Source organism: Molothrus ater, chromosome 2 (genome assembly GCF_012460135.2).
Source record: "Molothrus ater isolate BHLD 08-10-18 breed brown headed cowbird chromosome 2, BPBGC_Mater_1.1, whole genome shotgun sequence".
In the NCBI taxonomy this organism is placed as follows: domain Eukaryota; kingdom Metazoa; phylum Chordata; class Aves; order Passeriformes; family Icteridae; genus Molothrus; species Molothrus ater.
In genome coordinates, this window is record NC_050479.2 from 4,650,550 (window position 1) to 4,721,795 (window position 71,246).

Here is a 71,246-nt window from a genome sequence, read left to right on the forward strand (position 1 = left end):
TCTCCTTAACTGAGCCAGGTGCAAGGTAAGCAAGTGGTGCCCACTCATGGCAACTCTGTCTTTTGAAGCAGCCTGGTCATGTCCACAAAAGCCAAATATTTCTCCAGTGAGAATTTAGTTTCATTTCTGCTCCTTCGTGTCATAATGGGAAGGTGGAGCCTGTAAGTAAAAAAGCATCTGAAGAAGTTTCAGAAAGACACTGCTTCTCCTTTCTACAGGACACTTAGAAGGGTAAGTTTCTCCCTTCCTTCTTCTAAAAAGAATAATGCAATTTTTTACTGTTATCTTCATTCCTTTTAATATGACAAGGCTGCATAAAGCATCTAAAGTAAGTGTGATTAAACAGGGTTTCCAGGAGCAGGATTTTTTGCTTTCTGGGGTGGAAAAAAATATATATTTGTATTATTTCCTCTTTAAAAGGAGGCAACTGAGAGATGGCATTTAATTTTTTTTAAAGCCATTATTCAGCAAGATTATCTAGCCAGCACTATTTATGAGTAGGATCATAAGCTTTTCATTGCTTCATTTTCTTTATGAGAAGACAGCTGGAGTTAATAACCATACAACATGGAAACTGTGAGGTTTACCCAAATATCCTGAAGTCACAGGGTGCATCAGCCAGAAATCCATGTGCTCCTCTGGCTGGACAGAGAATGAATAAATCCAGGAGCTGTGTGGGTTCAGCACTGCAGCTCTGCACCCTGGTTTTGAGAGATTTTTTAGAATCTTTGGAACTTTTCATCTTCTACAGATGCAAAGCCAAAGGGTCATTACAGAAAAACAAAAGAACTTCTTTCAGAACCATCGGCAGGTTGATGTTTGTTTGTGCAGATGTCTGTTGTGCTGGGAGAGGTTCCCCTCACACAGGCAGGCAAATTCTAAAGTAAAGCTCGATGAAATCAGGGTTGTCCTGACAAAGGAGGCAGGGGCAGCTTTGGGGAGAGGAAATTTTTGGCAGACTCTCAGTGTCATGGCATCATCCAGCTGCAATGTTTCACAAGTGGCTCCTGGCCCATTGTAGAAGGGCTCTTTACAATTGCAGCTTTTTTGTTTCCCTCTTCTCCTTTCTTCCATCCGATGTTGTCACGGCTCAGTACACAAAGAAATCACTATGCCCGTGTGGCACAGGGAAGGGTTACAGAACCCACCCACCCTTTCCTAATCCAGGGGTGTAGCCCTAGGAATCCACATGGGTGTTTATCCTGGTGCTCACTGCAGGTGTCTTTGTGCAGGGGTGTTGAGTGTGTGTGTGTGTGCGCACCCTGTGGTCTGCACCCCACCTTGATGTTTGTAAAGGTTAATTAAAGATATTTGGATTTCCCCGTGCATCCTAAGCCCTCCCCACATCCCTTCCACCTCTGTGATGGCCATGGGATTTGTCCTAAATACCCACACCAGGTGGGTATTGCAGGATATCTGGATGTTTGCATAATTAATTAATTCCAGAGACCAGGAACTGAGATGTTTGTGATTGACTTTGGTGTACATTGGCCACAAAAAGAACATAAAATGCTGCTGGAGGCTGGGCAAACAGGGCAAACTGGTGTCACGAAGCTGCAGGAACTTTCTGGGCTGGTTTTCCCCCTTCTCCATCCCCTTCTCTCCCCACCTCCACCAGGGATGCCTACAAGGTAAGTCCAGCTCCTGTGCTTTTGGACAGGTGTTAAAATAGCCAAGGCCCACCTAAATACAGACATAAAATCCTAAAGTAGCTCCAGAGGTGCTTTGTTGCTTTGTAATGATGAATTCTGCAAGACCAAAGACTGGAAATCTGTACATTTCCACCGGAACTGTTCATGTTGTAACCCTTTACACAGGGACTGCTGACCAAATCTGGGATTAAAGTGGAGCAGGTTGCAACTAGACTGCTCTTAGAAGTTTTGGAAGCAAAGGGGTCTCACCTGTGACTCAGCAGAAGGACCATGACCTGATTATAATCCATTGTAATTGATGATAGAGTTGTTATTTTGATATTGCACTGGTAATATTTCCTTGCTGTATTAGCAATCAATCTAATTAAAGATGCCCACACAGTCACTGTATCCAGTTTCTCATGCTTGGCCCACAGCCTTATCTCAACTGCTCTGCTACAATGTGTGAGTTTTTTTCCTAAACTTGTTTTCCACATTGAAATTATAACCCGCATTGTGTCTGATCATCCTATTTTGGCATCTGTTGAATTAGAAAGCCTGTAAACTTAATTCAACCAAAAAAAAGATTAACAGAACAGGAAGTTATTTCAAGCAAAGATGTGGTTCTCCTAATTTGTTTTCTGAAATGTTTGAGTTAAACAGATCTTGGATTTGGCAGAGGGAGGCTAAAAAATCTAGCTTTGAAAAAGGACTCTTGGGTTTTTTTCCTTAAATCACTTTCTCTGGAAATCCCTTTCCCTGCATAATGTTACACCAAAAGCCACTAGTTTCCTCAGTCACCCATAGAAAACAAAACTTTTCCATAAGGAAACGCTGAACAAGGAAATAAAAAGCCTCCTAGTCCTCCCTTCTCTAACATCATGTGAAAAAAAGTCTGGTTTTGGCAGAGGGTTTTAAGCTATAGAGGAGGGGACCAAGGTACAGAGCTTCAAAAACAGGTGTCAGACTTGCCCCTGACAAGTATTTCTTCCACAAAAGAGGTGAGAGGGCACTCAGCAGACTATGGATTGGAGCCAGCCCACAGCCCTACACTCCTGACCCCAGGAAGTTAAGAATTCACATTCCCTCCAATCATGCCCTGATACTGACTGAGCTTCTCCAAACACCTTTCAGCAAATTTTTTCATCGAGGGGAATTTGCTTTTTGCAAAAACTGGTGTAACTTTTTTTTTCCCCCCCAAAAAAAACTATTGTTTTTTCTGTTTTGTCTGATCATTGTTGCCAGGTGGAGTCACTCACTTCCCCGTGTTTGGTTTCAGAAGCTGCACCTCGGAGTGGTTGGACCAGGCACTGATCAATATTTAGTGAAGCACTTACAGACAATCCACGTTCAAGCCCAGTAAATCAGCAGGCCATGATAATAAGAAAGCAGCATTCAAACAACCTGAAAGAACCAAAAATACCCCCAAGGAAGAGGAGTTTGTATTTTCTTTTGGAAAACCATTTCCAGAAGCTGCTAAAGTGCCTCTCCCACCAGAACCAGAAGATGATTCTGGGCTGTCAGAGAAACCGTTTGAGAGCAAACCTAACTATGACCAGGACTTGGAGAAGAAGTTTTTCACAGAAGAGGATGAGGTATGGCAAGGAGAGGGCACAGATCCTCCCCACCCCTACTCTGTTGCTTCACTTTGTGCCCCAAAATGAATCCCTTTGTCTCTTGGGCAATCTGCACTTGTTAGGTCTAAGAAGAACTTTTGGGATGAGTCCTAGCAATTATTCATGTAAGTGGCAATAGAGGTACCTGCAATTAATCTGCAGGCATTAATAATGCAGGTCTAAAAAAAGAGATGGCTGCAGCCTAGAAGCCAATTTAATGTGTGACATATGTCTGTTTCAATCCTAGCAACAAATGCTGAACAGAAGTGATAAAAGTTGAGGGTTTTTTTTCTTGAGGCTCTTCAACCCTTAACAATACAGAGAAATACAGAGAAATACAGAGAATGGTTAATAATAACCTGCTTGGGTATTTAACACTGAACACAGGTTGGTTTTAAGTCTGTGACACAGTTATTGAAGTTTTTTGAGAATTTACTAGCTATTAAACATTGTAGTGAAGAGAGTGGCCAGGGGTTACTAAAAAGGGTTTAGAATGCCTGCCTCCAATAATGTGTGCTCCCTTCCTCATCTTGAACCAAAAATCTGCTTTGTTTGAGTGTATCTGATCCATAGACATACTTCTAGAAGTATTTTTCTTGATTAAAAGTGATGGAGAGAAACTTCAGTTTTTCTTTTCAAAAAAATCAGGTTTGAATGTGCCTGGCCCAATATGTCTGAAACATATTGGTGTTCCCAAAATTGCATCTCTAACTGCAGCAGTCACTGGAACATGGAGAGAGGAACGGGGAGAAGAGACCAAGCTGATCTTTATATACTTTAGCTGAGCATATTTATCAGCAGATGGACCAGTTTTGCCAAAGACTGGAAATTGTTTTGTTTTCACATAAATGAAGAGTCTGTGTTAATATCTGGACCTGTGTCAAACCCAGAAAATGACAATAATCACTCATGTAAAACAACCCACTCATATTCAAGCCTTATGTGAGCCTAAAATGAGGCAAAGAAGGAAGAACCATGGTGATCTAGAAGATTTCAGCCACCTGTTAAGAATGTTACAGATCTCTTTTGGTGCCTGTGCACAAACTAAATCTTCAAATTCCGAAACAAAGATCTAATAAGCTATTTTTTACCAAATTCAGTGATTTCTGGGATCAGTTTTCATTTGCATACACATGCTGCAGTACATCTGTGGATGAGTGGAAGAAAATGGCAGGTTTTTTTTTTAGAAAAAGCTGTTATTAAGAAAAATTAACAGAGCACACTTAATAATGTGTTCTTTATCTTCTCAGGATGGCTTCTAAAATTTGTTATTTTTACTAAGGATGGTCTGTGAGCCACCCTCAACTGTTTCTTTCATATTTACAGACATATGTTTATTACATGGAGATGCAAGGATGCACAGTGATACGAAGTAGAACTTGATGCCAGTAAATAACTTTTATTAAAGAACGATGAGCAGAAAATGCATCTTTTTTTTTTCTTTTTTTTTTTAATTATGGAAAATTCACTGTAAGTTTAACTCCAACAGCCTGCAGAACACACCTTGTATAACCAATATGAGAAGAAGATCCGACCCTGCATTGATCTTGTTGACAGCCTGAGAGCTCTTGGGATAGAGAAGGACCTGTCCTTGCCCGCGATTGCGGTGATTGGAGACCAGAGCTCCGGGAAAAGTTCTGTCCTCGAAGCCCTCTCTGGTGTTGCTCTCCCCAGGGGCAATGGTAAGAATTCACTTTCTCCCATTTTCTCTTAGAAGGGATTTTTTTTTTTTTTTGGTCTAGAATTGGATAATTCCATGACTGAGAAATGGAGGTGTGAGTGAGGCACCACAAGGTAAATCCAAGGCACATGTTCCAGGTGGTCAAGAGACCAGGAGTAAGAAGTGTAGTGTGATTGCTCCAGCTGAATCTGTGCATTTCCCAGAAAGCAGCAGTGCAGCAGAGTATTAATTTCACATGGAAAACAAGTTTTTAAATTTGCTTTTGAGGTTGGTTTGGGTTTTTTAAACTACATTTTCTTACAGATAACTTGTATTATTATTATTATTATTATTATTATTATTATTATTATTATTATTATTATTATTATTATTATGTGTAAAAAGTGTACAAAGATCTTTACTTAAAGAATTATTTAAGTCAGAGATGATGAAAGACTTTACAGCTCAAGAAGATCCACTTTCCAGCTCTGTGTGTGTATTTTTGCACACATAAATTCTGCAAGTTCCATGTGAGTTTACAATATAATCTAGTCTTTCAGGCTGGAGTTGTGGAAAGGTTTTTCATAGGATTTAGTTGCAGCACTGAAAAGATCATCCAGAGAGGAGCAAAACTCTGTCTGTGGAGGTTTGCAGGGCCAGACATGTCTGGGAAGAGCCATGGTTGACCTCATCTAGCACTGGTGGCAATCCTGCTCTGAGCAGGAAGTTGGACAAGTCCCCTCTGGCGGCGTCTCTTGGAACATTTCCACGTTTTTTTGTGAAATATTTTTGTGTGAAACAGGCAACCTTGTGTACATGACACACCTCAAGGCTGTTGTTTCATGCACAATCTCTCTGCCTTTGGAACTGCTGCAGGTATTGTCACTCGGTGTCCCTTGGAGCTTAAACTGAAGAGGTTGCCTGAAGGGCAGGCATGGCAAGGGAAGATCTCCTACAGAAATGTGACCATGGAGCTCCAGAAAGCCTCTGAGGTGGACAAAGCAATAAGGAAAGGTGAGTGGGTTTAGCTGGCTCCATCTCCTCTGCATCCTCCTCTCAGAATGAGCAGCATCCATGGTGATTGTGGAGTTACACCAAGAGCTGCACTCAGAGCAGATGAAGCTGGGTCAGCAAAACTCATTTCTCTCAAGGGAGTTGTACCAGTGCTCCAGTGTGAAGATGATTTATGATGATGATCCCAGAATGGCCTGGATTAGAAGGGACCTTAAAGATCTTCTAGTTCCAACACCTTGGGCAGGGATGCTACCCACTATATCCATGATCCTTTTATCCTGATCCATGATCCTTTTATCCTAATCCATGATAAAGGCTCAGGCTGTGTCCTTACCTGGGTGGTGGCTTGGTGGCTTCCTGGCTTCCTGGTTTGGGGAAGTTGTCTCTCAAATTGTAAACATGTGACCTAAATGGCTCCTGTCATCAGTTCTGAAGCCCAGAGAGTGCTTGAGGTGCCTCTGGCTGGAAATCTTATTATTTTGAGGAAATTGCAAGAAGGCAGAGTGGAGGACAGAGAGCTTCTGCTGGGTACTGTGATCACGGGCTCAGTCACTGCCCTTCACATGTCTCAGCTTTACTGTTACAACACTTCATGCTGGGTAAGAAATCAGTGTTCTTACCCAAAGGGCAGTAAGCACTTGCCCTAAGTGGGAAAGTTGGATTGTCCTTACTTCCTTGACTAGCATGATTCCTAGAGAGGCTACCTGGAACAGAGGCTGGACAGTGTGAAAGGAATAAAGTAGGGATTTATTGAAAAGGCCTTCAAAGGATACAGTACCCAAAGGCTTTTGGGCAGTACAAGAGCCTGGCTACACCCGAGATGGCCACGAGTTTTCACACTTTTGTAAGTTTTGGTCCATTTCCATATTGGGGTTAATTGTCCAATTACAGCTTCAGGTTATACAGTCCCATCCTCCCAGATTGCTCTCCTCAGTTCCCTGTTGTTTGCACTTTTTGGGCCTGAAGCTGCAATGGTGTCCTTGGTTCAGGGGCTGGAAAAGGATTGTTTTTTCTGACTAAACTGTGAGGAGAACTTGCTAATACTTTATATGAAGTTCAAAGTCACACACTAAGGCAGTACAGAATCTAAAAAATATGAAAGCTAAAACTTAAGGCATCAAGCACAGCTCTGCAAATTGTTATTCTTTCTATTTTTTTAATTAGCTTTTCAATACATTATTTGGATATTCTCAAAACTGGCCAAGCAATTGGTATGAATTAAGGTAATTAAAGAGCTGAAAATCTCTGATGAGAATGACTGTGGTTTCCTTGCTTCTCTGTGCTCACAGCTCAAGCATTATTGCCTTGTGGGATCTGGGACAATTTACTCTCAATCTCCCTATCAAAATGTGAAGAATATAGAACAACACCTATATTTATTTCACAGCATCCAAGGATTAATTAATGCTTACAAAGTCTCTTCTTGTTGAGGAAGAATTTCTACAACTGACCAGTGTTTTACCTGATCCCTTTCATTGTGGTTTATTTACGTGTATTTTGTCTGCATACATGAGAGTCCATAAATGTATGCTCTGTAAAATATTACAGCTCATATTCCAACAGGACTTCACATCAACTTGTTCTGCATGATAATTTCCTTAGATTTTTGCATAAATTGTTATTCTTTCTATTTTTTAAATTGGCTTTTCAACACATTATTTGGATATTCTCGAAACTGGCCAGGCAATTGGTGTGAATTAAGGTAACTAAAGTGTGTGGCTGGATCTGAAAGAAAACGCCAAGCCTGAAAGAACCTTAGGTGGTAGTTGGTACATTTCAAAGTCGTTGTGTTCAGCTTCGGTTTGATGCATCATTTGAAGCTTGTATTGATTGCCTTGCTCTTTTCACAGCCCAGGATATTGTGGCCGGTCCTAGAGGTGCCATTAGCGGGCAGCTAATTTCCCTGGAAGTTCGCTCCCCTGACGTGCCCGATCTGACGCTAATTGATCTCCCTGGAATTGCCAGGGTGGCCGTGGGGGACCAGCCAAAAGACATCGGGGACCAGGTAAAACTCAACCTCGTGTGCCCATCTGTGCCCAGGGTCTCATCCCTTGAGGGCTCCCAGCAGACCTTTAGTGAAGTAAACAGAATAAATGGAGGGGATCTCTGCTCTTCCTCTGGCTGCCTTGAGAAGAAATGCTGGGGAATGCAAATAAAACTCTGGTAGGATAAGGCCTGCTGTGAGGGTGATGTGCAGGAGCTGGGTGTGTTGTTTCTCCTAAAATACCTTTAAATGGGAGCTTGGAATAAGAGGAGCCCAAACTAAACTAGATATACCAAATAGAAATGAGACAAGATTGGATTGTTCTGGGCTTTGCTTTCTGGGAGGAGAGTAATTTAATTCCACAGTTAGATAGCAATCTTTCTGTTGTATTGAGAAGAAAGCAGCAGGTGTGATAAAATCCAAACATTTCCCTTGTTCCCAGCTGTCTGCATGCTCCAGAGATGGAGTCTGTAACACTGCAGCCTGTCAGAAGCTGGGATGGGTGGGAAGTAGAAAAGAGAGGCATCTCTACCAAAATCCAGGTTTAAAAAAAAAGAATTTATTTACTGTGGAATAAGCACCACAGTCCTCTGTGAAGCTTCTACAAAATAACACAAATTATGAGGAACTCATTTAGTTTGGCATTGAAACATAGAAAAATGTCAGCTAGATGTCATGTGCATCTTCAGTTTTCGTGCTTTTAAAAATTTTCCTAGAATTATTCCACTGAAAAATAAGCCAAAGACATTTGTGCTGCTTTCAGAGATACAAATTTGAGATTTACCAGCACAATCAAGCTTGCTTTCTTTCCATAAATGTATACCTGCACCTCAGAACCTGATTTTCTTACATGTGTTAGATATCAAATACCTTTAATATTTCTATAATGAAAGATTATATATGCAAAAGAGGTTAAACTCCAAGTAGCTTTCAAGATGGGCTTAACAACATTAGTCTGGTCTCATTCATGCCAGATGTTTGGATTAAACCTGACATAAGAAAAGAGGCTACATTTTACTGCTGGCCCCTTTCCATGCCATCCTCTAGCATGTAACACTATCCTCAGCATATGTGGCATTTAATGTCATCGGGCAGTGGCTCATATTGCTAGAAATTGTCACATCCTACAAGCAAGTGTCTGATTTCACTGAAGCTCCTCACTGCTGTATTGAATTGCAGATCAAAACGCTACTTAGAAGAATTATTGTCTGCAAAGAGACAGTCAATTTGGTAGTGGTGCCATGTAACGTGGATATTGCAACAACAGAAGCATTGAAAATGGCTCAAGAGGTAGACCCCACTGGAGAAAGGACAATAGGTGAGATCATTTTTTAAGCTATGAGCTGGAAAGGAGGCCAAATGGTTTTTTTTTCCTTCCCATGAGGTCTGATGTTCAGTGTTCTGTGAAATTAGCTACTAGAAGAAGAGGAAAAAAAAAAAAAAAAAAACAAAACAGCAAACAGCCTAAAGAATGTATTTGCAAGTATTTCTAGTCCCAATTCTTGAGTAGCTCCAAGAATCCCTTAGTTTGGTGTCTTGCTGGCATTCCTATTATGAATAACTGAAAGCTGAAAATCTCAGTTAATGGTAGTTGATGTGAAGTTAATGGTAAAAAAGCTTTGCTTTAAAAAAAAACCTTTAAAGAAAGGTTTGCAAAGCAAAAGGCATGGTGGGAGGAACTGCAGAGTGATTTTACTGCCTGGGAGCTGAGAACTTTCTAGGACAGAGAATACAAAAAAAAAATGCTTTATAAAGCATGGTACAGAGTGTTCCTGCTTGGTGGTTAACTTTCCCTTTTAACTTCACAGGAATCCTCACAAAACCTGACCTGGTGGACAAGGGAACTGAAGGGGCCATTGTTAAAATACTGCAAAACAGGGTAATCCCCCTCAAAAAGGGCTACATGATTGTCAAGTGCCGTGGGCAGCAGGACATCCACAACAATCTGACCTTGGCTGCTGCAATCCAACAGGAGAGACACTTCTTTGAGAATCACAAGCATTTCAGGTACTCCTCGCAGAAAAGGTCTCATCAAAAACATGTTAAAGTCACCTCATAGCTCCCGGTTGATTTGCTGAGATTTAACTACTTAGGGGTTACAAGCAGGTATTAGTTATTCTCAGTATTTCTCATTGCCCATGTAGGGTTGTGTTTCAGTAACCCAGAAGATTTTTACATACTGAATAAACTTTTTAAAAAAATTTTGGAGTTTTTTTGGATGCAAAATACATTGGGGAAATGCTATGAACTTCAGAAGTTCCAAATAGTCCCAAAGAATTCAAGTTAAAGCATCTGAGCACTTCAATCAGGCACTGAAGTATTTCTGTTCACTGGAAAATGTGGAGGAACAGCATGAGAAAGAAAGGCTGTGCTGAGGACACAGGCTGCCCAGATGACTCAGCAGCAAATAAATCATAATACAGAGAATGGCAACTGACAAGGGTTGTGAACTTCACACATGAAGAAATAATAGAACAGCACACTCATCTGCTGTTAGAATTTGCTTTTTTCAGATTTTTCTGTTTCCCTTTGCTCAGTCAGTAGCTGTCAAACAACTCCTGAATAAACCCAGAGAGTCCTGGGCAGTTGCCACATCTGCACCAGCCTAGCCCAGAGCCCCTTTCTTTACTCCAATTGTGTAAAAGAATTAGTGAAAACAGAGCAGAGCATCAGTGCTGCCTCCTTGCCCTGCACAGCCTGGCTGTTCAAACCCACCTTTTCCTCTTTTTTCACAGGGCTTTTATGGAACAGGGAAAGGCTACTATCCCCCATCTGGCAGAGAAGCTCACAGATGAACTTGTGAAACACATTATTGTAAGTAACAGAAGTCCCATACTGAGAGTTACTACCTAAAAACAAGTTCAACCCTTCAGCCTTGGGCTGCAGCTGGATTTCATCTTTATGTGCTTAATGATGCTTCAACTCAGTGATCAGAGAACAAACTGTACTGAGAGGCAGAGGTAAAAAGCCCCACTCTGTCCTCAGATTTGCCTTTTAACTGCAGATCAACAATGAACAAATTATTTCATCTAATTGTGACTCATAAATCCTGCCTTTTCAATGACAGCCATGATATTTCTTTTTGTGTATGAGTGTTGATCACCTGGGTGACAAGTTACTGCTGTCAGCTTACTGAAACAGTGATTACTATTCCACTGAAAATGTCTTCAAAACATCAAGATGTTCTATTATATTAATATACTAGTGTAAAGCTATTGGGGGTTTTTATTTGGTATAACTATATCTGCATGTAATATATCTTATTGCTGATAAATATATCTGTAATTTATCTTATTCCATTAAGAGAAGATGCTAAAATATAGGGAACATCTAAATTCAGTCTCAAAGGAGAAAAAGAAATTATTTATGTAAATTTACAGAAAAGAAGCAACTAAACAGCCATGTTGCATCAGGTATTTATCAGGAATTGAGCAGTCACCGCTTTCCTGGCACAACCTGTGAGGACATTGTTTTTGGCTCACTGTGGGTGAAATTTGGCCCTGCAGCTGTTCTGCCCAGCCCTCAGTGAGGTCCAGCCTGATCCCTCAGGCAGATCCTGCCTGCTGAGTTCCCTCAATAAAGGCCATATTTGCTTTTCTGTGTTATCCCACTATACACATGGGATTGGCAGCAAGTTCTTGGATTTGTAAAAACAGCAAAGATCCCATGCAGGTGTAGATCACTCTTAGAGGGATTTTGTTTTCCTTCCAAAATCAGAGAAGTTCAACCTATCTCGATGTTCTTCTTCACTGTCTCCTCCACAGAAAACTTTGCCAGCACTGGAGAGCCAAATTCATGACATCCTCTCTAAAACATCACAGGATCTGCAAAGGTACAAGAGAGGCACACCCGAAACAGAGTCTGAGAAGCTGTTTTTCCTCACAGATGTAAGTATCAGTATTGGTCACAGAGCAGAGCAAGGAGGTAACTGTAATAGAGAAAAAGAAACTGCCTAAAATTATCAAAACACCAGCATGGACCACTGGGAAGTTTGGGGTATCCATCATTTTAGTGAGGGTAACATAGACAAACCACACTTGCAAAAATAATGGACCACAGGAGCTCACCTTCTAACAATTTTTTCCTGTGATTATGGACATGAAAATTAAACAACTTGGTTGACTGGGTCAAAATCAAGTATCTTAGCAAAGGAAAACAAACTCCTCCTGCATGCTCAACACTTTGAAGGGTTCCCATTGGTTACAGGACTCATAAGATCAAATGTATTCCTAATATGAAAATGTGGTTTGCAGGTCCATCTAAGTGCCTCATCTCACGGAGTTACTCTCTGAGTAAACCTTCAGTAGGCTTTAGAGGTGTTTGTGGAAGCTCATCAGACTTCATGCAAGTCTGGCCTATTAGAATTTAGTAAATGGCTCTAAAAGTCTGCAGGGGAAAAACAAAAGAATATAAAGTTTGTTCTCCTCTAGCTATTACAGTTTGGGAGGAAAAAAAAACAAAACCCAAACCAGGAGCTAAGTGCATAAAAGATGTAAGAAAGGGATGTTTTTTATGAACTGTGTCCCTGCTTTAACATCAAACTGCAGATTTACTTAACATCCACAGATTAAGCTGAAGAAATGAAACGTCACTAAATTGCCAGCTTGTTGTTCAATTCACTGCAGTTGATCAAACTCTTCAACCAAGACATCTCTCAGAGCACACGAGGAGAGGAGCAGCTGTTTGGGGATGAGGTCAGGCTGTTCACCAAGATCCGCAAGGAATTCCGCAGGTGGGGCGCAATTCTCCGGGAGTGTGCTGTGAGGGGTAAGCACAGAACAGGCTCAAGCTGGGCCAAGGGAAATGCAGGCTGGATATTAGGAAAAGGTGTTTTACAGAAAGGGTCATAAATGTCTGGAATGGTCTGCCCAGGGAGGTGGTGGAGTCACCATCCCTGGATGTGTTTAAAAACAGACTGGATGTATTGTAAATTCAGGTCCACCGACAAAGGAAGGAATGATGAGGAGGACTCCATCTTATCAGAAGGCTAATTTATTACTTTATTATACTATATTATATTAAAGAATACTAAACTATACTAAAGAATACAGAAAAGATACTTACTGAATGCTAAAAAGATAATAATGAAAACTTGTGACTCTTTCCAGAGTCCTGACACAGCTTGGCCCCAATTGGCCAATGAGGCAAAACAACTCACACCAGAATCGAATGAAACAATCACCTGTGGGTAAACAATCTCCAAACACATTCCACATGAGCACAACACAGGAGAAGCAAATGAGATAAGAATTGTTTTCCTTTTCTCTGAGGCTTCTCGCTGCCTTTCGGCTTCCCAGGAGAAAAACCCTGGGCGAAGGAGTTCAGAGAATGTGAATGGCACAGGATGTGGCACTCAGTGCCAGGGTTTAGTTGAGGTGTTGGGGCTGGCTTGGACTCCATGATCTTGAAGTTCTCTTCCAGCCCAGTGATTCTATTAATTCTGTGAGCCCATCCTGGCAGCTGACCTGAGAGCCCATCCCCTTGCTTTTAAACCCAAACACAGCATCTTCAGTAAATGTTTTCCAAGAAAATTAAGAGCAAGAAGCCAGGAGCATCCATCTGTTGTGGTGTCCTGGGGACACAGACACAGTTTGTGTTAAATGCTGTCATTACAGAGAGCTTGTCTCTCTTCTCCCACCACAGCAATAAAATCAAGACACTGGCACAGAATTTGTTGGTGATATTCTGAACCATTCTTCTAAGTAACAGCAACATCAATGCATAGTAATAAATAATAACAATCTAGATAATAATTTTTATTTTTGCTCTTAATGTTTTTATTTTATTATTGCTATTAATATTTTAGAATCTGGGTGGGGTTTTTTCCCACTTTAGCTCTGGGCTAAGGTGATACCTCACACAAAAATATTAGCAAATTTGTATAGTATCAACAAAGTTATATCTTAAATAAAAATAACTAGTCAACAGTAGATTCCCCAGAAAAAGTGTTTAGTGAGTTTGGAGGTTTGTTTTGTTTAAAACTTGGAAGTGACTGGTAATGGCCATCTACTTCTGTGAGGGTAAAAATGCCAAGAAGAACCAGAATTTTTGTGGCCCACCATAATTTCTGTCAGTCAGATGCTTGATGCAATGTGTGAGATGGCTCATTCAGAGAACAACAACATGTTAGCTCTGTTCTGTGGTAACAAAAAATAATCTCAGTAGTTTTTCCTCCCAATAACATCTCAAAGAGAAGAATAGACTTTCTTCTTAAACCTGAAATATATACATTGAGTGATTTAGTGGCAAAGCAATGTATTTTACCATTACAGCTAAAAAAAACGTTCCTGGTAAAGTGTGGAAATATGAAGACCAATACCGTGGACGGGAGTTCCCAGGCTTCAGCAACTACAGGACTTTTGAGGATATTATAAAAGAGCAGATCAGAGATCTGGAGGAGCCAGCAGTTGAGATCCTGAACAATGTGATGAGTATGGCCCAGCCCATGGGAGGCTCTTGTGTGGGGGACACTGCTGGGCCTGACAAGTTTATTTTCCAGGAGAAGCTGATGCTCTCAGGATCCTTCAGAGTGTGGAAATAAATCTGATTCAGCTTGGGGATTGCTCCTTCTCTAGAGCCTTCAATCTCTACACATGGTCTTCAGCATTTGTTAATGCTTTTCCCAGTGGCTCTTGGAAGGGAATTAGAAAATAATTATAATAAATAGAGCATAACTATAAAAAAATAGAAAATAACTGTAATAAATAACACAACAAGGAAGCAGTACAGTAGAAGTACCTGGTAATAAGTGGTCACATTCTTGGACCTGGAAATCTAAATTTCTGCTTGTTTGTATGTGTCATAAAGGCAGAGTGCACCAGTACAGCAGCTCAGTTATTTCTGAATGAATAGAGAAAATTAGTAGTCTCCCAAGTCTCATATTAACAATAGCTTAAAACCCTCACTTACTTACCTGACTTTATTTTGTCTCTCTGTTCTTCCCTTAGGACTGATTGAAGAGAAATTTATGGAGCTTGCTAAAAGGAATTTTGCTAATTATCACAATCTAAGCAGAATTGCCATGGTGAGACACTACTATAAGCTGAGATTCTCAAAAGACAGAATGGCATTTGTAGATACATCCATGCTTGTGGTACCTGTCTCACTGCATTACCCTTATGCAAGTGTGGAATTTCTTGCAGGAAAATAAGAAAGAGCCTGAAAATGATAGCATGATTATAATGGCAATAATGAAAGTGCATTTTGCACAACTTTGACAAGGTCTAATATATACATTCTTTATTCATTCTGCTCAAATTTTTGACAGTGCAAAGAAAACCTGGTGTGGCTACCTTGAAGAGTTTGTCATGAATGTCAGATTTAAGTACTGCAATGATTTGAGTGCTGAACTGTTTTCTCCTCTCTGAAAGCAAGCCAGGGCTTTAGCCAGTGCAGGAATCTCATCTTTGCTGAAAGGGAGCAGGAACAGACAAACCAAAAATCATCCAGCCATGAAAAAACTACAAGATGGCTGTTCACAGTTTGGGCATTAGCATGTTTTGGGGTGGTGTTCAGTGGTGTGGATGTCCTTGAAGGCCTTTTCTCAGAAAGAGCTTTGAGGAAAAGATGAGAAGCATTGAGGAAAAGACCAGAAGCAATGCTGGCAGCCAAGAAACAGAGTCCACTCACAGGGTACTGCTGAAAAAGGAAACTCAGAGGCAAATGTGAGTGAAATGTGTGGTTTGCTATTTCACTTGCATGGTCAAACCTTACTGAGCTCCCAGGCCAACCAGACAGTGAACAAATAAATTATTTCATCCAAACACAGAGGTGTTCAGGCAGGGTCTTTAGGTGTAACACAGTGAGAGGAATGAAGAGGGAAGAAGTCCTGGCAAACATTGGACATGAGAAAATATAGGGGGTGTTTTCTTAGGAATACTAGGAAAGCATTTTAAGGGAATTTGAGCATGACTGAGGGAACTTTGCCACCCCGACAGACTTTTATGTGAAAATATCAAAAAGACCAGAAGGAGTCAGATGGCTGCAATAAAAGCACCAGACAGAGAGGGGTTAGACAGGGTTGGTTTACTGACTACAGATCTTTTCCTTTGGGTTTCAAGCACCAGGTTTGGAGTGATCCCACTCATGTGTAAGGAGGGGACAAAACTGCCACATTTTCCTGCTCTTTCACAAGAGAGAGACCACAATCCAAAGCATTACTCCATGTTCTGAGAACAGACAGTGCTGCACAAGGACAGTTGAACACTGTGCCCACCTTCCCATTCCCTGGGGACACTGCTAAGCACCGGCACCTTCCCAAAAGGAGCAAATGTCTCAGAACTTCTTGTTCCTTTCTTTTGTAGGTGAAAATTGAAGACATTGGAGAGAGACAAGCAGCAGATGCTGTAAGACATATCCGGGCCCAGTTTAAAATGGAGAAAATCGTGTACTGCCAGGATGACCTTTACATTGGTGATTTAAATACTCTTAAGGCACAAAATGCTTTCAACGAGTCCCCAGGAACTCTGCAGTCTCAGATTGCTGCAAAGGACCCCTCTCTTGTCACGGAGATGGTTTGTCACACCAGTGCCTATTTCTCTGTGAGTTCACAGGCAGATTTGCTGCCCCCTGAATGCCACAGCAGATCCCCCTCAGCCAGATCCTGTTGGAGTCAATGCAGCCTTGTCTGCCCTGCTAGCACTGTGCAGGGAACAGCCAGGGGTATCTCAGTGTCTCATTCAGGTACATGCTCAGCTTCTCTGCAAACTACCTGGAGCTTCTGACCAGTCAGGGCAAAGCTGGGCTCTATCAGCAGGATGCAGGATATGGTGATTAGAAAAGCCTGAGTGTGCCAAAGTGAGAGCTGGCTCCCAAACCACTTGTTAGCTACCTCCCAGTCTGGCTCAGGTCAGCCTCAAGCCACTCTACACATTCCTGCAGCCAGCAGAAAGTGGTGTCAGTGGCTTGAAGTCAGATCTTAAACTGCTACAGCAGGAGGAGCAATAATAAAACATTACATTAAAATATATCAGCTGTCTGTAGGGATCAGAGTGCATCTGCTGTACTGCAGAAAGCACCCTGTAAGTGAAATCTCTGAAGACAAATGGGGTGTTTTAACAAAGGATCACGTTAAAGAAAGGAAACAGAACATGCAGGATCAAGATTTGCTTTGTTGTAAAACTCCCTCAGAAAGCAACAAGTTGAATATTAATAATTCAGGAAGGTAGGTAGCAGCTCACTTTGAATTCCAAGAGCAGGTTTTGTGACAAATTCCTGCAATTAAATGGTCAGGCTGCTCAGGCTGATGAAGACAAAACCCTTGATTTTCATTGAAACAAAGACAGAAGTGGCTTTGTCCATCCCACATTACTACACATTCTGCTATATGTTTTATCTGCAGTTAAATATTTTTATAAATGACCTGACAGCCATTTTCAACAATCCCCCAAATGCCAGGGCACCACAGCTCCATGGAACTGACTTATGCAAGGTCAAATGGAGTTTGAATGAGATGGAAGTTAAGTATCCATGGCTGCCTAGACCCTATAGGACCCACAAATGCCATTTTCAAGTTGTGCTACAAAAAGAAAGACAGAACCTCTCAATTGCAGCCAGGCACTTAGGTCTAAGTGCTCACCCAGCACCAGGAGGGCTGGAAGCAGGGAGAGGGAGCTCAGAGCTCAGAGCTGGGAGAGGTTGAGAACCTCATGTTGCCCTAAAGCACCAGGTGGGCCCCCAAACCCTGTGGATTTCCATGGGAAAAGGGCCCCAAAAGCTCTGCTGGATCAATCTGTTTGCATCCATAGATGAACCAGGCAGTTGGTCAGGTCAGAGAGGAGATTATCTCATGGAGATAAAAACAGATGTAATGTAGGCACAGTCTGGTCTCATTGCTGCTGAAGACATTTCCCCTCAAGGCTAAAGATTCCTCCAAAGCTGTCTTAAGTTTAAAAGGACAACCACATCAGAAATGCCATCTAAATACCACCATCTAATAGAGGAATTTACCAGCTTTGGGAAAAATCACTCCCTGATTTCCTGCATCAAAACCTATTGTAAGCATTCAGTGAAGACAGGCTGGACATCAGAAACTGGGCACAAGTTCTGTTTGTCAGGAATGTCCTCCCATAACTTGTCCCAGTGACAGCTGACAGAGCTGAGCAGAGGACAATCTGCCTTGGCTTTAGTTTGCTGAGGGAAGAAAAGCAACAGCTGACACCCCTATTACTCTTAATTTTTAGATTTCAGGCACAAAAGACATTGGTTGCAAAGATTTTTTTAGTTCATAGCAGCACTCCCTTCTTGAACAGTAACTCAGGCCAACATTTTAAGACCTTGGAACCACTTTTTTTTACCAGATTACCTATAGACCCTTAATTTTTCAGTTCTTTTTACCAATTTAGTATTTTGCCATTTTCTTCCTCCATCTCACAGGAAGCAAGCAAACGCCTTGCCAATCAGATACCTCTGATCATCCTGTCTTCTGTCCTTCATGACTTTGGAGAAAACCTGCAGACCTCAATGCTGCAACTTTTACAAGATAAAGAGAAGTTAAACTTTCTCCTTGATGAGGATTCTGAAGCTGCTAAAACCAGGAATTACCTCAGCCAAAGAGTTGATCGTCTCAACAAAGCCTGCCAGTCCCTGAGAGAATTCAGCTTGTTGTAATTTCTTTGTTTTTCATAAGGTTTTTTTTCTCCTCATCTTCTAGCATTACTGAAGAATTTAGTATAATCCCATAAAAATGTAGCATCAGCCCAGACCTTTAATACTAATTTCTAGTGTTCAGCTTTTCTTTATTTTCATATAAATCATATGCAAACAGCTGCCTTTGAATAAAGAGCTCCACTGGGGGAGTTGTGATTAAATAAACATTATCCCATTTTTAAACATTTTCTTTTTGAATTCTGTGCAACTACTGGAATAATCATTAAAAAGCTAACACTCTGAGGATTGTATGTTTTGTTGGGGTTTTTTTTTCTCTCTTTTTAATGATGGAAGCTGTATAATTCACAAACTGTAGAAATCAAATTATCTAGCTTTCCTCAATGAAGTTTAATGCATGACAGCGATGATCTCCCACTTCCCTTTGTGTTTTTGGCTTGCTGGGGTTGTTCTCTTTCCTGCTATCACCTAAAAGACACCTCTGCAAAGTGTCACCACTAAATCTCAGCCCAGGAGGCAGAGAGGAACTCACAGCAGGCATGAAACCCTTCCAGCCTAGAAGGAAAAGAAAGTTTATTTCCTTTATGTGACTGGTGCATCCAGAGGATGCCTTTGGCTCAGTTCAATCTCCTTTCCCAGCTCTTTGATTTGCAGAAGGCCAAGAGGCTCTTCCTCTCAGATGTCTGCAGCATCACCTGAAATTTTGGGATTGATGGGCAGGATTTGGATGTCCAAAAGGAAAGAATCCCAGGATGTTAAACAGTACAAGGGTATCTCAGCATGTGTTTTGCTGCCTTTCTCCTTTCCCTCCCCAGGGCAAGGAGAACTTTTCCAAAAGCTATTTCAGAAAATATCACAGTGACATGAAAAATCCCTTTACAACTATTTCTTCTCCTGGGAAGCTGAGAAGCTTCAGGTTCTCCCTGTTTTGCTTTGGAATGTGATTTGGAGATTGTTTACCCAGCATGTGAATTGTTTGAATTTAATGACCAATCATGATCCAGCTGTGTCGAGGTTCTGAGCAGTCACGAGTTTTTATTCTTCATTCTTGTTAAATCTTCTGATGTATCCTTTCTCTTTCTATAGTATAGTTTTAGTATAGTATTCTTTAATATAATATAATATATCATAATACAATAAATCAGCCTTCTGAGAACATGGAGTCAGATTCATCTCCTCCCTCATCCTGGAAACCCTCACAAACACCACACTTTCATTTCATGAAAGCTGATACAAAATACATCACACACACTGTGTTTGTGACATTTTTCACATGGAAGATTTGGTTTGATAACAAGAAGTAATGTCTGCATCCAACTAGAAAAAATGTGCTTATACCAGTGTGTGATGTAGTAATTCCAAGTTTCCTACAAGAGAAGCCTTCTCCTCAGGCTGGGTATGACAGGAAGGGTTTGTCCCTTTGGCATGGAACTGCAGCTGGTGCCTGACTTTGGGTACAGCATTCACCCCAACATCCAGCTTCCTCAACCTTCTTCAACACTGCAGCCAATTTCCCCTTCCTCCCAGTACATTATTTTGCTATTAGTGACTTGCAGTGCTGCAAGAAGCCTCAGAAAAAGCGCCTCGTACCTGTAACAGCTTAATTTTAAATTTGTTTTGAATGTACTTCAAACTCGTTGGTTGTTTCATGGTATTCCCCCATCCCTCCAGGTGCACAGGTGCTATTGCAAACACCCATCTCAGACCTGGAGAGGAAAGGCAAGGACACATTGCTGCAGGCAGCAGGAGGGAGAACGACAGAATAGGGTGTGACTCCCTCAAGCCACTGCCCGCAGGCTAAACGTCTTTATCTAATTCAATTAAATCAGAGTGATTTCATCAGACCCAGCCACCAAAACCACTCAGCATTCCTGGACATCCTGCTCTATTTATTTCCCTGAGTTTGTTCATGGACCTGAAATATTGGAATTTAAATAATCTCTCAGCTCACCCTCTTGAGTTGTTTTTCTTTTTTTTGTTTGTTTGTTTTTCTTTTGTTTGTTTGTTGTTGGTTTCATTTTTTTTAATCAGACTCTCAAAGCACTTCAGACACTGAATCCAGCAACTGCTTTCAAAACTAAAATCCAAATAAACAGATATAAAGCACAACTAAGGAAAACTATTTGTAAAAAAAAAAAAAAAAGAAAAAAAAAACCAATTTATTTGGTGCAGTGTTTACATGTAAGATAATTGCATTTCAGTACCAAAAGAGAAAACAAGACTAGTAGAGTCATTTCATTCAATAAAGATTTATCCTTAACAAAGTGACTTGATATGGCTTTTTGATCCTCTACCACAATTATAAATTATTTTCAAAATCCTCAGTCAGGTGGCACTCGGATACAAATTATATTTTGCTAAAAACATACAGGTGGATACATAAAGGAGAGCTCTAAGGAATCAGAAGCCAAATTTAACAAATGAGGTAGTTCATCTCGTCCTGCAGAAACGCAGCTTTGTGTTTCCTTGTACAAAACATCCCATCCCTGTGTGTGTGTGTGTGTGTGTGTGTGTGTGTGTGTGTGCAGCTCCAGGTGCAGCACAGCCTGCCTGGACTCCTTTGCCCTTCCACAGCAGGGAGAGGTCAAAAGTCACCTTCAATGTGCTCAGCCAGGGACCTCAGCACTGAGACTGCTCCTGCTGCAGCTCTGGGGCATCCCTGTCCAGGGCATCCCTGTCCGGGGCATCCCTGTCCAGAGCATCCCTGTCCAGGGCATCCCTGTCCGGGGCATCCCTGCCTGGAGCATCCCTGTCCAGAGCATCCCTGCCCTGGGACATCCCTGCCCTGGGACATCCCTGCCTGGGACATCCCTGCCTGGGACATCCCTATCCAGGGCATCCCTGCCTGGGACATCCCTGTCCAGGGCATCCCTGCCTGGAGCATCCCTGCCCTGGGACATCCCTGCCCTGGGACATCCCTGCCTGGGACATCCCTGCCTGGGACATCCCTATCCAGGGCATCCCTATCCAGGGCATCCCTGTCCAGGGCATCCCTTCCTGGAGCATCCCTGCCCTGGGGCATCCCTGTCCAGGGCATCCCTGCCTGAAGCATCCCTGCCTGGGACATCCCTATCCAGGGCATCCCTGTCCAGGGCATCCCTGCCCAGGGCATCCCTGCCTAGGACATCCCTGCCTGGAGCATCCCTGTCCAGAGCATCCCTGCCTGGGACATCCCTGCCTGGGACATCCCTGCCTGGGACATCCCTGCCTGGGACATCCCTGCCTGGGACATCCCTGCCTGGGACATCCCTATCCAGGGCATCTCTGTCCGGGGCATCCCTTCCTGGAGCATCCCTGTCCAGGGCATCCCTGTCCAGAGCATCCCTGCTTGGGACATCCCTCTCCAAATCCCACATCCACAACTCTCCCATTTTGGGTTCAGAGCAGCTTAAGGCACATTTTTGTAAGGTCTGAGGCAGCCAGACTGCACCAGTCTGACTTTGACTGACGGCTGTGTTGAGATCCTGAGGATTTTTAACTACCTGAATAGACAGTGAATTTTTTTTATTTTATTTTCTGTGCCTGTACTGTAGTGCATGAAAAATTCCCTTCATACATATGCCTCACCCTCTACTCTCCTGAGGCCCCACCTGGAATCCTGCATCCAGCTCTGGGATCCCAGCATGGACCTGCCTGGAGCAAGTCCAGAGGAGGCCACAAAGATGTTCCAAGACCTGGAGCACCTCTGCTGTGGAGACAGGCCGAGAGAGCTGGGGTTGCTCAGCCTCTAGAAGGCTCTGGAGAGATCTCACCACCTTTTCCAGTCCCTAATGAGCCTACAAGAGAGCTGGAGAGGGACTTCGGACAAAGACATGGAGTGAGAGGACAATGGCTAGTGACATCAGACTGAAAGAGGGCACATTTACATTAGATTTTAGGAAGAAATTCTTCCCTGTGAGGGTGGTGAGGCACTGGAACAGGTTGCCCAGGGAAGCTGAGGATGGTCCAGCCCTGGAAGTGTTTAATGCCAGTTTGGATGGGGCTCTGAGCAACCTGAGATAGTGGAAAGTGTTCCTGCCCATGGCAGCGGGGTTGGAAGTGGATGATCCTTAAGGTCTCTTCCAACCCTAACCATTTTGTAATTCTATACTAAAAAAACATTAATTTCTTTTAAAATTGCCAACCAGCAGCTCGGAGATTCAACATTCACATTACTTAACATTTAATTTAAAAAACTACTAAACCAACTGTCTCAGCATCCTGCTACGAAAATCTGAAATTAAATTCTGATTGAAATTGTCATTATAAGCCTGATCATCAAGTGAAAGTTACTCAACAAAAGAGAGACATTTCAGCAAGCAGTTGACAGAATGACTCTGCCAGGCACCCCAAGGAGAAGAAAGGTGCTCATTGTGATAATCCTTCACTGATTAAGATCTGTCACTGTAGCCAGCACAGAACCAAGTGTGCAATCCTTCATGTTACTTTTAAAAAGAAAAATCAAAGAGGAAAAATAAAATCAACCACAAAGTGAATAAATATCCCAGCCCCCATGGCTTCATTCATTCTTGTCCTCAGGAACATCGAGTAGCAATGAGAGTGTTGTCATCTGTTTGCCTGTTTAAAAGACAAAACAAAACAGAAAACAAAGTTTCAGGTTCTGTCTTAACAATCACTTGGATGCTTCCCAACAAAACAGCTTAGTTACCATGTAAATCACTTTTTTTTTTTTTAAGTAGAACCACGTTTCAGGATGTGGGGCTTTAAAATTTATGAAAAAACTCTGAATATTTTACCTGCATATTTTTATAAATCCAGTCTGTAAACACAGTCATATTCCCATACACTCCAGGTTTGTTGGGAGTGGCACAGCCAGTGCCCCAGCTGGTGTCCCCAACCAGCCACCACACAGAGTGGTGGTGAGTCACCAGAGGACCTCCACTGTCACCCTGCAGGGGACACAAACACCTTGTTAGTGACACAGCCACCAGGAAAAACACGACCCATTTCACTCCAGGAACACAGCTTTAGTTTCAATATAAACCTACCTGCCATTTAGGGACTCACTAAAACAAATATGGTGGCAATTTTGGTGTTAAATGATGTCTGCTTCCTATAGGGATGAAAATAATTTGCCCAGAGCCCTCTAAGTAAGATTGGCATTACTGGCTTTATTGTTCACAGCCACAACACTGTGATTAATAATAGAATAATGATAATAATGCTGTAGTTATGAAGAGCATTTGATCACTTTCAAGTACCAGGTAACAAACCATCCTTGAAGCATTAAAAAGGAGCCTCACCCCCCTTGGGAATTTAGTGAGAACTCAGCACTGGCAGCCATTCAGATGATAAAACAAAAGCTCTCCTCTTTAAAGGGATGCACCACCAAAAGAACCAGAAGCCCAAGTGGATGTAATGCAAATTTTTAATTTTGGGGGAGAATGGGATTTATTTGTAATAGAGAAATAGAAAGATAGACAGACAGATAGAAAGGATAGATAGAAAGGATAGATAGATAGATAGATAGATAGATAGATAGATAGATAGATAGATAGATAGATAGACAGACAGATAGATAGATAGATAGATAAAAAAACCTACTAGCAAGGCCACAAAAATTATCAGATCATTACATCTTTTATACAATTATTAGCTATTAATTAGGAATAGTTACCTGACAGGAATCAATTCCCCCTGCTAGGTCTCCAGCACAGATCATTGTAGGCAGAATCATGCCATTGTAGATATAAACAGAATTACACCTGGAACGTTCTATGAGGGGCACCGCAACGTAATTCAAGTTATTTGATGTTTTACCTGGAGTTGGAATAGGCACAAACATACAAAGACAAAACCAGAATCAGCATCACATTACTTTGCTGTTACAAAAAACCCCAGCAGCCAAGATGAAATAAACTTCCTAGAAGCAGTAAGATGGAAGTTTAAGAAGTCTACAAGAGGTCAAGAGGTCCTCCCCCAGCACCTTTCTTATACCAAAAAAAACCCTTTCCTCCCTTTCCTTCTTCCAGTCTTGCAAATTTATTTGCATTATTCTCTTTCAGCCTGAGGTGGTGGAAAGAAGCAGCTCCTGCCCTTTCCCACATCCACAGGACATGCATGCTTGGCACACAGCAACCCTTCCTGCAGGAGAGGTGGCCCTGCCAGCAGAGGCACAGAATTATCTCCTGGATGGGTATTTATGGCCCCAAAGCACTGATCTGAGGGTCCCTTTGCAGTCTGCTGAATGCAAAACTTGCTTTGAGACAGAATATGGGGGGCTGTAAAATGGGTGAAAAAAATAGTGTATGAACAGATGTAATTCAAACTGCCCCATCAGCCCATGCAACAATATTCTTAGGATGAAGAAGACTAGTTTATGTGAAAGATCAAAATATTCCAAAGGCACTTTTTACCTCCTTGGTATTCTGCTCCCCACCCTGATATCCAGCACTGCTGGTTAGGCTGGAACATCATTCCTGGATTGGGCAGACAAACTGGCCTCACAGTTTCTGCAAAACAAACAGAAAACAGATGCTCAGACAGAATTCAAAATAAATTTAAATGGCCACCACTTACACACCATGCATTCCCTCTGTACTTTGCATTCCTCGCAGGCAGACAATGCAGGAAGCAGAAGAAAGTTTACCAGCTGCCCTTTCCCTGAGGGATACCTGATCTCCACCTCAAATCTCAACTTCACCTCAAATCTACCCCATCTCCACCTCAAAGTGAGGGACAAGCAGTTACTGGTTCTACCTTAATTCGTCAGGTTAAATAGAACAATTAACACCAGCTCTTCTGAGCAGTAGAAGACGAAGAAGAAATTCTGAAAACCTCTACAGGTTCTGCATTCTCTTTGCAAAAATCTGCTGAAAATAATCACAAGACAAGCAGGATTCAGTACTGATATATACAAGAAGTGTGCAGCACAAAAACCTGGAGACCAGGCAATGTCCCTGCTCTCAGCAGCAGAAAATCCCTTTCAGATTATTCCTGGTAGCTTTAAATGATGCACTGAAACACAAAGGGCCTGTACACAAAAAGCACTTCAAGTTTAAATAGTGGCTTGTTCTCTATTTTGTACTGATTGCTTACAAACAACCTACATCTGCTTTTATGAAAGGACCTTCTTGTAATGTTGAATTCTGAAGGGTTTTTTGACCATCATTTGACCTGACTTGAGTTGGGATTTAATCAGCACTGCACCTGTAGCTGCACATAAAGCAGTGGCTAAACTGAAGCACCATAGAGCATTCAGAGGTAAAAATATATTATTGAGATGAGCCCAAAGCCCCTATCCATGTCATAGATTTAAATAAATCCTGCTGAGGAAATCAGAGGCTGTGCCCTCTGCCTCTAGGATCATTTTGTGTACTTCCAATAAGTGTCTACAAGGATTGCTTGATGAAATTCAGAAGTTGTAAAAGGTGTGCTCACTGCCACTGGATTTTTCCCTTATTAAGAGGAGCAGAATACCCACCAGTAAAACTCAGTGGTGTTTCCAGCTTCATGAGGGCAACATCATTGTCTTTAGAGTCTGTGTCATAATCTGGGTGGGAAATTATCAGTTGCACTTTGTATCCACTTCTGAAGAGCATCTCATCCTGATTGAGAATCCCAGCATAAACCCTCCAGCTGTGTGGGTCAGACAGTCGCCTACAGAACAAAGAAAAGGTCCCAAGGTTTTATTCTGTGGTGACAAGACAGAGATCAGGACCTTCAGAAAAACTGTCTTCATGTAGTCAAATGTTTGTGTGACCAAAAATGCGCATGCATTTGACTACCATTTCTGAAGAATAAGACAAAACAAATTGCCAGACATGTAACTTGAGGAAAGCTTGGCTCTAGTTTCAAAAATATATTAAATAAAATCTTTGCAGTGGGTCCAGTATCACTGTCCATCCCCTTAATCACTCAGCACAACAAATTAAGTCTGAGACTGCAACACTGAAGCCTTTTGATTTCCATGACTGAGGGATCAGGCAGGTATTTCTGAAGTCTCACATGTCACCGGTATCAGCAGAAGCCAGAATTAGTAAAAACATGATCTAGTGAAAGAATTTCACTATCTTGAAAACACCACCAGAGGTTTTTTTTAGGCTGGTTTTGGGTTTTGGTGGGTTTTTTTTTAATGTTAAGCATGCTATTTAAGCAGCTTCTTGTGCTCCAGCACAGTTTACAAAAGCTTAATAGAAAACTTGCCACAAGTGTTAAAACTCCCTCCATGAGAAGTGCCAAGGCAGTTGTGCCTGAAAGTCACCCCACCTCCAAAAAAAGACCCAGACCAGGCTGAAAACCAGGTTTGTGCCAGCTGCAGCTTGGTTGCCATTCCCAAAGCTTTTGCACACTGCAGAGCTCCAATCCAGACAGCAAAGGAGGGATAAGATCTCCAGGTAGAAATCAACACTTGCATTCCTTTCTCAAGGTTAAGGACAAATATTCTTCCTTGCCTTAGCCTCAAATGTGATCCAGCCAACCAACCATTAAAAATGTTTTTGTTTTGTGGGTTTTCCCTCCAACAGAAGCAGCCACCTTTTAAACAAATTTTTCCCCTTTCTGACGGTACCACAGAACCCTCAACTCTATTTTATAGGTTAAAAATGTACAAAGCACCAGCTATTTTTCTTGTTGATGGCTACATAAAGTGCTCCTTGGATAGATATAAATCTGTATTTAATACTGACTTGGACTTTACTACCCTGTGGCAAAAAGATACGAAGAAATAAATGGCACAGGCACCTTTAAATTGATCATATCTACAGCAGCGTGATATTTGAGAATTTGGAGGGGGGGAGTTCCCTTTGGGTTTTCTCACAGTGTAATTCAACATCTTCATGGAAACATTGTACTAGCTGGCATTAAATTTTGTGCCTTGAGTTTACATCTCGAATTGGGTGGGTATTTGTGCTCAACATCACCCATTTCATTTTGCAAATAAGACAAAATATAAAATAAGGCTTCCTGTAGAAAGCAGACAGATGAGCTGCAGCCAGCCTCCTCCAGAACCAATCTTCCCTTAATACTTCAAATTTACAACACAGACAAAACACTGCACCGAGCACCTGCATGCCAGGTGGGGGGAGAAATTCAGTTTTAAGGGAGAAAGTGGGGAGAATTGAATAAATTCATGCATTTCAGCTTGAAGAAAGGCAAACAGGGTGAAGTTTAATAAATCCAAGTGCTGAGTCCTGCATTTTGGCCACAGCAACCACCTGCAACGCTGTGGACTGGGGAGAGTGTGGCTGGAGAAAGGGACCTGGGGGTGCTGGACAGATGGATGACCATGAGCCAGCCGTGTGTCCTGGTGGCCAAGAAGGCCAATGGCTCCTGGCCTGGATCAGGAATGGAGTGGCCAGCAGGAGCAGGGAGGTCATTCTGTCCCTGCACTGCTAAGGGCACACCTGGAGTGCTGTGCCCAGCTCTGGCCCCTCAGTTTGGGAAGGACCTGGGGACACTGAGCACATCCAGAGGGGCCAAGGAGGCTGGAGAGGGGCTGGGAACACAAACCCTGTGAGGAACCCCTGAGGGAGCTGGGGGTGCTCAGCCTGGAGCAAAGGAGACTCAGGGCTGCCCTCCTCACTCTGCACAGCTCCTGAAAGGGGCCTGGGCTCAGCTGGCCCTGGGCTCTTTCTCCAGCAGCACTGACACACCCAGAGCACACAGCCTCGAGCTGCACCAAGGGAAATCCAGGCTGGAGAGCAGGGAAAAGGTTTTTCCAGCAAGGGTGAGAAAGTTCTGGAATGGCTGCCCGGGGAGGTGGTGGAGTCCCCATGCCTGGGTGTGTTTAACAAAGCCTGGATGTGGCACTGGGTGCCAGGGTTCAGTTGAGGGGTTGGGGCTGGGCTGGACTCGATGGTCTTGAAGGTCTCTTCCAACCCAGGGATTCTGGGAATTCTGTGAAACAGAGAGGGACTCACCCTTCCACACAGTGTGCTGCTGTCACAAGCCAGTGTGGGGTGATGATGGAGCCCCCGCAGACGTGGGTGCCCTGCACGTGCAGGCTGACCTGCCACGGCCACTGCCCCAGCACGGCCCCGCTGCCCCCCACGATCCTGTTCATGATGCTGACGCTCTTGCTGGACAGGCCACACTCTGAAAGGTCAGGCACACACAGAAGTTCATCAAAGAGGGGGCTGGGAGGGGGATTCTGCACCCCAGGCTCCCCTGGCAGAGGGGTGCACACACCATGTTGGGCACACCACAGCTCAAACCCCTGCCCTGGCACCAAATCCCAGGTCTGCCATTGCCCAGACCCCCATTAAATTGCAAACCCCCCCTGGCAGCTGCTGCCCTTGGCTCACCATAAACTCTTCCCACCTTTCAGGAGTCTCTGGCCATTCTGACACTGGGGTTTGTTTTTGGGGTTTTTTTGTTCGGTTGATTGATTTGGTTTTTTGGGTTTTTTTTTTTGTTTTGGGGGTGGTTTTTTTGTTGTTTTTTGGGTTTGGGTTTTTTTGGGTTTGTTTTTTTTTTTTGTTTTTTTTTTGTTTTGGTTTTGGGGTTTTTTGGTTTTTTTTTTTTGTTTGTTTGGTTGGTTTTTTTTTGTTTTGGGGGGGTTTTTTGTTGTTTTTTGGGGTGGTTTTTTTTGGTTTTTTGGTTTGGTTTGGTTTTGGGGTTTTTTGTGGTTTTTTTTGGTTTTGGGGTTTTTTTTTGTTTTTTTGGTTTGGTTTGGTTTTGGGGTTTTTTTGTGTTTTTTTTTGGTTTTGGGGGTTTTTTGTTGTTGTTGTTTTTTGGGTTTTTTTTTTTGGTTTTGGGGTTTTTGTTGTTGTTGTGGGTTTTTTGTTTTCTGGGGTTTCTTTTGTTTTTTTGTTGTTGTTGTTGTTGATTTTTGGGGGGTTTTTTGTTTGTTGCTGTGCAACAAAGCAGCCAACAGCCAGGAGACTCCTCAGGACAGGAATCACCATCAAAAATGCATTGCTCACCCAGTTGCTGAATCTTGGAGAGCAAATGTGCCACAGACATCCCAACACAGTGCTGGGGGACAGATATGGAGCTCCACCACAAGTCATTTAAAGGAACCAGTGGCAGCAAAGACAAAAGCAACTGGGGATGCACTGCATTCCTTGGCTCCTCTCTCCCACCCTGCTCCTAAAACTGCATGATTTGGGGACCAGAGGTAAATCATTTGCCCATGCAAAAGCAGCAATAAATGCCTCAGTTCCAAAAGGACTTGCCAGCCAGAGCATTTCAAAGCATGAGGAAGCAGAAGTTTGCAAAAGCTGGGGAGTTACCTATGCAGCGCAGAGAAACCACATTTCCTGAGGCACAGGAACCACTGCAGGAGAAATAAAAACACCAAACAGCATCTTAGGCACTCAGTGAAGGAAATGGTGAGCCAAGTCCACCCTCCAGCTGCTTTCTGCCCTTTCCAGCTACATGCCCTGCCTTCAGCCTCATCTTCCTGCAGAGGGTTCCCTCCTCTCTTCACCATCTGGCCTCCACCATGCCTTGCATTCACCAAAACTGTCCTGTGGGACACTGCAGGCATGAGCACAAAAGGTTTTAAAGCCTATTGAAAAGCAAGATAAAGAGAGAAAGTGGAGCCGATTTAGGAAGCCGTGGCAGAACAACTAAACAAGGGAGCTGCAGGGAGTTTGCAGGCACAGCACCCTACAGGTTTTGACACTGGACACTTCAGAGTGGTTTAATGATAATAAAAATGATGCTTTCCACAGTGAGGATCCATTTCTGCATGCTGTGTGTTCATGTGACTGCAAAAAAGGCTGTGCCAGCTGCTGTGAATGTGTGGCAGCTTGTAGCTCCTGTCACCATGCACAAACTCCTGCTGCTGGTCAGAGAGCCTTAGAAAAACACCTTTGACCTGGCAGCCTTCTAGACAGCACAGAGGATGGGACATTTTTTTCTTTTAGAAGAGGACAGGGAGGATGGAAAAATGACAGCTGTGTTTTTAAAAAGAGGGAAAAGCCGTTGCTGCAATCAGATTAAAGTCAAAGTCTCTTTCCCTCCAGCAACCCCCACTGGAAGATGTGCTTGCATTGTGCTGCAGGCAGAAGCTGCACCTCTTCCAGTATCTGGAGAGAGCCTGGATGAAAGGAGAGAGGCTTTTATTAACCAAAGATACCTGCTGTACAGCTTTTTGTACAAGTCTATATTCCCAGCACTTGTGTTCAGCTTCATGTAGCTCTTAAAGCTGACGTCAGGTACCCCACGACTGTAGAAATACGTATCCCTAAAAAACAGAAAGTCCACCATGAAACCCAGCAGTGCTTTCAGTTTTCAAACAGGTGATAACAATGAGCTGTGCCAAGCCAGAGCTTCTGACACGACAGCAGAAATCTTTATTTTTGGTTATTATATTTATTTTTGTGAACGTGGAACCCTGGTGGTGCAGCCCAGCCACAGTCACTGGGTTAAAATATTTCTATCATTTATTTATATCATTTGTATAAAATTATATAAATATAATATATATATATTTAAACTAAATATATCTTATAAATATTATATATTTTATATATAGTATTAATATAATTTATATAATATTTTTACCTGATATGTATACACCTCATGTAACCGGGCAAGATGAAGAGATGCCTTTGCCAGTACATTTTTCACAGCAAAGTCTCAGCCACATTAAAAATGGCAAGAGGGACATTTTAACCTTTCTTTTTCTGAGCAGAGGCTGACAGAGGTTGCACTTACACACTGTAGCCCATGTCTTTGCATGCAATCTTCCCATAATCATCATTCCAGTCATCATGGCAAACAGGATACCAGGATTTGCTGACAGGTGAATAAACTTCCAGGATAAAATTTGGTCCAAAAAGTCTAACTGCCAGAAAAGGAAGAAAGGGAAAAAGAAAAAAAAAAAAGGAAACTAAGAACACCACATGCTATTATTACTGCTCTCTCTGCTTGGAAGTAGTTACCCATAATATCCACTTCATGTATGAACTGATGTTAATTTAATGCTCCCTTCTACTCAAATTCTGAGTAAACAGCCAGTAGACAGAAATATGGAAATGACTTACTTCTTTTCATGTAAGGCAATTTATAAGAACTACCAGTTTTAAAAAGCAAAGGTACAAGATAGGATTCATCCTTTCATTTCAGCTTTTATGCTAAAATTTCTCTGTTATATTCTACCACTGAGAAAGATTGCGATAATGAAATTTTTTGATATTTTCTCTATGCAGCCATATATTTCTTAATATATTACATACTGTGCATAAATAAAATATAGTCTATTGAAAAATATATTATCTTATTAATATCTTTATTATTAAGAGATTTTATTATCTCTTAATACACCAAATTTCTTCAGAGAAGTGCTTTGTAAAGCAAGGATGTAACCAGGAGCAATTAGCTCTGACATTCCGCGTCCCATTATGTATTTGCTTGCACAAGAATTTAATAAAGAATAGTTCAAGCAAAAGAACAGATTGAAACAGGCTTCTCCAAGAGGCCATTATTCAACCAAATGGAGTGGAACAGCTGCCAGCAAACGCCAACCCTGCAGGAGAATGTGCTGAATAAAAGTTTGCAGAGGGAATTTAAAGCACAGCTGGCATTTCCAGCGTGGCACTGGCACGACGCAAGATGCCAGACCTCTGGAATGGACAAATCAAGATTCCCACCTTCTACCTTCAGCTCTAAAGCTTCCCTTGGCATCTTTTCAGTTCAAAGCATTGATTAGTCCAGGCTTTCTTACACAAATGAGTTAGTTGAAGAACTAAGAAGAGAACAAGGAATACAAAATACATGGAAAAAGCTAAGCCTGACTGAAGGTTTGTTATCACCTGAAGTTTACTGAGAAGTCACCACTGACTGTTCCATCCAGAGACAATGCTAGATCCAGTTTTGCACAAACCCCGCTCAAATTAAAAACTGAGATTTAAAAAACTGACTCAAAGTCAAGGCAGCTCAAACCCCTGAGCATTTTATTCAGTTTTTCAATCGGGCTGGGAACAAACTGAATATCTATACATAACACACATCCCAAACCACTTTAAAGGCAGACCTTGGGCTAAAACAGCCTTGTTGCAGCTTAGGCAAGCTCTGTACAGGGCAATGCTCCCCCAGGCTCCTGCAGTTGATGCAGAGTTTCCCCCAGCCCTTGGCTGCTGTCACTCACCACAGCGGGTCTCGTCCTCCCCATTGGGGCAGTCGCTCACTCCATCGCACCACTGGGAGGGGGACATGCACACCCCTGAGGAGCCACACTCAATCAGGGAGCTGAGACAGTGGTTCTCTACTGCAGGGAGACAGAAACACAGCCACGAGGCTGCACATGGTCACCATGCTATTTTATGAACAATCCCTTCGCCAGGATTATTCTCCTGAGAAGCCTCCGAAAAGAAATGTAAACAATGATTATCTCATTGCTTGGAATGTGGCTTGGAGGTCGCTTACCCACAGGTGCATCTTTGATCGGTTGCATGTGAATTGTTTTTTAATTAATGACCAATCCCAGTCCAGCTGTGTTGGGACTCTGTCTGTCACGGGTTTTTATTATTCATTCCTTTCTAGCTTTCTGATGTCTCCTTTCTCTTTCTTTAGTATAGTTTTAGTATATGATATAATATAATAATGTAGTAAATCAGCCTTCTAAGAACTTGGAGTCGATTGTCATCTCTCACCTCGTCCTGGGACCCACAACACCACAACAATTGGTGACCACCCACATCAGCCCAGCTCTCAGAGTTTCCCTCTTTGATGGAGCAAAACGTTGGAAGCAGCTCCTAAACCCAGAGGTGGGAGGGACCCAGCCTGCCCCAGCAGAGATGGATTGCTCTGTCCTTGGCACAGATCAAATCTCTGATGTAGCTGGTTGGGTTTTGGCCACTGGACTCCCCTGAATAATCAGGCACCGTTAAGTTGTCAGCAAGGAGTCAGCTTTGCACTGGCAAAGTGTTAACACGTAGAAAAGGAGGAGGAGAGTGTCTCAATTATGTACTTTTGATCTCATTTAAAACACGATTACACTCACCCTGCTTAATTCAAAATGAGTCAAAAAACCGCTTCCAAGAACACAAAGTGTCATCCTACTAGTTCTAAATGAACTCCCTTAAAGTCATAGAATAGTTTGGAAGGGGTCTTTAAACAACATTTTAGTCCAACCCAATGCAGTGAGCAGGGACACCTTCCACTGGATCTCTCCTTCTCTTCTCCTGAGCAGAATGGAAAGGAGAGGTTCCTAAAACTACCAGATTTCTAGTTTCCTGCTTTTTTAGCAAAGCAGCTTTCATTGAAAGGGAAATTATGACAGCACAAGGCAAACTTCACCTGAGCTGAACAGAATTGGTCCAGCCCTGCTTCAGAGCTCAGCCACCCCAGCTGGGGATGATTTCCAAAGCAAACATCCATGGTACAACTTAGAGTGCTGAGACAGGCTGGGCTCATGCAATGTTTACATAAAAGCCCCACAGAGACAAATAAATGGATATAAACGACTTCTGCTCCAAGAGAGATCCCATTTTAGCAAAGCAAAACACATCTTGACCATTTCCACTCCTGCAGTCAAGGTTTGCACATTTATTGCAATCCCCTCCCTTCATCTGAAATTAAGTGAAGCTCAAATTTGGAAAGTAACAGCAGCATTAAAAAGAATGAAGTAAAAAAAAAAACTACTCAACCCACAGACAAAACTGAGCCATTAAGAAGCAACATTAGTTCATGTCTTAGGAGAAAAGGAACAAAGACTCTTCTGTCCTTAATTCAGAATAAAGCATAAAATGAGAATGGATGCATCTAACTTGAAAAGTTTAAGACCTCTTTTCTTTAAAAGAAATTAAAAAGAAGGAAAACAAAATAACTTACCAAAATACCAGATGAAGAAAGCAGCAATTGCACAACAAATGACTATTAATATAGATAATATAATTATTATGGTTTTCCTTAGACCTGAAGTGAAAGCAGGGAGGAGAGAAATTAGGTTCACAAATAAAGTTATTTCCACCCATCAGTAATTTCCACCCACCAGCACTATTTATTTGACATTAAATCAGTCATTTTTAGCCAGACTTCCCCATTCCACCATTCTTCCTTCCAAAGACCCAGCTTCACCAGCACCCCAGCCAGCTGTCACTTCTTCATGACAGGAAGAAAAGCATGAAGGACGTGGGTCCTTCAATGCACAGCTTGGAAGGGAAAGTCCCTTTCCTTTGTTATCTTACTTCAACAGATCTCAGGTCCAAAACTGTGGGGGTACCAGTTGTGGGTTTCTCTGGGTCTGGATTGAAGGCACTTGAGATGGTGTTTCATGTTCAGACTCAGGTGTTTATTATTTCTTATCAGTAAAACAGTCTCACTACTGTGAGTTGGGCAGCTTTTCATTAGAAGGCACAAAATGGCCAACAATCTCTTGGTACAAGGTCTTTTAAGACTGAACTATCCAATGAAGAACTGACACCTGGATTATTTTCCCTTTTACCCCAATAAATGATCCTAAAGCGCTGCAATGGGGACTTTTCTGCCCAATTACAAAATGCCACCCAAACCCATGGAGAAGAAGGAAGAAGAAGCATGAAGAAGAAACCCAGGACAACACCCTGTGCCCTCCATCTTGCTTCCATCCACAACACACTAAAAACCCCAAAACCTCAATTTCTCTACACTACTCTCTATAATCTATTTCACACTTTTGTGGATTCCTGGTCTATCTTGAAGCCTGGGAAACTTTCTCCATGGATGAGGGTCAAAGTCAGTGCTCCCCTGGGGGTCAGGGCACCCCAGAGCAGACAGAGGAATATTCCCTGTGGGTTTTCACACAAAACCAGGAGAAACCCCCCCCCAAAACTTACTGGCTGCACAGGTTCTCCTGGGTGGGGGTGCTGCTGGCCTGCTGGACTGGTGGGTGGCAACCCTTGGGATGTAGCTTGGCACGGAGGGCGGGTTTGTGGAGAAGAGCTGTGGGTAGGGGTGAGCACCTGCTGCCGGCCTGGCAGCGTAGGGGGGCTCTGGCTGGAAGCCCCTGTTCTCGTAGTATGGCGGTGGTGGACCCTGAGGGGTGGCGTGGGGAGGGAGGGAGGGAACAGCAGAGAGTGAGAAACGAGGACAAAAACCTCCCAGTCCCACTCTGTAAAATACACCCCCCGCACACAGAGCACTTACTGGGGACTCCAGTGAACACAGACAGAGAGGTTCACAGAACATGCCCAAAACCTCACGGTTTGAATAGTAAAAATAACACAGAGTGAGGCTGGGAATCCTCTGGCAAGATCAGTTTCCTGATCTTGCTTTCCATAGCAGCCCAGCCTAAGAAGGACTCTTGAGCCCAGCCCTCCCAAGCTGTTTGCACTAATGCTTGCCCTGGGATGTCTGACAGGGTAGAAATAAACAGCAGGGACAGCTGTGGGCTGCACCACCACAGAAAGAAATGCTGACAAGTAACAGCCTTTGTCCAGGTCCAGGATAAATGCTTACTGCCCCATTTCATGCTGTGACAGCACCAGGTACACCTAAGCTATTTCTGACACACTCTGCCCTCCCACAGGAATATTTATCCTGCAAGAGCTTTAAGAACTAGTTAGAAGCCTATCCCACCAAAACTAGCTTAAATAAATCAAATACACATGCTCAAAAGCATAAATCTCCCCTAAAAGTATCTGAGCACTTGAAATGTTGGTTAATTCAAAGCTGTTACACCTGCCTCACAGCATCTTTTGCCCTTTTTGCCAAAAAGGAAACACAACAAATAGTCCATGCTTTAAAAGACTTGTTAATCAGGACATCACTCAATGGGCTGTCACGTGTAAAGAAATAAAACCAAATTAAAAGAAAAAAATCAGAGAGGAATATTGTGAATATTTTGTTCACTTACTAGAGTAGAGGTCATTTTTCCTTTGTCAACAGTACAGAAACAATTCAAGTGTTGGGGAGTAAAGTGTGAACCTATACAAACAAACAAAAAAGAAAACAATCACAACTGGAGGCTTTGTCCAGCTTTCTTGTCAGTTTTCCCTTTGGAAAAAGGCCAGATTTGCAGAGAGGGAGAAATAAAACAAATAAAAAAACACCAAAACTCCCAACCAAGCGGAAGTATTTGAAGAGAGGGTACAAACCAAGGTGCAGCATGAAATCAGATCTCAGCAGCCTCTCAATACAAGCCTGAGGATTATACAGTGGCAACCATTCATAAGCACGAGGGCAGCACAAACTGAGAAGGTCAAGTCAGTGCTCACCCTGGCTGGCAGAACCAGAGTCAGAGAATCTCCTGGCAGGGACCCACACGGTGTCAGTGCCATGGCCAGGCCCTCTCTCAACACTTACTCAAGTGTCTCTCTGAGGTTTATGACACAGAAACCAGCACAGCATCAGCAAATACAAATTCAACCAGTTCGTGGTACTTGCAGCCCCCACAAGGCCACGTTTTTCTCACTCTTACGTGGTCTAAAGAGTTGTTTTCTTGGCTGTGTGTTGTAGCCACTGAACCAAAAACAGGCAGAGAAGCACTGCAGGGGAACTGTGCCACAGCAATACTGAAAGTTTTGCAAACAGGGTAAAAGAGAGGTTCTGCACTGAATGTTTCAAGCATCCAGCAGTTTATTTTAAAGTTAAACGTTAACGTTGGGCAAAACCACTGATTGCCACAGACACAAGAAATACAGAAATGTTTGCTGGTGCAGATCTAAAATAGGCAGTTATACACCTCCACAAGAAATCATTCTAATAAATGCTGCTGTCTACTGAGTCCTCTCATGTTGCTCTACAAGAAAAAAAACCCTAGAAAGTGCCTCAGTCCTGCACTGAGAAATACATTTCTCTACCTTGCAGAGCAAAACCCTGCACATTGCAGCTGTGTAAAAACACAAAATAACTCAGCCCAAAGTAATAGGTTATTTTTTAGAACCTCTGTCAAGGCATCATCTCACCCAAAACTGAACTGCAAATGTCACTGAAGCAGGTTTCAGCAGCTGCTCAGCCCCTCAAGCATGCCAATTCTTTGTGACACTTCAGGAAGGCTGATGCTGGCATTTGCTTATCATTGCTAGCAAACATGTAAATAATGCACCACTGCACTTATTTGTGTGGCAGACAGGTGAGCCTTACTCATACTTACTGAAAGTCCATCAGACTGGTGACTAAGGCTCCAGGACTTCTGCTTTGCTTTATGTCCCATCCATCCTTGCCCAGCTCTTCACAGCAGTGGGGAAGTGCAGCTCTGCCCAGAATTGGAGACAAATAAATCACAGGAGGGTAATTCTGTTCCTTGTTCTCTGAAAAGGAGAAGGAATAAAAGGGTTAGGAAGTTTAGTGATACCAGAGAGAAGTGGTGATCCTGAGGGAAGCCAACAGCTACTAAAAAAAATCCCCAATACTTTTTTTCTATTACCATTTGAAAGGCTGTGCAAATTTACAGGGAAGAGTGTTCCCCACTCTTTTTTGGGAGTTTCTGGGAGTGGTTTTGGTTTGGTTTATTGTTTTCAAATGAACTCAGGAAAAAATCTCTCTCTTGCTTAGCTGGTTTTCCACCATCACTCCCAATTCAGTTCTTGTTAATCTATTTCCTATCCAGTTTCTGATTAATAACACTTTACCTGTTATAAAATACAGGAACTCATAGGTTCCTGTATTTTATGGTATTATATATATATTTATATTATATTATATTAATATATATTATATTAATATATATTGTATTGTATTATATTATATTGTATTATATTGTATTGTATTGCATTATATTTACATATTTGCCAGTGTTTTAAAACTACAGGAAACCAAAATCACTGAACTGCTGTTACCTTTGCAAATGTTTCAGGCAAAAATCAATCTGTGGCATCCAATAATGACATAATCTGGTTTTCCTAAGCACACATCACTCCCACACTTCAAAATGTTTTACAAACACATCAAGGGAACTGCAACAGCTTCTCTGATAAGGAAGATGGGTCATGGAGAAGCAAAATGACCATCAAACACTCCCCAACAACTAGAGAGCTACAAGGGAGTGGTCTGCCTTATCTCAGTCCAATACTTTGGCCCCTAACTCACCTCACACACCAGACAAATTTAAATAGACCATTTAAAAGTGTCCTAAACCCACTCTGACGGTGCAGAAGAGTTCAGTGGGAATGTACAGCTCTCCTTCCCTCTCACTGCCCTCATTCCTCCTGAGGTCTGCTGAGCTGTTATAGCACTTTACTGGGTGCAATTGAAAAAATAAACTTCAGGAGTCCTTTAAAGAGAGTTGGAGATCCCAGGCAAGGGAACTGGGATGGAGTTCCCCAACCAGAGCAGGCTTCAAGGTGTCACAGGGTACCAGAGCTTTGAGGGTTGGCTTGCTAACACCTTCTAGCTCTGGAAAAAGTGCACCCAAATAATGAAAGGGACCCATCAGTCCTGCCCCTAAATTTCAAAAACTCCAGTATGGATGGAGCAGAACCAGCATTTACACCTCCAGCAACACAGAAGGTCCCAAACTAAGTGGGTTTTTCTTTCATAACTCAAAGTACAGGAAAAAAGCCACTGTTTCTGATGACAGAAGTGACAAAGAGTAAAAAGCCACCACTGACACAGTTCACTGATGAATAAAGCAAAATATGTTGCCTCAGCTGGCAGCTGCTATTTGAAGTAGCCAAGATTTTTATATATGCCTTAGGAGTGTTAATTTCATGTTATCTTAATCGTGGGTCATTAAGATTAAAGGAATGCATCACTATTCCAGTAAATTTGTCAAAAATGAAACCAAAAAAGGAACACAGCCAAACAACAATACAAAAAAATAAAAATATTAGATTAATTCAAAACAAATTCAATCCAATCGCTTTTTGCATTTTTTATGTTTTTCTACAGATTTCTGCAAATCAGGTCTTTAAGCAAAAGTTGCAGCACAGTTGGTCTGTACTTCATTTGACAAGACCCTATTTAATCAAAAATGGACTTTCCAGACTCTCTCAGCCCTCCAGAGGCTTGTCCTCCTCCCTGCCACAGTGACAGTCCCTCTGTGCCATGGAGAGTTGTGCTGCTCAGCTGCACATGGTCCTCACCACCACGTGCTCCTAAACCCCTCACCGAATTTTGGTGAATTTTGGGCAAAAATGAGACCCTGATTTTGCCTCATTACAGCAGCATCAGCTGATGGCCCCCTCACACCTCCTGTGTCCTTTGCTAGCCAGGAGCCAACATCCCAAAAAGGCAAGAGACAGAATCAAAGGCAAAGAAACCCCAAAGGTCTAAGCAGGATTTTGTAATGACACCAGACCTGCTGCCTTTTACCCCGGCTCTCCATGCAAGGAATAACTTCCTCAGCACACACCAAGCCATAATTGTTTATTGGTTTCCAAAGCTTTTACACAGAGATCCCCATAGGCTGTTTCCATGCCCAAGTCAATAGGATGGAATAAGTACCTCCAGATATCCTAATTCAGCACTGTGAATTCAACTGGCCAAAGAAGGCAGAGTTATACTGGCAACAGCTTGCTTCCTGCATTTACAGATTTACATATTGCTCCAATAGGTGTTTCAGGTTATTTCCTGAAGCAGAAACAGCATCAGCTGTTTGCTGAGCCCTGTGATGGTTATCAACAACTGAAAAAGAAACCCCCGAACAAAAAAAAACCAAACTAGCTCCTCACAGTTAGACCTACATAAAAGCAGCCACATGTAAACAGAGATGTAAGAGGACAGAACAGTCAAAACCCAAATGAAAGGAGTCAAATTCATCATCTAAAAGGGGGAAGCATAAAAGCATCCAAACTTTCTACATGAACTTAACACACTGCAGCCTATCAAAAAAATTCCCTGTACCAAGCAAACCAACAGGAATCACTGAGATAGCAAAGGAGTAATTTCAGTGCAAAGCTCAAGCTTAAAGAGGGGCAAGCCAACACATTATGGCATTGATGATGCTAGAAAGGAAATATTATTTATCTTTTTTTTTTTAATTTCCAACCAGTTTATGACCACCTAGAAGTTTCAGCAACATAACCATGAACACAACATAACCATGGTGTGGAGGAAAGGTTAGTGGGGCAGTAAAAAAAAAAAAAAAAATTAAAAAGAGGGAAAACAAACAAAGAGGTGATTCCAGATTCATTTTCATGAACTTTTCACAGAGCAATTTCACAGGACAGTTCCTGCCTTGTCACCTGGACAAGAGGAAAGAAACATGATGAAGATTGCTGTTTAACAGTCAGTACTAAAAATTACAATGAGTTGCACATGAAGTATAGAAAGGTTTAAAAAAATCCAGTTATGAATGAAGAAGTAAAGGAGATAAGATTTTTTTATCCCATTTCATTAACAAGATTTCCTAGACATTTCTTCAGAGAGAGAACTATGAATTTCTTCAGGAAATGGCACTGAGTATTTTTATTGTGATGATTTTTAAAAAGTGATTTTAATTTACTCCATTTATCCTTTGGCAGGGATCAAAGACAAATCGACTGAACATCTCAAAGTCATCAAAATCAGGGTCCTACAGTGTCCTGGCCTTTCAACAAACCTTCTCAACAGAGGTGAGCTCTATTCAGCATGCCTGTGCAGTAACATCACAAGTATTTCAGAGAACTCTGTGAGACTATGCAAATATTTACCTGAAAGGTTGCCACAAATAAAACCTCCTCCTTCTCACAGTTCCTAAGAAATAGTTTTGAAGCTATTCTAGATTAGCTCCTCAAAAGCCATTCTAATGTAGAACTACTTATCAAGAGGTGTTAAAAACAGTGCCTCTTGATAAGCACTATCAGCAGCGGCTCACTGAAGTCCACAGCAATGTTCCCCCAGCCAGGAAACCAAAACTAACTCTACCTCCACGTGCAAAAGAAAAGGAGGCATTAAAAATCTCTGAGGGTAGCAGTCACATTTTGAAAAGTTATAGGCTGGCATACTCACACTACAAATAATTTTCTTGTTATTATTATTACTATTATTGTCATCTGTCTGCAAACAGACATTGATTTCAAACTCAGTGTGCCACAAGTACATCATGTGCTTTGTAAGAGCAGTGGGGTGAGGAGGGAGGCTGAAAGGCTCTTTTCTTTTTTCTCATTTCACTGAGTGGATGGTGAGTGGCACAAAACCAGCCATTTCTGAACCAGAAAGGACCAAGAGCCCAGAAAAACCAGAGGGTCTGGCATGGTAGGAGATGGACCCATTGCTCAGGCAGCAATTGCAAACCACAGCACACAAAACCAGATCACAGGAGGAGCTGAGGATGCAGCAACAGCCAGCTTGGCCTTGGATTCTTACTTCCCCTACATGACATCCCAGGTTCTGCCCTTGCCCTCCTTCCAAGGCATAAGCAAATAACTTTCTGGCAGAAGCATGTTTGCTAATCATTTTCGTATTTGACTATTACCCTCTGGCTAAATTCAAGTGTCTGTCTACGTCACTGAAAGTCACTGGCAAGGAAATAAACGTCTCAGGAGCACTTCTTCACTATATTTGAGCTGCAAATAATGTGATGTGAATAAGGCAGCACTAGGTACCCACACTGCAGGAAAATAAAACCCAGCAATGTTAACAAACCAGATTTATTTAGATCCCTGTCCAGCTCAGTGATTTTTAACCCGTGACCTACAGGTCCTGAGGACCTGCAAACCACTTCTAAGAGGTCTACGGCAGACAAGAGTGAAAAGCAAATCTTGCTGGCAGGGGGTTTGAATTCACTCCACGGGGAGGCTCCTGTGGCCAGAAAGGGTTTCAGGATGCACACATCAAAGCCTGGGGGAAGGAGTGCTGCACAGGCACCGGAGCCACCACCGTGGCACTGGAGCTGCTCAGTGAGGACCAGCCCTGGACTGGCACAGGAGGAAAAGACCATATCTCCAGGACTGGCAACTCCAAGGCAAATATTTTGACCAGCATCCCACAATAATGTGTTGCTTTGTTTTTCCATCAACATCCAGGAACGTAGTTCCAACTTATTTCCAATTTCACGCTGGGCTACTGTGATAGATTTGCTCTAGGCTAACTGTCCCATGAGCCAGAATAAATTTTAACAGTTTAAGAATGAAAGGAAGAAAGACAAAAAGGCACATGAGGTCCTACTTTGACATCAACATTTATCTTTGCCCACCTGTCTTTTGGCTTTACATCTACACCTCTAGGTAAAAGCCACATTTTCCCAGTTCACTGATCTATGCCACACACAACATCCACCTCTTTCCCCACCTAATATTTACCTAGATGATGCAAATAATCCAAGCTGCTTCCTTGGGCTCTTTCTATAGCACTGGAGACATTAGTGTCACCTAACTCAGGACAAACAGGGCCACTTAGGACAAAGGGACAATGCTCCCTTAAATTCACAGACACCCACCCACCCAGGAAGCTGAGGTTGAGTTTCAAGGTCCAGGTAAGCAATGAACACAAAGCCACCTGCGAGGAGGTGTGGACTAAATTCACCTCAGCATGCAAAGCTTTGGCGCAGAAGTTGCAACGGTACAGCTCTTCTAAAAGTTACTTTCCCAAAATCACTTGATTTTGTGCCAACTTTGACCCCAAATTAGCGCTTTTGCTGAAACCCAATGCATCAATACGCACTGAAGAGGCCCCAGAGCTAAATACTGCTCTGGTTTACTCTCTCTGCAACCTTGAAGAGGTTGCCCAATCTTTTACCCTTCATCGCCAGGGCAAGAGATGGACAAGCTGCACCTGGAGCGGTGCGGGGTGCGCCGGCTCTGGCTGAGCCCCTCCGCGCCTTCCCCGCTGCGGCTCCTCGGACCGCGCTCCCAGCGCCCCCACTGCGCCCACCCAGCTCCTGCCTTCCTCCCTCCGTGTTCCTGCGGCTCCCGGCTTCCCCATCCACCTCCTCCGTGTTCCTTTGGCTCCCGGCTTCCCCATCCACCTCCTCTGTGTTCCTGCGGCTCCCGGCTCTCCCGGCTTCTCCATCCCACTCCTCCCTGCTCCTTTGGCTCCCGGTTATCCCAGCTATCCCCATCCATCCACCTCCTCCGTGCGTCTTTAGTTCCAGGCTATCCCGGCTTCTCCATCCCCTTCCAGCTCCTTTGGCTCCCGGCTATCCCAACTCTCTCGGCTTCCCCATCCACCACCTCCGTGTGTCTTTGGCTCCTGGATTATCCCGGCTATCCTGCCTTCCCCATCCAGCTCCTCCCTGCTCCTTTGGCTCCCGGCTTCCCCATCCACCTCCTCCGTGTGTCTTTGGCTCCCAGTTTTTCCGGCTATCCTGGCTTCCCCTTCCACCTCCTCCCTGCTCCTTTGGCTCCCTGCTATCCCAGCTATCCCCATCCACCTCCTCCCCGCTCCTTTGGCTCCTGGTTATCCGGGCTATCCTGGCTTCCCCATCCACCTCCTCCCTGCTCCTTTGCTCCCGGCTTCCCTTACACGCCGGCCCGCGGGAGAGCGCGACTTTATCGCTCTGCATCTCGCCCTGGAGACACCGGCTGGGGACAGGGGACACCGGGGACAGCAGGGGGGCACGGGGAGAGCCGCCTCTCGCTTTTCACTCCTCCGGCGCCTCCTACCCCGCAGGACGGCGGTTCCCAGACACCGCCGCGCTCCCTCCTCATCTCCCCCCTAAGAGCACAGCGAAGTTTCTCAGCTAAAAACCAAACCCAGCACGGCGCAGCTCGCAGCGGCCGGGACGGCGATTCCCTCCCAGGCGCTTCCCGAGGCGGGGAGAGCGGCGCTTACCTGGGGGAAGCTGCGGGAGCGGCCGGGCTCGGCAGGGGCTGGGAGGCGGCGGAGGGAGCCGGGAGCGGGCGGTGCAGCCGGGGAGGAGTCTCACGGTGCGGGGCAGGGGCAGGGCAGGTGCCCGCAGGTGGATGCGCCGCCCGCCCGGCCCCTTCCTCCCGCGGCGGGCGGGACCCGGCGCTGCCCGCGCCCGCCCCGGGGCCACCGCAGCCCGGCGGGCCCGCAGGGACACTGGCTGCCCTTCCCTTCCCTTCCCTTCCCTTCCCTTCCCTTCCCTTCCCTTCCCTTCCCTTCCCTTCCCTTCCCCATACCCCCAGCGCTCATCCTCCTCCTCCCCCGAAGGGGGAAGCGGTGTCTGAGCCCCCTCCCCGTGTAAGACCCCCGGGTTTGGCTTTCGCTGCTCCAGCCCAGCGTGCTGGGGCTGTGCCCTGTTTGTTGAACTCGTCCCTGTTGGCCTCCGTTTCAGGGTGTTGCAGGAAAATACGGAGTCACAGCACTTCCCTGAACAGGGCAGGTCAGTACCTGATAAAGATTGCTCGTAAAACACCGGCCGGGGTAAATGACTTCCGTTTTCTTTGGACTTTTTTAGGGTCATTTAATAACGGGGCACTCTGGGGAATTACTGCCATCTCAATGGTCGCGGTGCTCACAACTTGTGGTGCCACCTGTAAGGCAGACCTACGGCGAGGGAGGGTTTTTCTCTGCCAAAGCTGAGCTCCACATCCGAAAAAAACAAATTAAAAAATGAAATCCACTCACATCCCAAAACTTCAGAGTAGTACTGGAAAAGTAAGTTCTCAAGAGAAGAAATTCCACTCAGTGCTAATAACAGCTGTGATTTAGCTGCAATATTGCTGCATGCTATGTTTAACATCTCTGTAGGGGGACTGCAGATAAGGCAAAGTACACAAGTTTGGCATGCAAATGTCTGGGCTTTGTTTATATTTCCAAATGCATATCAAGGAATTCTATCAATCGTATCTTCAGTATTTTTCCAGCTCCATGTGTTTGTTCAGAGAGAACTATGAATCTGCAGACCCCTAGGTACAAAAACAGCAGGAATATTGTCTAAAACATCTTTAAACTTTAGCTTAGGTTTTTAAGTTGAACCATTTTGGGTGCAAAATGCTCCTGAGCTCCCAAACGGAATCAGCGAGATTCAGTCATTTTCCAGTATGGATTCAGTTGCAGCAATTTGATCTCAAATTTCACCTGAAGCAAAAGGTAAAATCATCCCAGATACAACCAAAACACTGCAGTGTCACCTTCTGTGGTTCTCTAACATGCCCACCTGTGTGGCACGTCCTTGTCTTTAATTTATAGCAAGGTCTTCAGACCTTAGAGATGTTTTAGGTTTGAAGCAGGGTGCCTGGTCCTAAGATTTCCCTGTTAAGTTTCCTTACCTAAATGGAGGGAAATAGCCCCACAAATTGTTACTTGGCATCACGAAAAAATTCCCTCAAGATCTGTTCAGTTCTACTAGAGAAGCTGCACACTTATTTTCTTTGGAAATTCATGTGGTTTTTTTCTTTGAAAGTCGTTTGGAGCTTATGTACTCCTGTACTGATGGTGTCTCGTTTCTCTCTCAAGACATAACCTAATAACTTAGAATTCCAAACTGTATTTCCTTTGAGTTTAGAACATCCTGGATCTCAGTTTGTATTTGCCCAAGTGTCTTGCACTATGGCTACGCATAAGGAGAGAGATTTAAAATATATATATTCTGGTCCTGCCAGTCTGAATGAAGCCACTTTGTAGGTATGACATCAATTCAGGTGACACAAGAGGAACTGGGCAGAGGGACACGGCAGGAGGTAAAAAACACTCTGTGCTGCTCTGCCAGGGGAGTTTAAAGCCTTTAGGAGGCTAGGAAACAACACCAGAGCAGCTTCAAATGAATGGAACTCTGCTTGGTTCCAGCCTTGAAGGCCTGGGCGCTCGCCAGCAGCCCGCTGATTATCCCTGTTAACACCTTTTCTCCTCGGAGAGAGCTGAGCTGCTCAGGGCACAGACATTCCCACCCTCTTTCCCCCAGTTATCCCCTCCCTCCTGGTGGCTGTCTGGCTCACTAAAAGGCCTTGCAGGGCTCTAGAGTAGTAAAAGCTTTTTTTCTTTTTCTTTTTTTTTCTCTCTCTTTTTTTTTTTTTTTTGTTAATTTTCCCCCCCAGCCTGGGTTAATATTCCCCGAGGTTAACTCAGCCCGCTGACAAAGGTCAGAGGAACAGGAGAGCACCGGGAGGGGGTCACTGCCTCCCCTTGGCAGCAGAAGCTGCCTGGTCTGTTCAGCTTCTCCTCCCCGGTGGGGCTCGTGTCCCTCTTATCATCCCAAATTGCTCCGTGACAGCGCAATCGTGTTTTAAATCGTGCCGAGCATTCGTTTTATTAACGGGTTTTAGACGAGCTCTAAAGGACAGACCAAGGCAGGGTTTGGTTTTGCCGAGTGGCTGCGTGTTTTGGGAGGAGCAGGCAGGGTCTGCTGGGCAGGGATGAGCTCTTGCTGGGCAGCCCAGGGGTTTCTGCTGAGGATTCAGGGTGTGGAGACCTTCAGCATGACCCAGCAATTGCCCCAAACGCCTTTATCGCACTTAAATATGAATAAGCTCAATGGTATTGATCATAAAAGTTATTTATAAGTTAAATGTTTAGCAAGTCACTTCCTCCTCTGTATTTCTGGACGTTGGGATGTGTTCTTTTGGTTCTTCACAGGAATGCAAGGTAACCTTTCCATGGACTGGTGCTAAGCATCTGAATAAATACATAAACTGATGAATAAACTGATGAATAAACTGATGAATAAACTGACTGATGAATAAACTGCTGTTTGCTGGTGTCTGGCATCACTTACATTGTACATCCTGGTCACTTTTGGCTTCCTATGGCACCTCCTCGAGGTTCCACAAGGTAGCTCTGCCCACCCATTTATGGGATCATGGAGTTTTCTGGGTTGGAAGAGACCCATCAGGATCATCGAGTCCAGCCCCTGTCCCTGCCCAGACCCTCCAAAATCCCACCCTGGGCATCCCTGGCAGCGCTGTCCAAGGAGCTCTGGCAGCCTCGGGGCTGTGCCCATTCCCTGGGCAGCCTGGGCAGTGCCAGCGCCCTCTGGGGGAAGAACCTTTCCCTAAAATCCACCCCAAACCTCCAGACTCAGCCCCATGATGTTTCACTGGTCACGAGAGTGGAGATTGGGTACCTGTCCCGTGTTTGCCAAGACCACAATGAGGTAATTTGTCACAGCTCCCTTTGTTTCTGCAGGCACTTTGTCAAAGTTCATTTCCCACTCAGTTAATGCCCAACTTGCCATATGCTCCCTTGTATTCTGATTTCTGCCTGTGTTTCAGGTGTCTAATCAAAACCCCCAGGGCAGTGGGAGATAAAGTCTCCCTAAATCCAAACATCCAGTACTTACTCCAAGCACTCAGGGTGAGCTTGCCCTTGACACTTGGGGATTACAGCACAAAACTTCCTTTTACCATTCCAATAGAACTGCAATTAGAGCCATCTCCGGGAATTCCGGTGCTAAAACCCACAGCTGGAAGAAAACCTCACCAATATTCAATATCTGGTGTCCTCCCTGAAGCTTTTCTTCCATTGTTTTTTTTTTTCTTCCCTTGGTACCATGAAAGATCTCTGTGGTTGACAGAAACTACAGGTACCCACTCACCCATAAAACTACACCAAACCTGGGAACATAATTAGTCATTCAATAACTAAGCTTAAACTGAATGTATGTTGACTTTGGAAGTACATTTGCATCTGGCTGGTATTACCAGGAATGCACACACATAAATTTACCTACTGCAGGTATAGCTGAAAATCAAGATAAATGGGCAAACATCTTCAAATATAATCTTTATTTTTATTATTCCAGCTGTTGAATGAAGCAGAAGGCGGCTCTTTGTTAGGGTATTAACTAAATATGCTGAAAAAACACAACTTTTTAAATCAATTACTCTGTTATCCGGGAAGCAGGAGAGGGTCTCATGGGCCTGCAGATTAGAAAGGTGCGTCCTTGTGAACATGTTCATTTCTCTCCCTGCCTTTCAGAAAATATTATAAGAGTTTGAAGCCCCACACAGATGGAAACCCATAAAATTGCCCAGACTCTTTTTAGTTCTCAATGAATTTTTTTTTCCTTTCCCCTCCCAGTTCAGTTTTCTGGTATAGAGGCAAAGTTTAAGAGTTACAAAATGAAATTCTTTGCTGTCTCACAGAGGGAAGGCAGGAATAATCAGTGACCTTCACTTTAGTTCAGGCGCATGTTGTTTCAATGGGTTTCTCCCCTGTTACTGTATAACAAGAGAGAATAAAAATTCAAATCCTTGCTCTTTGTTGGATTTTTCTGGGTGTATCATGTAAATACAGCTGCATTTTCCCATATCAGAAGAGAATTTGACCTACAAATTTGACCTCCTATCCACATTAAAACAATCCTACTCTGGTGGCACAGAAATCGAATGCCAATTTTCATTTATTGTATGATTTTTTCCTGAAACTTGGGACTTTTTTTTTTTTTTTCGCTGATCTGATAGTTTAGTTTTGTCTTGCACTTGTAGCACAAAGCAGCAATAAATCCAAACTGCTCAGCTAATTAAGCCAGGTTTTGGTTACTCATATGCCAGCCTGGTCGGAAACAGCTACAATGCATCAGTAAATTTGAGTTTCAATGCAGAATGATCTCACTGTTCTCATAAAAAGAAATGGCAAAAGTGCATTTTAAATTAAGATTTTAATTTTTTTAATTTGCAAAAGAAAACCTACTCAGGTCTTATGTGATTGGCTTCAAACAACCAGAGAAATAACTGTGTTTCAGTACAAATTAGAATCAAATACATTTAGTCTTCCTGATACATACAGAAAAAATACAAATTACTAAAATAAAAAGAAACAAAGCACAATAAATTTTAAATTAAGATTTTTTTTTTCTGAATCAGAAACCAAAAATTATGTTTTGGATGTAATCTTGGACAAAATTAACGTTGATTTAATGAAGCCAGATTTTCTCAACTGATAGTTTAATCATAATATGTTTTTTTAAATGTTGACTGCTAACCATGACATCTCATATTAAAAAACAACCCCTTATTTTCTATGGCTCCCGAAATATCAGTGGTTTTTCATTTATTTGGCAATAATTCTATCCTAGATAAATTTAAAAAAAAATGAACAAGACCTTTTGAACAGCTGAATTTTCTGAATACCTGCATGAGATAACCAGAGATAAATCCCATCCAAAAAGAATTGCCTTTTGTTTGTCTGAATAATAAAGACAGGGGATTTTTTTTCCACTTTCCATTCTAGTTCAGCTCTAGATTTGCTGCAGTTTCTATCTGCCTGCATTTCCTGCTCTGCAAAAGGGAATTAATGGTATTCAATGTCAGGAGGAGAACAGCTATATTCACATTTAACCAAATATTTGTAAAATGCTTGGAGACTTGTTGATTGACCTGTTATAAAAGGGTAACAATAAAGTGTCCTCTTTATATTTACCTGCAGCTAGACAAGCTTTTATGGCCTGTCCCTGCACCAGGTATAAAAGTACTTGATTATTATCAACAATTGGACATTGTTTTAATTCCGTGATAAATGGAGCAGATGAAGTCAGAACACTGTAAATCACTGATTGGTCACCAACAATGCACTGATCCACTTCATTGGATCAGGCAGGTTATAAAGGAGGAAAAATGCAGCCCAGTTTCATCTGTTTATATTCTTCAGCAAGCCAGTAATTCACTTAGGGCCAAATATATTAAATTGTGATTATGAGAAAGGGCTGTTTGCTTATGCAGTTTTCAGGGAGCTGTGCTTTCCATGGAAGCAGCCAAATGTGTTGTCCACAACTTTTGACAACTTAGTTTGTGACTAAGGCAAGGTTTTTCACCTTGATTCCAATATTTTCAATGATTTTATTTTACCATTTTTTTTATTTTAACTGAAGTGGCTCAGTGAAACACTATTTGCACCAAGAATATAATTTCATGTGGAGGGAAAATGATGATTTCTGGAATTATTTCTGAGTCACAGTTGCCACTCTTCCATGTCTTGGTATAAAAATGATTAACTTGTAGTAGGATGTCACACTCTTGTCACCCTTGCTGCATTTTCCTCGTTAATGACTAAAATATGTCTTACTTCATCAGTCTTGATTTAGGTCTAACTCTCTCTTTATTCTGGTTCAGTGGCTCCTTGAATTGCCTAAGAAATGTTGTTTGCTTGCCTGCTGCCTGTGGAAAGAAGCCTTGTGTTTGAAGGCACAAATAAAGCCAAAATACTTCTTATATTCAGAGAAGGTGGCACAAGGGAAGAGATCCTTTCTGGTCAACAAGAGCTGTGGCATTAGAGTTTTCCTCTAAGAAGTGACAGACTGATGCTTTAATTCAACCTTTACCTCATTTCCAACACTTTGTAATTAAGCAAGTAAATTTTCCAAGAGGAAATTCCCATGCTAGGCTAACCAAATTGATTTCTAGATTTTAAGTTCATAGATCCCTTTTTTTATCAAAACCCAACTACACTGAAAGATATCAAAGCTCCATAGGAAGCTAAAGGCAGTTAGCTGGAAGTGTTTGTTTTCTCTGGGGTTGGTTGGACATTGATCATCAGCCTCCTGTACAAGCAGCAGGTGAGTAATTTTCAGAAGGTAATTTGAACCCATCCTGGGAAAGGAGCACAAGCTGGCTGAGACGAGTTTCTGTTGGTGATGGACCTGTTTTCTTAAATATTTCTGTGTGCACAACAGCAACAGTCTCATAAATACCAGCCAGGGCTGGCATCTGCACTGCTGCTGTACATAAAAGTGCTCAAAGTGCAGGTGCAATAAAAACCACTCAACAACGTTGCATGGGCACTGTGGAAAATGGCCCTAAGAAACGAGAATTTTCACAAATATCCAAAGCTGACAAAGCCTCTGCTTTAGATCTTAGCATTTTATCCCTATCATTAATGGGTCAGGTCAGTCATTGCAAAATACTGATTATCTTGCTGTCTGTGTGGGCAGGTTTTGAAGGAAAAAATAAAGAATGGATGGCATAAATGGAAGCCAGGTAAGTGAAGCTGACCCACTGATAGTTAACTTTATGAACATGTGTTTACAGTCAGGGATTTTATTTTATTTTCCCACTTTTTTTTTTTTGCTGCTACATGCTGCCTAATACACAAAGAGCTGTATTTGTTGTGGGGCAGTTCCCTGCGTTATTTTTTAAAGTCTGTTTCAAGATCATCCTCCCCTATCTGATTTTGAGGAAGGCACATCACAATTTATTTTTTAAATTTTCCTTTCTTTTGTCCTTCTATTTATGGCTCTGGTTTTGTAATTTCTGCTCATGCCTATGTACATGTGGCAGCTGTTAATATTAACTACACAGTCATGAAATCTTTACCGCGTTTTATCTTTCTCTGCCCTTCTTGTATCTTCAAAACAAAACAATCCTCTGCCCCTGCTCCCTGTGAATTTCGTTCTACTGAACTATTCCAGCCGGATAAAGAGGATTTCCACACCTTTGACCACAGCTGCAAGGTGCCTGTTGTACAAAAACAAGGAGTTCACCTCTTCTTGAACCGGCAGAGAGAGTTTGCAACTCCAGATTCCTGCTCAGGAGTGACGCAAGAGCTCTGGTGCTCGTGTCCCCTGCCCCTTCCCAAGGGAGCCTGGCTTATCAGGAGCACCAGTGCCAAAGCTGGGAGGCTCAGCTGGTAAACACATGAAGTGCAGACCTTGGAAAATAACAATTCCCAGGCTGTGGGATGGGTAATCCCTCAAAGAGCAGCAGGGGAGCCAAGGTGGGCACCTCTGCAGAGTGCATGTAGTGGGTGTTGGCAGCATTTGAGTGGGTTTTAATGTTTTTTTTTTTTCTACAGCTTTTAAATACAAAATAGCCCTCTTATTTAAAGTTATCCTATAAGTGTTATCCTATAAGTCATCCTATTAGTGTTAACTTAAGGATAACTTATGTTATCCTAATTTCATGCATTTTGATACCAGTCAGATTTGTTGGAAAAGCCTAGTCAATACACAGTCTTTTAATAGTGGGCTACACTTTAAATAAGAACTATGGGATTCCAAACAAAAAATACAATTTTCAGGGTTTCCTTACAGAGAACAGAGGATCCTTACAGAGACTCAAAGAGGAAGTCACCCTTTGAGTGCTGGGAACCATGAGAAGACCTTAAGGCTAAGAATTCACAAAATAGCCAGACTTTAGCATCCCATTGCACGTGGCAGAAAGGCAGACTTAGAGCTAACAATTCAGGAGAGTGTCTGTACTTCAGCACTTGTTTGATCCCTGTCTGAGAAGACTTGGAATTTCTTAGATAGGCTAAAGGTGACAAATCAGCCCAGATGCCCGTGAGTCATTTCATCAGCACAAACTGCTTGACCTTCAAGCACTCAGAGTCAGTCACTTATAAAAGCATTTCCAGGAGGCCACTGGGTCTCCTGCATCCTGTGCACCCAGAGAAGATAAATTTGATGTAATCTGAATTGAAAACGTGTCACGGGGCTGCAGAAGCTGCAGCTTTCACTCTTACCTAGGTGGGACTTTAGCTGCTCAGAGTGATCCTGAGATATGTCAGAAAGTCTCTTTTCCCAGCCCAGCGCTTGAAGAAAGAGTCAGAACTCTTCAGTTCTCAGTCTTAAGCTTGTTTATTGTGTCTTATCTATAAAATATTTTCTCCTGTCTGGCCAAGGTCCTCTCAGCAAGGCAGTCCAGGCACTCTGCCTGCCCCCGGGGCAGTGTTATGTCTTTATACTAAAAACTACGTGTAAAATGTTTACAATTACTTCCCAATACCTATCACCTATGTTAGACAGTGAGCTTCTACTCTAAACCAATCTAAAAGTGCCAACATCACAGCAGAAGATGGAAGCCAAGAAGAAGAAGGAGAAGGAGAAAGGCTGGACACGCCCAGATTCCTCCATCTTGCCCCCTGAACCCCCATTCTAAAAACCCAAAAAAATCTATTTTTCACCCTGTGATAAATTCACTATCATTTTCCTTAAACTGTCATGGCTTGTAGTTCTTCGTATAAGGTTGGCAATTGTTTTTTCCAAGAGCTGAATCAAAGGCACGGGGGTCTTGGGCTCTGTGCCAAGGTCTCTGAGCCCCCTGGGCAGGGGCTCGAGCCCTCCAGGGCAGCCAGAGGAATTTCCTGGGTTCCCACAGGACAGGAACAGCAGGTTTTGGCTGTGGTGAGATTTCACCTATTTGCATGTGAACGGGGAATCCTAATGCCAGTGTTTCTGCATGGATTCATGGCATGGATTCATCCTCAAAGAGCTCTGGGGGAGCAGCAGCAATAATCCCTTAACAGCTGCTTCAGGTGCTCCCTTCTGCAGGAGGAAAGCACGCGAACAGAAATGATTTCAGCTGAGCTTAGCCAGCTTGTCTTGTGAGAGAGGGACAATCCTCTTGCCCTGGGGACACCCCTTGTGCCAGTGCAGAAGGTGAGCAGTCCTGTAAAGCACCCCTGAAGTTGTTTGTCCATTCTTGTGGATGCTGTTGTGCACAAAATGCACCCAGAGCTAACACTGTCTCCTAGGGTGACGTTATGATGCTTGTATCCCCATTCATGGGTTCTGTTTATGCTGGATCATCTTATGGATGGGAATGCTTTTTACTCCTGTTCATTAGTTAGTTTAGCCAAGCAGTCCAAATTTTTCCCTGGACTGTTTTTCCTTTCCCTTTTTTGGAACCACTCAAACCTGCTCTGGACTGGGACCAGGGAAACACCAAGAGTTTGCACCTTATGGCTGCAGCAGCCATGCCAGCACCGGAGGGACTGATAACAGAGCGAGCACCCCCAAGAGAGACTTTCTGAATTTGTCATCTTTTCAGAGCAGTGAAAGAGTGGTGTCATCCTGTATTGTTCATTTGGTGTGCTGGGGATTGTTTTGCCTGTTACATAAACAGGTTCTTTCCACTTCTCTCCGAGGAATCCTTCCCAAACCAGTTGGGGTTGAGGGGCCATGTGGGTTTACCCCCTTTTGGAGGTTTTCTCCCAAATTTGCCATAAACCAGGACAAACTGAAAAGCAAAAGCATTAAAAATAGGTTAGAAACTGTTGTAAAATAATTGTTAGATCATTAAGCATGTACTGTTAGTTTGGTTATTATATTGTAAAAGGGATTAAAAGGGCAGTTATAAGAAATGTGGTACTCAATGTACCATAGCACACCTCAGTGAAGTGCACCAGGAGCCAGCCTGGACAGACCTGTAATGGGCAATCAAGCGCCTTAAACCTTCATGCAAATGAAGGATCCAAAGAGAAACCAATCCAAAGGAACAAAAAACAGGATAAAAAGGGGCTCCTGACCCACTGAACATGTGCAGCTCCATCTGGGCCATCGGGGCCATCGCTGCTGAGCAGCCCCAGCGCCAGGAACGCTCCTGCTCGGCCCGCGGGCCCTCACACTTCAGGCCTTTCTTTTTATTATAGTAAAAGCTGAAATCACTTTAGTACCAGGAGCCTGCTCTCGTTTTTAACAGAAACCCATAACACTGCTGTCCTGCTCAGAGAGATGTCCCAATTGCTCTCCCATCACCTGAATAAAAGGAAAGTGAACATGATAAAAGGCTAAAAAGGAAACCTCCACCCCTCTCAGAGGTGCCTGAAAGTTTGAGTCTCCCTTAAGGGCAGGAGCTTAGACACTTGCTTGGACACAGATTGGTTTAAAACCTGCAAGAAGGCAATTTTTTGGTGTGGCTTTCAGAAAAAGGGTTGCTGTGGTACATAAAGAAGGGGCTGGCTCGGCTTCAGAGAAAAGTGGTTACAGAGCATGAAATTGCAGAGCAGAGGAGCAGCTGTGTAAGGCGTGGGTCTTTGGGGACAAAATAAAAATACATTGAGGCACCCTGATTTCACTCTGATGCTTTTGAGGTTCTCCCTTGTGTTTTTCTCTCTGGTCAAGTGTCCACAAGAACATTGATGCTTTTTTTAGGCTTTCTAGAGTTACCTCCTGAATGTGGGCATCCCTTGAAGTCCCTGGAAGGAACAATGTGGAAATGCACTTTTACTTATGCATAACACTGCAGTCCTCACACAGCACATGCTGTTCCCAGGCCACTATTTCTGTCCCCTGGGAGCAGAGCAGTTGCAAATTACCTTCCATTGAGACTATTGTCTAGTGGGGTTATGGATCAGAAGCTTGATTTTCCCTCCTGGGTTCTGCATGGAGCACACAAAAGCCTCCTGGCTGAGCCACCCAGGGTGATTGGCTGCCACCCACAAGTTCTGGGTCAGCAGTGTGTTTTCACTGAACTATAAAATATTTGCTGAAAGGAGTTTGAGGGGCACAGTGTACAGCTGCAAATGATGCTAGGAAATGGCACAGGCTTCCATGGGATTCCCCCCAAGAAGTGTTTGTCATTAACAAAAACAGACCTGTGAGAAACAATTGCTCACTTTGAAAATTTAAAAAAGATTTATTAAAGCTTAACAAAATTACAACAAAGGACTGCATAAGGAAAAAGCTGCAGTGCTGGGAACTGCCCCTCATGCACACCACATGGCCAGTTCATCTTCAGGATGGATGCTCAGTCTTTTATACCCCTGGGGGGCTGCATCAGCCAGCCCTGGCCCTCCCAGAGTCTGTCAGTCAGCTCTTCTGTGCCATTTATCAGTGCAAACTGCTTTCTTGTCACTGGATTGGAGCTCAGGTGTTGCCATGCCCACCCCCTGAGCACCCCAAGCTTTTCCATTCCCAGCTGCCCCATGCAAGGGACACCTGTGCAGCTTCTTTGTACCTGTCCTGGACAGCCCAGGCTGTCTGATGGCAACAATACAGGGGGGAAAGGGAACCTGTGGGGAGAACAGAGGACATCTAAACCACAATAACATAACCATACATCACTAAAGCTTTTATTAATATTCACACGATAGTTATCCCTTAATTGCCAGAGCCAATCATCTCATTATCCATCTATAACAGACCTGTGGTAGAAGTTTGCACCAAAGGGGATTCAGGTATGTTCAGAAGCTGGTAGATGTGTAAAAAGCCTTGTTTAGCCAATGGAAGTGCTGTGGAAGAGCTCAGAGTCAGGTGGATGTTAAACCTGAAATCCAGAGCTTTCCCAATGCCTGGCACGGTGCAGGCAGGCTTCTGTCAGCTCAGGGCCTGTGTGTGTGAGTCAGCACAGGCAGGCAGCCAGAACAACCACAAACAGCCACCAATTTATGATAAAACACAAGTCATAAACTGATCTCCATTACCTCTGTCACCAGGGGATCCCCAAAGCAGAGGCACACATGAGGAGCCACAGAAATTGTTAAACTGGTGCCCATGCCAGGGGATCTCTGGCCCTGCTGTTTGCACAGGCTTATCAAGGGTTATTCCAGCTGCAAGGTCACCTGGGCTGATTTACAACCCTCCTCCAGTCTTCTGCTCTTTAACCCATTCTCCCAAGACTGAGCGTGAAAGAACTCGGCCAAATATCTGATGTGTCCCATTGAAACCTTGCCTGGAAAAAGAAAACAGAGCAGCTATTCAGGAGTAAAAAGCCCAAATCAAGAAGGAGCTGGTTCTCCTTCCTGGTGCACACAGAGCACTCTCTGTACTTGTGTGAAACCTTTGCCAATGCTTTTATGAGTGCACCCAGGAAAGCACAGACTGTAAAGCCCCTGGAGCTTTTTAAGAAGTATGTATGTCCAGAAATTAAGAGCTGTGTTCAGTGTGAGAACAAGCTTGGAGCTGGCAGCCTCCTCCATCCTTGGCCTTGCTTTTCCATGTCCTTCAGGAATGTCAATGCCTTGTGCCAGCTTGACATTCACTCAGGCCTGACTTCAGAAGTCACTGAAATGCCTGGGAAGGCTCAGGTACATCATGATCCTTGTTTTAATTAAGAGATTGTCTGATCTTCTCCTCCTCACAGGTGCTGTTCAGTGTGTAGAGACCCACAGCTAAATCTGAGATCTCCTGAAGGGAACACTCAAGCACAAACTGTGTTTTATCAAGGAGTTGTCTGGTTTAAAGCCCAGTTCCTCAGGATAAAGAGGGAGCTTTCCTCAGGATAAAGAGGGAGCTAAATTCCTCTTTTTTCCCCTGGACATTCATGGATGGTCCATCTCATGTGGTGCTGCCTTTCACAGCTGCAGTGACAGACTCCATGGAGGACACCACTGCAAAAATAAAATACAGCTTTCAGGATCTTGGAGGGAAAAATTAAATATTTTTTTTTCAGGAAAGAGCCCTGCTGACTCTGACACTTCCTGCATCAAATGTACCCTCTGTTTAGTTTTATCTCAGAACATCTGACCTCAAAACAATACACAAGAGTGAAATTAGACCTCAAAACAATACACAAGAGTGAAATTAGGGAACAGGCTCCTGCAGGATGGTTTGAGAGATGGAAGACTTAAAGAGTTGACTACAAAAAATCTTCCAAAAATTTTCCAGAGACTGGTGGGCAGCCACTCCTGGGGAGGCAGCCTGGCTCTATCAGCATCAAAGGGGCAGGCAGTTGCAACAGGCTTTGCAGCAACTACGAAAAAAACAAGATGAAAAACATTTAATGGGGTATTGCATAAAACAGGCAGCCTCAAGACAACTTGAAAAACTTGTTTCAGTAAAGCTACATGAGAAACAAACTGAAAAGCAGTTATTTTGTGTCCTGTGATGGATTTTTTTTTTAGTTTTGGTTGGACCTTTTTGCTTGGTTTTTGGTTTTGGGCTTTTTTATCTGGGTTAGTGAGTCTAATGCTAGTGTGAGCTCTTTTGTGCATTTCTTACCCATTCTGCTAATCATAAGGTTGCAGGACACCCTCTTGTAAAGGTTTTCCTCAGGCGATTTTGTCCAGGGTGTGAGATGCCAGGACAACATGGTACCACCGGTGCCTGCATCCCTTTGGTTCTTTGGGGTTTTTAGTGTCATTCATCCCTTAGAAAGGAGGTTTTTTTGGTCATGTTAACAGAGGTTGAGAGGTGCTGGCAGGAGTTGCCTGGATGTGACATGAGCTGCTTGCTGACCTGAGCACCTCCCTCATTTCTGTGTGACCCACATCCACCTCTTGCTTTTCCAACAAAACTACCATAGAACTGTCCAGTTTCCTCCTCTTTTCAGCCACCTCTTTCTCTTCCTGACATGCTTTCCTGATCTTAAATTTACAAGACCATTGCTCCATTCTGGCCCCTCTAAAAATGTAATTCCATAAAAAAAAAAACCCAAACCAACACGAGGGAAAGGGGAAAGCTTCTCTCTGAGTGTGATGTCCATAGGAGAGGGGGTTTCAGAACCCTCTCCACTTGCATTTCGTTGTGAACTTCTGCCAAGTCCATTTTGGTCATTATATAACAACATTTTAATATTAAATCTTAGAGATTATTCATATGATCAGCTGTATAACTGCAGTGAGCACTCAGCTTCTCATAGACTGTGCTGAAATGACAGCAGTGAATGCTCTGAAAAATAAATGGCAGCAGCCGCTTCCTTTGAAATCCAGTTTATCTCTTCAAAAGGCACCCCATTTTTAAAGGAATACAGTGTATCTTCACCCTTATCAGCAAAGGCTGACCTTACATAGCTCAGTGAGGACAAGCATGCATAGTTTATAACTGACCCTTTCCTCCTGCACTTAATCTGGTGGAACATCTTGCCTAAAAGCACAAGTTTAGGATTGCAAAGGTGCATTTTTGCCCTTGATTGCAACACAGGTGAAGTACAGGTAATACCTGCAACCTGGCCAGGGCTGCTGGCTCTGAGAACTGGAATTTCTCAGGGCAGAGCCCCTGGCTGGGGCTGCACTGGGACAGCCCTTCTGGGTGGGGAATGCAGGGGACAATCCAGTGAGCCTGCAGAGCCCTCTGCTTTCCAGCCTGGGGAGCTTTTTCATGGCATAGGTAAAGAGCCAGACATTTCTCTGACTGGAGCTGGGAGGTGGGATCTTGCTGGCACGGGTTAGGTGGAGCTTGGGGTGAGTGCTGTGCCCTTGAGATGCTGAAAATACCCAAAAAATCCAAGGTGCTCAGAGCAAAATCCCTGTTAAGGACACAGTGAATCACTGCTGAAATGTTCAGGAGGACGTGGCACTCTGGGACATGTTTTAGGTGTGCTTTTAGGGGGTTGATGGTGGGACTGGGGGGTCCTCGAGGACCCTGTGATTCCATGATTCCCAAATGTCCCATCCCAGGTGCAACACTTGGCCTTGTTGAACCTCGTGAGGTTCTTGTGGTCCCACTTCCCAAACTTTTCCAAACTTTTCCCAAACTCTAGGCTGGCAGTGGGACTGGAAAATCTCACTGCTCTCTCCCAGCCTTGATGATTCTGTGACTAATGAACTGGAGCAGACACAGCTTAATTAAAGCCATTAAAAAAAAAAACAAACAACCCCCCCCCAAAAAAAAAAACCAAAAAAACAACAAAAAAAAACCAAAACAAAAAAAAACAGGCTAATTATAAGCTTTAAGTACTCTCAAAAAAGTGCTAGAAGGTGAAATATTATTTACAAAATTACAAACTTCAGCTTCATGTATCTTTTCCCTTCTCCCCTTTGTTTTCTGATCAAAATTGTTAAGATTGATTCAGCTCTCACTCAACAAGAACAGGGACTTCAGAAAGTCAAATTTAATTCAAAACCCAATGAGATAATTGGGAAGTGTAAACTTTTTAATATCATTTAGTTCATTCCTAAATGTTGAAACAAACTCCATAGGATTTTCTCCATTTTTTCTCACTAAAATTTATTTCTTGTTTGTTTGACTTACCAGTACTAAGATTTACCTAAGGTGCAAAAGGTTTCAAAAACTGAAACGGGAAAGCTACTTAAAAAAAAGTTAAGTCAGTTGTTTTACTGAGTATGAAAAAGGGCTGTAGAGAGGACAAAATACTTGCATGTTTGAATCCTAGATAGATACTGAAGCTGACACATAGATCCAGATTTCTGAAAGAAAAAAAAGTGTGTGGGTTCAGTGTAAAAGTTTTTGCTATTCTAATTGCTCAATACTATTTAGTGAAAGAGCTTTTGTGCATAAATATAAATAATATATTTAATGCCAGACAGAAAATTGAAAGGATGAAAGTATGTGGGTTTGCCTCCAACTAACTCCTGATAGCAAATAAAAATTAATGATCAAAATGACAGCAAGAGGTGTCAACTTTCTCATTCATTATTCCGTTTTTCTTTTGTTGTTACATACACTATTTATGGTTCTTTGAAAATGAAACTATATGCACAAAGTACAGTGCTTATTACCACTCCTATTATTGCAGATCCTTTGTTTGGCCATAAGTCCTTAAATTATCGAACAATAGTTTTTATAAGATTAATATATTTACATCTCAAATGCATGTGCATACTGTTGCATGAGTAAACTGAATGAATCACAGTGTCAGAATAATAACTGCAGGCCACAGTGGGAGGAGAGATTTTGATTTATTTTATGGGTGTGTGTGAGAGAACAGTGAAGTGAGATTCTGGGAAGAGGAGATTGGACTTCATCCTTCTGCTTCCCCCAAAACCTGCATCCAGTAACACATTCAGAAACTCTAAAACTGTAAGGCCAAAATGCAAAGGTTACACAAGTAACTATGCTGAAGAATAATAATTGCATAGTAATAAAACAGCTGGCAAAGACTTATCAGACTGGATAGCACCACAAGCTTTTAAAAATTTATGTTTATTAATAAAAAATTATGTTTATTAATATTAATTATGTATTCAGTTAAATGTAGTAAATTCATATTGTTGGAAACCAGATGAAATTAACCCCAGGGGTAACCAATTAAAGGCAATTCAATTATACAAGGATTTATTTGCAGCAAAACATTGAGGGGAGGCTTAGAGAAAATGAAGACATGAACTAAAAATAATAAAATTAAAATTAAATTTTAATTTTAAATTAATTTAAACTAAAAATTAATTAAAATAAAATTTACTTATTAAAATTAAATTTTAATTTTAAATAAAATTATTTTCTTTAAATAAAACTACTTATTTAAAATAAATAATAAAATTATTTATTCTAAAAATTAAAAATAAATAAAATTAACTCCCATTAAGATGGGAGCTAATCAGAAATGGAATGGGGAAAAGAAATCAGAAAATTTTACTTCTGCTGGAACTTGGGATGAAAAGGTTCTATTGACTGTGTGATTTTGCAGTGAGGTGCTTGTGTAAAATATTTTAAAGCTCGAATTTTTAGTATGGTGATCTTAATTCAAAGAGATACCAAAAAAAAAACGAGTATACAGAAGGAGAAAGCAGGGAGAGGCCACCTGGTCGGTGCCCCAAGACACTGCAGAGCATGCAGGGATATGGTTTGGTTGGCAAAACCAAAGCTCAGCTGGAGTTGAATCTAGCAAAGGATGAGAGGGACAAGAGCTCTTCCTTTAAGTAGATTTTGCAGTGAAATGAAGGCTGAGGAAGATGTTGGCCTGGGGCTTGGGACCCCGTGAGGGCTGAGGTGCTTAGTGCCATTTTTGCCTGGTTCATCACTGCTCAGGTTGGTGCTCTGCCCTTCAGAGTCTGAGCCTCTCAGCAGAGCCTGTGGGCACAAAACCACAGGCAGGGAACACAGAGTTAGTGAGGGCTTGGGCTGATTAGCCACAGACGAGTCCACGGGAGGCATCTGTGGAGCTGGGGAATGGCCTCTGTCACTGCAAGGCCACTCTGCCATTCACAGTGAGGTTCCTGATGACTGGGAAAAGCCAAATAAAACACCCAGCCTGAGGAAGGACAGGGAGCAGCTGGTGGAGCTAGAGGATGGTCAGCCCCAGATCAATCCCTGAGGATGTCACTCAACAAATCCTCTTAAGAAGGCACTTCCAGACACAGGAAGGAGAAGAAGTTGATTTGGAAGAGCTGAGATGGATGTACCCAGGGGTGATGGTGCCCTTCCAACACTTTCAGAGATGGCATGACAAGCTCTGTGTACAAAGGGAGAGAAGAGGACATCAAATCCTAAACTCCAGGAAGGCCTTTCACAGTGTTTCCTTCCATATCTTTATTGCCAAACTGGTGAGATATGGACAGGATAAATGGGTGATAAGGGGGGTGGAAAGCTGGCCTGACTGCTGGGCTCAGAGCATTGTTTGTAACCCGTCAGTGATCCAAAGTCCAGCAGCATGTCTGGGGGATCAATACCCAGACCAGGAGTGGTTCAAGCCTTTGTTAATGACCAGGTTTAAGCCTTTATTAATGACCAAGTCAGCAGGACAGGGAGCAATAAAATTTCCCACTGTGGAAGCAGTCGATGCACTGGGCTGCTGTTCAGAAGGACCACGGCAAATGGCCCAGCTCTAGTGAGGCCATGGGTCCAGTTTGAGGCTCTCAGGTCAAGATATGGATTTTTAGGAGAAAGTCAGCACAGGGCCACCAAAACACTCAATAGGCTGGAGCACAGGATGTACAAGAAGAGTCAGGGTGAGCTGGGACTGTTCAAGCTGCAGAAGAGAATTTAAATTCCCAGCACAAGGGAATTTATCACTGCCTGGGGCTAGCCCGCAGGAGGTTGCAAAGGATGGAGTCAAGCCCTTCTCAGATGGGCAGGGTGACAGGACAAGAGGCATGGGCACAGGTTGGAAGATTGGAATCTCTGAGTAGGTACCAGAAAAAGGAAATACCAGCATGAGCCTGGTCAGACTGGGATCCAGAGAGGTTGTGGGGCGGAGATTCTGAAAACTCAGTTGCACAAGCCCTGAGCAGCCAGGGCTGACTGACCCTCCCATGGGCCATGGGCAATGCTCAGTAACCTGCCTTTCACTGAATCACAGAATATCCTGCATTGGAAGGGACCCACAAGGTTCATCGAGTCCAACCCCCGGCCCTGTGCAGAACAACCCAAGAATTAATGGATTCAAGTGAGCATAAATTTAAAGACAAGAGAAGAAAGTACCAAAGGCATGGACAGGAGCTCTTTGCAGAGCTTGGCGCAAGGACATACCTGTGGAATGTAACAGGAGGAAAATCTAATCTGAGTTTCAGTGAAAATAGCAAATTCCTTTCTCCATGTTTCCTTTATCTATTATATTTTTAGGACCTAAGCAGATCTTTCTTGTTTTAGCATACAATCTCTCCAGAGCTTTTCTTCTGATCAGTTTTCTGCCCAAATTCATTTTTAAGAAAGCAAAGCACCTAGCAGCCCAGTTTAGGTACAAAGTTAAGCAAAAACCTCATTATAATAAAATAATTTTGCATATTATCTTACACATACAGCAATTTTGTTTGTGAGATGCTGTTAGAGAACAAAATTTCACCATCAGCCATAAGGAAGGCAACATGTTTTTCATATCTGGCTGGCAGCCTAAGGAATTACCATAACATGATAAAGGATATTAACAGTTAAACATAAAACTGAGTTGAAGGTGCCCTTTCATGCCCTTTCGTTATATGAATAAATCAAAAGTTTGAACAGTGACATTTCCGTTGGGCTGTTTTGCTACTGAAGGGCTTTAATTTTATAATCTTATAATTGGTACAACAGCTCTGTTCCTCTCAGGCACGTTGCCATCCAACTGTGCCCGTCACGTGCTGGGTTTTGGGGCTCTCAGCAGTTCAAGTTACAGGGAACAAATTTAATGCACATTTCAAACCAAGTGAAGTCGTTGCCAGGAGGTCATGTGAGAAAGTGGACTGCACAAATATCAGTGGAAAACATGGGATTGTGTGTTTGGAGACTGCTCTAGAAGTGCCATGTAGGGTGGTAAGGTATGGCCTGAGCTGCTTCTTCTCTCTGCTTGTCTTCATTTTTACAGGAAAGCAGGATGGGAGAGGGCTACAGCTGGAATCTTCTAGATTCTGCAAGAATCTAAAGGAAAGAATCATGGGATATGAGGATGAAGATTGTTGCAGACATCTTTTATGAAAAGTCCTTTCCTTAGGATTTTTCCTCCTGAGAAGCTGAGAGGCCTCAGGAACAAAATGTAAACAATGGTTATCTGCTGCTGTGGAATGCAACAGGTGCATCTGGGATTGGTCTCATGGGGTTGTTTCTAATTAATGGCCAATCACAGTCCAGCTGGCTTGTGACTCTGTCTGAGACACAAGCCTTTGTTATTCATTCCTTCTTTTTCTATTCTTAGCCAGCCTTCTGATGAAATCCTTTCTTCTACTCTTTTAGTATAGTTTTAATGTAATATATATCATAAAATAATAAATCAGCCTTCTGAAACATGGAGTCAGATCCTCATCTCTTCCCTCAGCCTGAGACCCCTGTGAACACGGTCACAGAAGATGTCCTAAGGAAGGTCACTGATCAGAGAATGAGCAACTCTCTATACCTGTGGAGTACCCACCATCCTGGCACAGGGAAAATCCACACTCGGGTTATGGCCACAAGTCACACAGCAGGTGGGCTGAGTCTTTGTCCCTGTCCATGTCCCAGCCAGCATTTCCCACCTCCCTGACCTTCTGGATCAGATGATCTGCAAAAACTCAGTCTGGCCTCTCAGAATCTCTTCTGGTCACAGTGACCCCAAGATACATTGGAAAGTCTCTTTTCCCAGCCTGGCAGTCAAAGAAGGAGTCAGAACTCTTCTATTCTTGTTCTCAAGGTTGTTTATTGTATCTTATCTATAAAATTCTCTCTCCAACCCACCAAGGTTTGTCTAGCAGGTCAGGTTGAGGCACTCTGCCCACCTCAGAGGTGGTGTTGTCTTTTTATACTAAAAACTACATTTACATTATTTACCATAACTTCCCAATACCTATCACCTGTGTTAGACAGTGATCTTCTACTCTAAACCAATCTAAAACTGCCAGCCTCACCCAGAGATGGAGACTAGGAAGAAGGAAAAAGGACAAGGCACACCCAAATTCCTCCATCTTGGGAACCTGAGACCTCATTCTAAAAATCTCAAAAATCTATTTTTCACCCCGTGACACATTAACTATTATTCTACTTAAACTTTCTTGACTTGTAATTCTTCATACAAGGTTGGTAATTGTTTTTTCCAAGGGCTAAATCAAAGGCACAGGGGTCTTGGGCTCTGTGCCAAGGTCTCTGAGCTCCCCAGGCAGGGGCTCGAGCCATCCAGGGCAGCCAGAGGGATTTCCTGGGTTCCAACACTGGCCCAGGAAGAAAGTTCTGGGATGCATGAAACTGGAAGGGCACCTCTGCCCTTCCTCATGACCAAGGGCTCCAGGTCACACAGCAAAGAGCTACAGAGGCAGGGATGGCAGCTGATGGGGGCCTTTGGTAGATGGTTGTTAATTGCTGCCCGAGATGCGCAGGATGTCTCTGCTTCGGCCCGCGCAACTGAAGAACGAGTCTGGACTCTTCAGTTTTTGGTCTTGAGGTTGTCTATTAATTCTTATCTATAAAATTTTCTTTCTGCCCAGCTGAGATCTGCTCGGCAGGGCAGCCACAGGCACTCTGATCGCCCCCAAGGCAGCGTTGTCTTTTTATACTACAAAATACATGTAACATATTTACACTTAATTCCCAATACCAATCACCTATGTTAGACAGTGCACTGCTATTCTAAACCAATCCCAAAGTGCCAACATCACTGCAGAAAATGGAGAACAAGAAGAAGAAGAAAGGCTAGACATGCCCAAGTTCCTCCATCTTGTCCCCATAACCCCCCTACCAAAAATCCTAAAATCTACATTTTCACCCTGTGATAATTTTATTATTACACTATTCAAACCTGTGTGACTTTCAGGTCCTCATACAAAGCTGGCAACTTGCTCCAGGGGTCGAAATCAAATCCCCAGGGGTTCTGGGCAGCATGCCAGGGTCTCTGAGCCCCCCAGCAGGGTCCTCAGCAACTCTGGACTCCTGGAGGGATGTGCTGAGTTCCGACACCTGGGGGGGCTTCAGTGGTGCTAAAAATTTGGATTTGAGTTTGGTTCCACAAGGCTTGGCCTCATTCTTATTTGGTTTCCTTGTCTCAGCTATTAAATGGGGAGCAGACAGTGGTTACCTGCCTGGCATTGTGAGGTAAAGCACAATAAACAGGATCCAGACGCAAAGGTGTGGAAGGCAGATTATCTTTTATGCAAATAAGGAACTGCTAGGCCTTCTAGCAAAAAAAAAAAAAAAAAAAAAAAAAAAAAAAGGAAAGATAAGGACTGAAAAAAATTGGCCACAATTGGCTTGAAACGTGTGTGATACACAGCAGTGCTGTGGTGTTTGCATCTCTCCAACGTGGCCAGTGCACCAACAAGCAGTTATTGATCAGCAGGACTTATTTCAGCACCTCTCATCCAGAAATGCTGCACAGGCAGTGCTCTCTCTCCAGAAGTTGGGAAATCCATCAAGTGTTGCTTTCCCCCGTATTTTAATCTAAATTGATGCGTGGGAGAATGGGTAAGAAAAAAGCTTGGAGATATTTTGCTGTATTTTATCACAAGCATTTGGACTGTTGGCATTGGGGTTTTGGAGCTGCTCCATTCTTCTTCCTCTCCTTCAGTGTTGCTCAACCTTCTGGTCACAACTGGGAGAACAAATAGCATAGTTTATAATCTCTGAAGCATGAGCAAAACATGTAATCTTAAACTGCAGGCTAGCTATAAAAATAGCTGCAAATACTAACTATAAATATATCATAACATAGAAATATTCTGGGGAAGGAAAAAAACCTAAAAAATTTTCAAAATGCCATTCATTTCCTGAGCTCTGCCCAGCTCTGTGTGGAGCCATATCCATGCCCTTTGGAGGGTAACTGTGTTGGGGCCCATGTTTTCCCTCTCTTTGTGGCTCTGGAGAGCCCCCATAGCCTGGATTCTCCCCTGAGTTAATGGTTAATGGAATTTTAGCCGAGGTGATAAATCCTGCTTCCCGCTTCAACCTACCCAGCCCCTTCCCTCCCCCTCCCAAAACAGGGTTAAAGGGGGGATTTGCATTTCTGCACCTCCTCCCCTGCCTCCACACTGCTGCCCTTTGCATCCCCATTGGGGATTGCTCCAGATGTGAGCAAAGGGAAGGCTCTTCAGCCAGGAGAATGGGGGTGGTATGTGTCTAAATAAAAACACAGCAGCTCCTGGTGCTCCTGCTGCTGGTTTTGTGTTTTCCTTCTGGCTTAGCACTGGTTTAGTTTGTCTGGGATTTTCAGGGAATGGGATTGGGTTTTAGGAAAGAGAATTCCACCTTTCAACCCAACAATTATGAGATCTGCATGGCAACTCTCATGACTGGGGAACAGGTTTTTTTGGAGAGGACATTGGCAGACAGACAGAATGGCAGGGGATGAGCATGGTTCCAGATACAGATGCCTAAGTTTAGTTTCCTGACGTGTAGGTGACTTCATGTGAGCTAAGCTGCTACATCAGGGTAAGCTGAATTGCCCTCCCAATACTGCACATTATACAGTGGAGTCTTAGCCAATAAAAGTAGCTTAGGACATCAGCATTTGGGACTAATTCCCCCTTTTAGTATTCTGTCCTAACCTGAGTCAGGCTTTTGAAGTAATTTTTGGATGCTACACTTTTCATATTTTCTTCTTTTAAGGTTAATATCCTACTTGAGGGTACAGGCAGAGATACAGCACTGCTTTATTGTGACAATTCCATATTTGCATTATTGTCAACGATTTATTTGATTACATTTCCAAAGGGAATCCACTCAAATATTTTAATCTTGCTGAATTAAAAATTAAAATTTTTAATTCAGCAAGAATTAAAAATTCTTCCTCTACTGCTGCTGAGTGGGAGTAAAAACTTGCTTGGACAGACATCCCATGAGCAGTTTGCAGTGGTTCACTGTCAAAACAGTGGCAAATTCTGTAGAAAAGACTTCTAGGTGTACGGGAGGTCAAAAGTGGAGGTCAGGAGGTCATCAGTCAGCAATGCCATGGCTTTATGAAAATAAAACAAACGCAGTCTGGAAGTATAAATAAGAGCAGTGCCTGCAAATGGGGGAAGGAATCTTTCCTCCCTTCTCCATCACTGGAGTTTTGTATTCAGAACTGACTGAGTACAATTCAAGAAAGGCCCAAGGAGAGTGGTGGGAAAGATCAGGAGCAAAACCTCCCTCCCAGGACTTCCAGGGAAATACTGTAGCCTTGTTTAGTTTAAAGCTGTTGAAGCCAAAGGCTAGAGATTCAAATAAAAGAGTGATGTACACACAAAGAAATTCTAATTTGCAGTAGGTGCCAGATCAATTTCAAATTTCAGGCCTAAAAACAAACCCCCAAAAACTTCTGGTAATTCTTCTCATGCATAGAAGCTGGAAGGTGTAGTAATTTCTGCAGCACTTCAGGATTTTGCATCCCAACCATGTTCATTTTCACTCCTCTGATGTACCTACCCTGGACACAATCTGCAGACCAACAGAATTCAATCAATAATTCTGCTTCTGAAGGCACACAAACTGCATACATGTTTACAAACCCCAAACCATGCCACTGTGCACATGAACAGTGGTCAGGGCTGCCCTCCCTGAGCTGTGGGGCTGTTCCTTAGCAACTGCCAAGGTGGCCTTTGGAGACCACCTGGCAAATGATGGAGAAATAACCTCAAATCAATATTTCATGGAGGAGATACTGTTAATAGATTGCCTATATATAATTTACAGATACAGCTTTCTGCCTGTGAGTAAAAATTCTTCTGATTAACAACCACATTGTTATTTCATTACTTATTTGTGTTAGTATTAATCCTACCATGTTACATGTTGAGTATTTGAATTCCAGCATTTGGTGGCTGCTTTCATGGAAGGAAAATCATGCTGAGATGAAGTTTGACATTAAAATGAAGTGATCAAGCAACTGTTAAAAACTCAAGCACTATTTGCTTCCCTGGCTTGGAACTGAATTTGGAATCATGGCTCTGGGTGTAGAGGAGAGAGGGAGAAAGTGATTTTGTTCAATTACTGAATTTAATTCACATCTGTGTAAACTGTGATCAGGGAATTCTGGTAAAGTCCAGCCTATAATCTCAGCCAAAACACCAGATCATCCCTGTCATCCTCATGGATGGACCCTGCTAATTCAACTTTTGGTCCATTGCAGGATTGCTAGATGAGTTTTACCATTCTCCTTGGTTTGTATTCCAGTTACCCACTGCTTCTGAGGTCACTTCTTAGTATTCTTCAGTTCCTTCCCTGTAGAATAAGCCACTTGAGGAGTAGACTGGCAGAATTAAATATCTTCATCCTGAATTAACCTGGTGAAGAATAATGTTCCCTGTGAAATTAGCTGCAATTTTTATATTACCACCAATGGCAATTCCATGGCTGCTTTTCAGAGTACTGCACTGAAAATGAATTATTAGTTATAAATGAGTTTTTCCAAAAGTTAAATATCCTGAATATGCATGACTTCACTTCTCTGTTGGCAAAGATTGCTCTGTTAGATTTGACCAACTCCCTCTCTTCTCCAAGGAAGTTCATTAAATATGTTACATTTATCATGTGCTAGAGATTGGCTTCCACCACTACACCGAGGCAGGAATTGTCATCTTTGTCACTTGCCTACTCAAAGAAGGAAATTACTGCTCCAAGGACTTGTGGCAACCAATTTGGAAGGACTTAGAGGAAGGGGCTAGAGATTTAAACAAAAAAGTGATGTGCACACAAAGGAATTATAATTTGCAGTAGGTGCAAGATCAATTTCAAATTTTAGGCCTAAAAACAAATCTTGGGCTGCAGGAAGATGTTGCCTTGTGGCAGAGAAGTTCTGCCTCAGAAATCCTCCTTGTCCTTGGCTGGTCACTCCCTGGCCACAGCACCTCTGCAGATGTGCCAGTGTGGCCTTGAAGTCAACTCTGTGGTGAGTTGGCATAAATCTGCTCTTCCTTTCCCTTTTTATTTTTTAGCTTATTTACTTCCATCCCAGATAATTTCAGAGCCAACAGTTGCACAGGGAGGAGGAGCAGGGAAGGGCAGCTCTGGGAGCCGACCTGTTTTGTAACACTGCCCTCGTCTGACTGAAGATGCCTTGAGCTGTGGAGCGCCCTTCACCTCAGAATTATATCAATGAAATATCAAACATTTCAGCTCCACTGGCACTGCAGAGTGACTGGGGCAGGATGAGAGCTGCATGATGAGGGGCTTGAAGCAGCAGAGGTGATGGAGGCAACAGAGGAGCAAGTAACAGAATTTTGCCTTGAAAGACAGGGGAGCAAGGCTGTGTGGAAGGTGGCTGTGTGGAGGAGCAGCAGGTCAGTTGAAGGGAAGATGCTCTAAAGGAGGCAGAATTTGGGAAAGGATGTGGAAGCATAAAGGGTGGCTCTGAAGCAAAGCAGAGAAGGAAGAGCAGAACAAGAGAGTGGCATAGGCTCCCTCTGGAGCAGACCTGGACAGAGAATTCAAACCATTGCCTGGAGCCACAGCAGGGCTTTAACTTCTCACACAAGGGAGTGATTTGCCCTGTCAGTACTAAAAGGTTACTGAACCAAATTCTTTTTCAAGCATAACCAACTCTGCTCTTCAGCAAGGCAAAGCACCCCAAACTTCTGTAAGTGATGTTTGATGGGCCATTATGATAGAAACAAGGAGACATGGAATGGTTTGGGTTGGAAGGGACCTTAAAGATCATCCAGTTCCAGTTCCAGCCCCTGCCTGCCATGGGCAGGGACACCTTCCACTATCCCAGGTTGCTCAGAGCTCCATCCAGCCTGGCCTTGACACTTCCAGGGATGGGGCATCCCCTTCTCAACTTGCCTGGAAGCAGCAGGGAGGCTGCCAGAGCCACCTCGTATCAGTCACTTGCCACAGAAAATTCCCAGCTGCTCCTTTGCCTCTATTAATTATAATCTAATTAATTGTCTCATTAATTGTATCAAGAGAGAGCACTGAAGCAGTGGGTGTGGATGGGACACACACTGTATTGCCATGTGCTAATTTGGACAAATCCTGAAAGATGTTTGAACTCGTTCCTCTACTGCAAAAGGCCCATCCTGTTCACCACAGGAAAAACAAAATTGCCATGCAGCAACAACCCCTGTTCAAGCTTGTGACTTGCCTTAAAACACAGCTGAAACCACTTTTGTTTTTCTGCAGAGTCAGACCTTTATAGATCAATCATGCGAGGAGGTTTCCTGCAGCTGTGATTTTTAAAGACTTCCCAGGTGCTCAATGTTTCCCTTTCAGTGCTCTCAGAATCTATATAAACTGAGGAGGTTGGAGGGAGTTTCTCTTTTGCTCTCTTTGATTGTGTGTGTTGCTGTTTTCTTAGGAGGCAATATACGTTTTGGGCTAAGAGATGCAATTTCTGCAACTGCAATTTCTGCAACTTCCCTGTACCAGGAGAGGCCTCACCTGGGAGGATTATTCCATGAGACAGCAGGTGAGAATGAAAGCAGCTCAGTGTTGTTCTCCTTTTTGTTTGCTTGGTTTTGCTTTCTGTCTTATCGCTGTGAAC

The 71,246-nt window shown here is 43.2% G+C and overlaps 2 protein-coding genes across 2 annotated transcripts; one reads left to right on the top strand and one right to left on the bottom strand.

Moving 5' to 3' along the window:
- Positions 1-1,620: 1,620 nt before the first annotated feature.
- On the top strand, positions 1,621-18,795 carry LOC118684947 (interferon-induced GTP-binding protein Mx-like). Its single transcript, XM_036380239.2, has 14 exons — positions 1,621-1,631; positions 2,971-3,226; positions 4,737-4,929; positions 5,784-5,921; positions 7,772-7,926; positions 9,085-9,223; positions 9,714-9,912; positions 10,641-10,719; positions 11,670-11,792; positions 12,531-12,672; positions 14,178-14,336; positions 14,853-14,929; positions 16,209-16,445; positions 18,280-18,795. The coding sequence occupies exons 1-14, from the start codon at positions 1,621-1,623 to the stop codon at positions 18,511-18,513; spliced, it is 2,142 nt and encodes a 713-aa protein (XP_036236132.1). The 3' UTR covers positions 18,514-18,795.
- A 2,719-nt stretch (positions 18,796-21,514) lies between these two features.
- Positions 21,515-44,105, bottom strand: TMPRSS2 (transmembrane serine protease 2). Its single transcript, XM_054513989.1, has 15 exons — positions 44,014-44,105; positions 37,475-37,631; positions 36,236-36,306; positions 35,217-35,415; positions 34,234-34,317; positions 32,549-32,668; positions 31,117-31,246; positions 30,536-30,643; positions 29,685-29,728; positions 28,371-28,545; positions 25,934-26,109; positions 24,867-24,962; positions 24,128-24,270; positions 23,247-23,399; positions 21,515-23,067 (listed from the first exon to the last, which is right to left on the bottom strand). The coding sequence occupies exons 3-15, from the start codon at positions 36,248-36,250 to the stop codon at positions 23,056-23,058; spliced, it is 1,455 nt and encodes a 484-aa protein (XP_054369964.1). The 5' UTR covers positions 36,251-36,306; positions 37,475-37,631; positions 44,014-44,105; the 3' UTR covers positions 21,515-23,055.
- Positions 44,106-71,246: the final 27,141 nt, after the last annotated feature.

What these genes read in the sequence shown, in the direction of transcription:
- LOC118684947 (XM_036380239.2), top strand. An exon ending in GGACAAAGCAATAAGGAAAG is followed by an intron (nt 5,922 to 7,771) that starts GTGAGTGGGTTT and finishes CTCTTTTCACAG; the next exon opens with CCCAGGATATTGTGGCCGGT. An exon ending in CCGGGAGTGTGCTGTGAGGG is followed by an intron (nt 12,673 to 14,177) that starts GTAAGCACAGAA and finishes TTACCATTACAG; the next exon opens with CTAAAAAAAACGTTCCTGGT.
- TMPRSS2 (XM_054513989.1), bottom strand. An exon ending in TACAAAAAGCTGTACAGCAG is followed by an intron (nt 29,729 to 30,535) that starts GTATCTTTGGTT and finishes TTTCTCCTGCAG; the next exon opens with TGGTTCCTGTGCCTCAGGAA. An exon ending in GCAGCACACTGTGTGGAAGG is followed by an intron (nt 26,110 to 28,370) that starts GTGAGTCCCTCT and finishes TTTGTTCTGTAG; the next exon opens with GCGACTGTCTGACCCACACA.